Source organism: Neoarius graeffei, chromosome 24 (genome assembly GCF_027579695.1).
Source record: "Neoarius graeffei isolate fNeoGra1 chromosome 24, fNeoGra1.pri, whole genome shotgun sequence".
Lineage (NCBI taxonomy): Eukaryota > Metazoa > Chordata > Actinopteri > Siluriformes > Ariidae > Neoarius > Neoarius graeffei.
The window spans coordinates 38,025,733-38,097,821 of record NC_083592.1 but is presented as its reverse complement, the minus strand read 5'-3'; the positions used below and the strand labels follow the sequence as shown (position 1 = coordinate 38,097,821).

The following is a 72,089-nucleotide window of genomic DNA, read 5'->3' as shown; positions in this document are numbered from 1 at the left end:
GAGCTCGAGAATATCCCTATAAAAGTTATCTGATTGATATTCACAAGTAATCCAGTTGGAAACCAATCAGAAGAGAGAAAGCCTGACTGCTTTCCGGTGACTCAAAAAGCACCAGCAGTTTCCCAACATCACGTGAGCAGAGAGTGGATTCTGTTGTACCAACTTCAACTTGCCATTACTCCCAAAGTACTGAACAGGCCCAAAAGCATCGCAGCACAAAGATCATCATTAAATGGTAGAGCGAGCAAAACAATGAATGCTCTCTCCTCTAGTTAAGACGCCCTTAGTGTTAAGAGGCTTTTAAAAAACCCACCACAGATCTTAATGAGATACACTACCGTTCAAAAGTTTGGGGTCACTTTGAAATTTCCTTATTTTTGAAAGAAAAGCACTGTTCTTTTCAATGAAGATCACTTTAAACTAATCAGAAATACACTCTATACATTGCTAATGTGGTAAATGACTATTCTAGCTAAATTCTACTAAATGTCTGGTTTTTGGTGCAATATCTCCATAGGTGTATAGAGGCCCATTTCCAGCAACTCTCACTCCAGTGTTCTAATGGTACAATGTGTTTGCTCATTGCCTCAGAAGGCTAATGGATGATTAGAAAACCCTTGTACAATCATGTTAGCACAGCTGAAAACAGTTGAGCTCTTTAGAGAAGCTATAAAACTGACCTTCCTTTGAGCAGATTGAGTTTCTGGAGCATCACATTTGTGGGGTCGATTAAATGCTCAAAATGGCCAGAAAAACGTCTTGACTATATTTTCTATTCATTTTACAACTTATGGTGGTAAATAAAAGTGTGACTTTTCATGGAAAACACAAAATTGTCTGGGTGACCCCAAACTTTTGAACGGTAGTGTAAATTTCTTTGGAAAGCAGAGAGTATAAACTTTTTAATGATAGTATTCATGACAGAAAATATTCAAGAGTTAAGCAATGACAGATTTGGAAACTCAGATGAACGTCTGCATGCACAATTTTCACAGTACGGCCAGTGAGTGTCTGATATGCCTACTGGTAGGAGTAAGTCATTATGCCATTAGGAATCACACAGTGCACAGGTGAGACAATAATTCACGAAGCCATGGATGGTGTATGACAGTAACCAAGTCTTACTGAGATCAACAGCTGGATTGTAAAAACAGCTACTGAAAAATATATGGCAAAGCTTGGTTATCGTGTGCAAGTAATACCATCAATGCTTTTTAAATCTGGTCTATATGGGATGATTGCAAGGAATAAATATTTATATGGGGGCGGCACGGTGGTGTAGTGGTTAGCGCTGTCGCCTCACAGCAAGAAGGTCCAGGTTCAAGCCCCGTGGCCAGCGAGGGCCTTTCTGTGCGGAGTTTGCATGTTGTCCGCGTGGGTTTCCTCCGGGTGCTCCGGTTTCCCCCACAGTCCAAAGATATGTAGGTTAGGTTAACTGGTGACTCTAAAGTGAGTGTGAATGGTTGTGTCTATGTGTCAGCCCTGTGATGACCTGGTGACTTGTCCAGGGTGTACCCCGCCTTTCGCCCGTAGTCAGCTGGGATTGGCTCCAACTTGCCTGCAACCCTGTAGAACAGGATAAAGCGGCTAGAGATAATGAGATGAGATTAAATATTTATATGGTGATACGAACTCTTGTCCCCCCCCCCCCCCCCAAGAAATGCCTTAAAGATTCTGTTGTGAATGGCATAACTAAACCTTGTTAATTAAAAAACAAAATCACCATTTTCCCAGGAAACAGTAAAAGTGTTTCTTTTCAGGTAGAATTATTTGTCAGGATAGACAAGAAAAACACCTTCAGCTCTTAGTCTAAAGAATGAAAATAGAAAATGATTCACATTTCAACAAGAAAAATGATCAAATGTACAACCAAAACAACCATGCAGCGACGGGAATGTAAATGTCCTTGAGTGGCCTGGCTTGACATAAATTTCATTTACAGTCTTTATGTCTTGAAGAGTGTCATCGAGCAAGAGATATACACCATACAGTCTGATTGTGCTTCAAAAATTCTATATGTAGGAATTTTGGGGGAGGCACTGGGAGGCAAGGCAAGGTAAGGTATTTGTATGATTAGGGATTTGTTTCCTTCAAGCAGTGATGGCCAGAATACCAGATATCATGCACATGTTTTGTAAGCTGAATATTCAGGGTGAACTACACAAAACTTTTCAGTTTCCAGGAGGGAAAGGGAAGAAGGGAGTGTATGACATTTGGCAGAGTTTTAACAGATACAGCAAGACAAATGTGCAAATGTGTCAGTTTAAAAGCTGTTCGGAGGGTATGAAAGCTTTTGAAGACAGTTATAAATGATAAAGGTTAGTAGAGAATATTTAGATTGCCTTAATATTGAAAAACCTTTGGACTATTTATTTGGGATTTTCCACTATTAATATTTTTCCCAGAAACTATTTGACCATTTACTTGTGACAATGAAGAAAGTTCTGCGAAACCTGGCACACGCAAAGTAAATTTCTACTTTTGAACTGTAAATTAAACATTTAGTCATTTACATCCTTAGAGCTTTATAACATTAGTTAAGCTGCATTGGTTTTTCTATCATAAAGGAAATAACCCAAAGGGTTCAGAAGCATTATGACTTGAGTTAGTTGCTCTTTCCCCCAAGAACCAAAGCAATGTTTCAGCCATCTGGGCAACACTTTCATTCTTGAACATTTGCTTTCGTCCCATTATCCCAGAGCCATGTATATGAGGCGTGTCACTCCTCTTAAACTTCTAATCCAGGGCTTGTAACCCATCCAGGCTGCACACAGCAGCTTGTCCTAAAAAAGCTCAGTTTGTGCAGCTCAGTGGACCGTTCTGACCCTTTATGGCCAGGTGCCGAGTGGAACATTTGCGGAGGATCTACACACACACACACGCATTCCTGGATGGAAGATTCATGGGACACTCACTAGTTCTCTGCTATGCATCAAAATCAAGGTCAGGGGCTGAGCAAACACCTCATGCTAAATTCATTCATTCATTCATCTTCAGTAAGTGCTTTATTCTGGTCAGAGTTGCAGTGGATCTGGAGCCTATCCTAAAAACACTGGGAACAAGCTAGGAAGACTGGAACACTCCGGTCTATCTCAGTGCACCATACACACACATATCCACACGCTCATTGACATATAAAGTTGCTAATCCATCTACCGCCTTGTTTTTGAGAAGTGCAAGGAAACCGTGAGGAAATCAGAGAACATTTGAACACTCGTTTACACAGACATGGGATGAACGTGAAACTCTGTATGGACAGTAGCTCAAGTTCAGGATCAAACTTTGAGCAATGCTACCTGCTGCAACTAGTCATCCCATATCTATTGACATTTATGAAGAGCTCTTTGCCAGCTTGGCTTCACAGGAAATGTTGTGCTCATAAGTGTGTGTGTGTGTGTGTGTGTGTTTTAAATCACAAATTGAATAAAATAGAAACAGGCCATTGGTTGAAATGTAAATGCAGGTGCACCGTGCTCTGGACGCTTTACTGCATTGTGCCCTGCCCTTCAATAAAAATAGCCAATACTCTTAGTTGATGAAGCTGTAACTAAAAAACCATCTACCACTTTGTTTTTGAGAATCTATCAAATTCTTATACTGACGTGCAGATTTAAGATAACATCGTATCTATGAATGTTTTGTTACTATGAGAGTAATGTATACGATGTGCACATATGTATAGAGCAGGAAGCCATTTGGGATTAGGCTGACAATTAAGCATACCATAGAAAAGCCAGAAGGAAGATTGACATCATTAAACCTTTCATAGGAAAGAAAAAAAAACGGTGAAAAAGGTGTTTGGTGTTACTGAAGCCAAAGTCCACAAATTATTAACACAGCTATTGCATTCTGAGCTGCTACAGCACACACACTCTTTCCACTGCTACATATTGAAAGCTTCATGCTAAAAGAATCCTTTCATAAAACTCCACAAACATCTGATTTATTTTATTCCTACCAAATGACATCTTTTTGCCCTGAAAACAATCATTGAGAGTAAACCATGGCAGGTTGGAGTGCATATAGATTTAGTCTCACTTTCCAGTGTGTGCTGACATGAACTAACCTGACAGGTTAGATAAATTTTTATCGTTTTTTTTTCTTCCACTCTGAATGCTAGTTGCTAGCTAACACAAGCTGACCTGACAGGATTGAGAGGATTTTTAAGGCCATATTCATAAATATAGCTGCTAACAATAAGCAATTATTGAACGAGGTTAAACAAAATATCGTGATTTGTTAGTAGCGAGCAAGCAATTAATTATTTGTCAATGCTGAAGGCAGAGGCAAATAATTGCTTGTGAGACACTAACAAATCACGATATTTTGTGAAAACCAAGTTCAATAATTGTTTTATCATTCAAATTATTATTTTTTTGAAATACTGATTATAAAGTTTACGTAATGAGTCAAGCAATAACAAAGAAATTGAGTCATGTTGACAAAAGTGTGACGTAAGTACGCTTGAGTGCACCATTATTTGTAGGCCATTATCAGTAATACAAGCTGATCTGACAGGACTGAGAGGATTTTAAAGCCATATTCATAAATATAGCTGCTGACAATAGCTAATATATTCATCAATATAGCTCCGAACAATAGCTAACATAACCTGACAGGATTTAATCAATTCTTATAATATTTTTAACACAAACTAATCTGACAGGATTGAGAATATTTTAAAGCCATATTCATCAATATAGCTGCTAACAATAGCTAATATATTCATCAATATAGCTGCGAACAATAGCTAACATGACAGGAACTAGTCAATTTTTATCTTTTTTTTCACTCTTAATGCTAGTTGTTAGCTAATACAAGCTAATCTGACAGGATTGATAGGATTCATAAGTGTAGTTGCGAAGAATTGCTAACATGACAGGAATTAATCAATTTTTATCTTTTTTTTCCACTCTTAATGCTAGTTGTTAGCTAATACAAGCTAATCTGACAGGACTGATAGGATTTTAAAGCCATATTCATCAATATAGCTGTTAACAATAGCTAACATGAGCTAACATGACAGGACTTAATCAATTCTTATAATATTTTTTTCACTCTTAATGCTAGTTGTTAGCTAATACAAGCTAATCTGACAGGACTGATAGGATTCGTAAATATAGCTGCTAACATTAGCTAACCTGACAGGATTTCAAGGATATTTGATATTCACTATTAATGAAGTTTAATCAATATTCATAATTCAGAATCTTTATTATCTTGGCTGCTATGGATTACATTTAGCTCTCAACATTACCTACCTGGGATGGTATGTTAATATGTTATTATGACTGCTTTTTGAGAAGCTAACAAAAAGTTAGTTATGAATATATAGTTATTTATGAAGTAAAAACATGCCCATTAGCACCAGAAACTCGCCAACAGCATTTTGTAGGTCAATTTAGCATACTAGCTAAAACCTAGTTTATCTTATAACAGTATGTAGCGAACGTTTTCCTGTGATATGTCAGATACAAAATTTTGAAAGGGTTTACAGAATATACAATCGATTAAATGACACAAATCCTATAACACACAAATTGTATTGCATTATGTATTAACTATCTCGTAAACTGTACATGGACTTTAGTCTCATTACAAAGACAAGTACATTTCAGTCAGTCAATTGTGCTCTGAAAATATGGGGGGGGATTATAAATGACAGAAAACGACATTGTGAGCTAATGTCTGTTATCCTGCTTCTCTGTGAAGTCAGAAAAAAAATTTGAAATGACTGTCACTGTTTATACAGATTTGCCAGAGGTAAAATGGATCTGGAGCAGACCTGGACAGAGTTCATTGCTATGTGGGGGAAAAAAGAAAAAAACTGAATAATTAACTGCAAAGGGCGGCACGGTGGTGTAGTGGTTAGGACTGTTGCCTCACAGCAAGAAGGTCCGGGTTCGAGCCCCGTGGCCGGCGAGGGCCTTTCTGTGCGGAGTTTGCATGTTCTCCCCGTGTCCGCGTGGGTTTCCTCCGGGTGCTCCGGTTTCCCCCACAGTCCAAAGACATGCAGGTTAGGTTAACTGGTGACTCTAAATTGACCGTAGGTGTGAATGTGAGTGTGAATGGTTGTCTGTGTCTATGTGTCAGCCCTGTGATGACCTGGTGACTTGTCCAGGGTGTACCCCGCCTTTCGCCCGTAGTCAGCTGGGATAGGCTCCAGCTTGCCTGCGACCCTGTAGAACAGGATAAAGCGGCTAGAGATAATGAGATGAGATGAGATGAATTAACTGCAACTTTAATTAATTAATTTGATAGTTTAGATGGTAAATATAGAATTTTAACATACTTTTTATATACAGAGTGTCCAAAAAATAGGGCCGTTCCCAAAACAATCAGCAGTGACCGAAATGTTATCTTTTTTTTTTTACAATAATAATTTACAAATTTCTTTCATATCAGTTTATTTTTGTTGGATATTATGTTACCCCAAAGGAAAATCATGCTTCATTATGCATTCTAAAAACAATTTATATAACAATTACTAATGAAAAGCAAAAAGCCTGTTTTTGTCCATATATCGTTAAATGATTTTTATACCCAAATAAATCTTTGCTGGCAGCCGTGTTAATTGTGTGACACCCTGCATCCCAGATAAACTTTAAATCTTTTTTCCACACACATTTACTGAACAAGTGTCATTAGAAATAAATAGCACAGAAATCAGGGATAAATGTGGACTAGAAATAAAAGCCTTCAGAATCAGAAAGTAATAATGAATATATGATGTGAATAGGGGCGGCACGGTGGTGTAGTGGTTAGCGCTGTCGCCTCACAGCAAGAAGGTTCTGGGTTCGAGCCCAGTGGCCGGCGAGGGCCTTTCTGTGCGGAGTTTGCATGTTCTCCCCGTGTCCGCGTGGGTTTCCTCCGGGTGCTCCAGTTTCCTCCACAGTCCAAAGACATGCAGGTTAGGTTAACTGGTGACTCTAAATTGAGCGTAGGTGTGAGTGTGAATGGTTGTCTGTGTCTATGTGTCAGCCCTGTGATGACCTGGTGACTTGTCCAGGGTGTACCCCGCCTTTCGCCCGTAGTCAGCTGGGATAGGCTCCAGCTTGCCTGCGACCCTAAAGCGGCTAGAGATAATGAGATGATGTGAATAGTAGAATGGTGAGTACTGTACTGGACGGACTAAACCCAAATACCTGAAAAGTCCATCCATTATCTGTAGCCGCTTATCCTATCCTACAGGGTTGCGGGCAAGCTGGAGCCTATCCCAGCTGACTACGGGCAAAAGGCGGGGTACACCCTGGACAAGTCGCCAGGTTATCGCAGGGCTGACACAGAGACAAACAACCATTCACACTCACATTCACACCTACAGTCAATTTAGAGACATCAGTTAGCCTAACCTGCATGTGTTTGGACTGTGGGGAAAGTGGAGCACCCAGAGGAAACCCACACAGACACGGGGAGAACATGCAAACTCCACACAGAAAGCCCCTCACCGGCCACTGGGCTCGAACCCAGGACCTTCTTGCTGTGAGGCAACAGTTCTAACCACTACACCACCGTGCCACCCTACTTGAAAAGTCTCACGAAGAAAAAAAAATGTTAGTGGTATTACTTTGCCACCTAGTGGTTTATTAATGGACGTGTTTTCATGGAATGAAATCAGAATCATTAGAATCTGAACTTGACTATGGTAATGTTTGAACAAAAAGCATGTAATATTAAAAGCTTATTTCACTGAAAACAGATACAGTTAGATTTCAAATAAAGAATCGAAGCAAACTAATAAGCTTTTAGTTGGTGAAACCTGAATGTCTTTTTGCTGAAAAAAAAATTATATATATATATATATATATATATTTTTTTTTTTTTTTTTTTTTTTAATGTGTGTTGTGTTTCGATACTACATTTTAATGGTTAGTATGTACATAAAGATAAAATGTAGTAGACATGGATTTTTTAGTGACTCAAAGTTGTAATACGACATGCTACAAAAAACAACTATATAACCTTGTACGCATTGTGCCAAGTTGCCAGTGTATTACATACACCTTCCTGGCACCCATTTTATCAGATACCACACATTTGAGGTCAGTTTGTAGTAGTAAAATTACTAACTGGAGCCCATCTGTTGCGATTGCTATCTGTTACAGTTTGTCATATACCGGTATGTCCACTACTGAGCAGGTACACCGATATGGTAATGCATACAGATATACAGTTAGGTCCATATATATTTTGACACTGACACAAATTTTGTTTTTTTACCTGTTTACTGAAACATATTCAAGTTATAGTTATATAATGGACATGGACATAAAGTCCAGATTTTCAGCTTTCATTTGAGGGTATCCACATTAAAATTGGATGAAGGGTTTAGGAGTTTCAGCTCCTTAACATGTGCCACTCTGTTTTTAAAGGGACCAAAAGTAATTGGACAATTGACTCAAAGGCTATTTCATGGGCAGGTGTGGGAAATTCCTTCATTATGTCATTTTCAATTAAGCAGATAAAAGGCCTGGAGTTGATTTGAGGTGTGGTGCTTGCATTTGGAAGATTTTGCTGTGAAGAAAACATGCGGTCAAAGTAGCGCTCCATGCAGGTGAAACAAGCCATCCTTAAGCTGCGAAAACAGAAAAAATCCATCCGAGAAATTGCTACAATATTAGGAGTGGCAAAATCTACAGTTTGGTACATCCTGAGAAAGAAAGAAAGAAAGAAAGAAAGAAAGAAAGAAAGAAAGAAAGAAAGAAAGCACTGGTGAACTCATCAATGCACAAAGACCTGGACGCCCACAGAAGACAACAGTGGTGGATGATCACAGAATAATTTCCATGGTGATGAGAAACCCCTTCACAACAGCCAACCAAGTGAACAACACTCTCCAGGAGGTAGGCCTATCAATATCGAAATCTATCATTAAGAGAAGACTGCATGAAAGTAAATACAGAGGGTTCACGGGACGGTGCAAGCCACTCATAAGCCTCAAGAATAAAAAGGCTAGATTGGACTTTGCTAAAAAAAACATCTAAAAAAGCCAGCACAGTTCTGGAAGAACATTCTTTGGACAGATGAAACCAAGATCAACCTCTACCAGAATGATGGAAAAAAAAAAGTATGGCGAAGGCGTGGTACAGCTCATGATCCAAAGCATACCACATCATCCGTAAAACACGGCGGAGGCAGTGTGATGGCTTGGGCATGCATGACTGCCAGTGGCACTGGGTCACTAGTGTTTATTGATGATGTGACAAAGGACAGAAGCAGCCGGATGAATTCTGAGGTATTCAGAGACATACTGTGTGCTCAAATCCAGCCAAATGCAACCAAATAATAATCGGCGTTTCATAATACAGATGGACAATGACCCAAAACATAAAGCCAAAGCAACCCAGGAGTTTATTAAAGCAAAGAAGTGGAATATTATTGAATGGCCAAGTCAGTCACCTGATCTCAACCCAGTTGAGCATGCATTTCACTTGTTAAAGACTAAACTTCAGACAGAAAGGCCCACAAACAAACAGCGACTGAAAACCGCTGCAGTAAAGGCCTGGCAGAGCATTAAAAAGGAGGAAACACAGCGTCTGGTGATGTCCATGAGTTCAAGACTTCAGGCAGTCATTGCCAACAAAGGGTTTTCAACCAAGTATTAGAAATGAACATTTTATTTACAATTATTTAATTTGTCCAATTACTTTTGAGTCCCTGAAATGAAGGGATTGTGTTTAAAAAATGCTTTAGTTCCTCACATTTTTATGCAATCATTTTGTTCAACCCACTGAATTAAAGCTGAAAGTCTGAACTTCAACTGCATCTGAATTGTTTTGTTCAAAATTCATTGTGGTAATGTACAGAACCAAAATTAGAAAAATGTTGCCTCTGTCCAACTATTTATGGACCTAACTGTATGTTAAGTCTGGCATTGGATGCTCTTAAACACCTGGCAAATTTTTGTACATTGTTCTACCATGTTCAAGGTTCTAATATAATATTTAACATTCAAATAATCTCATTTGAATCAAAATGGGAAGATTTTAGATTCAAAAAGCTTAATGAACTTTATTTTACAGAGAGGTATGATGTTGGTTATGAGGTTTTCCAAAGTATTGTTCACTTACTGTGTACACTGGTTTTGAACTTATAGTGATAATAGGAACAAGAAGAAGAAGAACAAACTATAAAAAAAAGACCTTATACACACATGGTAAAAAAAAAAAGTGCATGGACATTTCAGTATATATTCTATATCCATTTTGCTGCTTCTCAATGATTCTACTTTGTTGTAGACTACAGTGAGATCTGGGAGAGATTATACAAGAATAATTGTTATTGCATCTAACGATGAGCAGCTACAGTAAGGCACTGAGGTAAACATGGCATGACATTATACATCATCCTTCAAGGCGGCTTTATCATCTGTATACACTGCTGCAACAAACTGAAACCATCTTGTACTTTTCTAGTATGGAACCAATAAAGCACTGATAATAAAACACATACACAGATATTAAACTTATCAGATGTGTGGAATACAGAAAACATGTTTGGATATACTGTCATTTTCATGTGATAGGTTTCGTCATAGTAGAAGGTTTTGATGCAGTAGATAAGGTTAAGATGTCACCATGTGCATTGAAGCTGTGCCATAAAGCATTGGTCCTCAAAGATTTTGCAGCCAGGAACCACTTTGTGTAAAATAAATTCCAAATACTCCCTCAGCACAGATTTCATCTCATCTCATTATCTCTAGCCGCTTTATCCTGTTCTACAGGGTCGCAGGCAAGCTGGAGCCTATCCCAGCTGACTACGGGCGAAAGGCGGGGTACACCCTGGACAAGTCGCCAGGTCATCACAGGGCTGACACATAGACACAGACAACCATTCACACTCACATTCACACCTACGGTCAATTTAGAGTCACCAGTTAACCTAACCTGCATGTCTTTGGACTGTGGGGGAAACCGGAGCACCCGGAGGAAACCCACGTGGACACGGGGAGAACATGAAAACTCCACACAGAAAGGCCCTCGCCGGCCACGGGGCTCGAACCCGGACCTTCTTGCTGTGAGGCGACAACACTAACCACTACACCACCGTGCCGCCCACACATAGATTTACGAATATAAGCCAATTGCTTGTCTAAAACATTAGAATCATTACATAAATATGTACAAGATTATTTTGCCTGTTTTTACAGCCGTAAGACTTTTTATTCCTGAACTTTATCTATGCATTATATACATAAATACACACACATATATATATATATATATATATATATATATATATATATATATATATATATACACAGTGGTGCTTGAAAGTTTGTGAACCCTTTAGAATTTTCTATATTTTTGCACAAATATGACCTAAAACATCATCAGATTTTCACACAAGTCCTAAAAGTAGATAAAGAGAACCCAGTTAAACAAATGAGACAAAAAATATTATACTTGGTCATTTATTTATTGAGGAAAATGATCCAATATTACATATCTGTGAGTGGCAAAAGTATGTGAACCTCTAGGATTAGCAGTTAATTTGAAGGTGAAATTAGAGTCAGATGTTTTCAATCAATGGGATGACACTCAGGTGTGAGTGGGCACCCTGTTTTATTTAAAGAACAAGGATCTATCAAAGTCTGATCTTCACAACACATGTTTGTGGAAGTGTATCATGGCACGAACAAAGGAGATTTCTGAGGACCTCAGAAAAAGTGTTGCTGATGCTCATCAGGCTGGAAAACATTACAAAACCATCTCTAAAGAGTTTGGACTCCACCAATCCACAGACAGACAGACTGTGTACAAATGGAGGAAACTCAAGACCATTGTTACCCTCCCCAGGAGTGGGCGACCAACAAAGATCACTCCAAGAGCAAGGCGTGTAATAGTCGGCGAGGTCACAACGGACCCCAGGATAACTTCTAAGCAACTGAAGGCCTCTCTCACATTGGCTAATGTTAATGTTCATGAGTCCACCATCAGGAAAACACTGAACAACAATGGTGTGCATGGCAGGGCTGCAAGGAGAAAGCCACTGCTCTCCAAAAAGAACATTGCTGCTTGTCTACAGTCTGCTAAAGATCATGTGGACAAGCCAGAAGGCTATTGGACAAATGTTTTGTGGACGGATGAGACCAAAATAGAACTTTTTGGTTTAAATGAGAAGCTTTATGTTTGGAGAAAGGAAAACACTGCATTCCAGCATAAGAACCTTATCCCATCTGTGAAACATGATTGTGGTAGTATCATGGTTTGGGCCTGTTTTGCTGCATCTGGGCCAGGATGGCTTGCCATCATTGATGGAACAATGAATTCTGAATTATACCAGCAAATTCTAAAGGAAAATGTCAGGACATCTGTCCATGAACTGAATCTCAAGAGAAGGTGGGCCATGCAGCAAGTCACCGGCCCTAAGCACACAAGTCGTTCTACCAAAGAATGGTTAAAGAAGAATAAAGTTAATGTTTTGGAATGGCCAAGTCAAAGTCCTGACTTTAATCCAATCGAAATGTTGTGGAAGGACCTGAAGTGAGTAGTTCATGTGAGGAAACCCACCAACATCCCAGAGTTGAAGCTGTTCTGTATGGAGGAATGGGCTAAAATTCCTCCAAGCCGGTGTGCAGGACTGATCAACAGTTACCGCAAACATTTAGTTGCAGTTATCGCTGCACAAGGGGGTCACACCAGATACTGAAAGCAAAGGTTCACATACTTTTGCCACTCACAGATATGTAATATTGGATCATTTTCTTCAATAAATAAATGAGCAAGTATAATATTTCTGTCTCATTTGTTTAACTGGGTTCTCTTTATCTGCTTTTAGGACTTGTGTGAAAATCCGATGATGTTTTAGATCATATTTATGCAGAAATATAGAAAATTCTAAAGGGTTCACAAACTTTCAAGCACCACTGTACACACACACACACATGTTCAAGACTAGCAGGTACAATGATGGAAATTTTATCAGGCATCATATTTTATAACTAGAGCGGCGGCTACAATTATCAACAGTCCATAATTATCGACACCAGATTTTCAGATTTACCAGTAAACAACAATTTTACAAAGGTGAGTTTCACTAACAGTTATTATTGGTTAATTAATCAACCGGAAGACACCCCACCCCCCCTCACCCTTTGATCTTATTGTCTGATGACACAGCTTGTTACCTGAGATGGAATTTTTTTTAGCATGATCAGCAATTTGACGAAAACGCGGACGTTATCATCGCAGGTAAGCATGGTGGCAAGATCATGGACATGTTTTTACTTATCAGATTCACTGATATTTCATGATCTCCTTGCCAAAACCTACTTTGTTTCTTACTCTTTCATTTGACAGTCACCATTTTGTATCCAAACACGTGTTTGAGAAGTCACGTGAAGTGTCGACAATAGTGATCATTTTCACCGGTGTCCACCATTATCGACACCCTGTGGAATTAAGTGACATTTACAACTGTTATGGATCGATCTTTGTGTACCATTGAAGTACATGAAGTACTTTAAAAAATAAAAGTGCTGCGATTTACATTTTTTTTCTGATTCATAACAGAATGGAATGTTTGTAGAGTATTTGGAATCCTTTTGAAATAAATAGAATTAGATCAGAATTAAATTCCTAGCATATCAACAAATTACATACTTGAAATATTCAGATTTTTCTATTCCATTCAGAAAATATTTTTGCAGTTTGTTGTAAATATCTACCACATATTACAATATCAGAAGACATTTTATATTTTTAGATGTAAAAATATAAAGTTTTGTTTCGAGGAATGACATGCGACCTTTGACCTGAATTTTTATGTGGTTACAATGTTAATTGCCTGTTGGCATTTATTGGTAAACGACAAAACTAGAAATTAATACAAACAACAACAAACAATTAGCAAAATGTGATCTCAGGAAATACCAAGAAAGTGGGTAGAAAGTGGAACAAAGATTTTCTGACATTATCAGTTAAACATTATCAGTTCATTTCTTTACAAACATTAGAATTACTTCCTCATTTCTGTAAGCACCCCATCAATATATTTATATAAAAATATTTTGTACTAAATATAAGTCTATGTAAACAAATTTAAAATAAAAACTATGTTTTGTTAATACCACATACTGATTTTTTTTAAAAAAAAAAATAATCATCTGGATGTCTATAACTGTGGACAAAGGTGTCGATAATTGTGGCACGGTGTCACATGATCTGACGCGCTAAGTAATCAGGAATCAACTCATTTCTTTTTTTTCCAGTGGAAATTTGAGTAATTATTCAGGCACAATTTACGTATTGAAAGTCTTTTCTACTTTTGCAATGGCCAAAAGATCGTTAAGGTGTCGATATAGCCGCTCTAGTATATTTGGTCTTCATTGCTTTATTCTGGCCAGGTCATGCTGGCTCTAAAGCCTATCCCATGAACAATAGCTCATCAATTTGATTGATTGATTGATTGATTGATTGATTGATTATTCTGAACAATAAAGAAGAAAGATATAAAAATAAAAAAAATTAAATAAAAAATGCAATAATCAAAACATCATCATAAACAAACAGAATAGCGTAGCCACAAGGCAGTAACATAATAATGTTCGGAAAGGATTAGGAAGAAGTAATAACTTATCCAATCCTAACCCTCTATACCACCGCTAATCAAACGTCACTTTCCGCCATAATAAACTACAACCCCGATTCCAAAAAAGTTGGGACAAAGTACAAATTGTAAATAAAAACGGAATGCAATGATGTGGAAGTTTCAAAATTCCATATTTTATTCAGAATAGAACATAGATGACATATCAAATGTTTAAACTGAGCAAATGTATCATTTAAAGAGAAAAATTAGGTGATTTTAAATTTCATGACAACAACACATCTCAAAAAAGTTGGGACAAGGCCATGTTTCCCACTGTGAGACATCCCCTTTTCTCTTTACAACAGTCTGTAAACGTCTGGGGACTGAGGAGACAAGTTGCTCAAGTTAAGGGAGAGGAATGTTAACCCATTCTTGTCTAATGTAGGATTCTAGTTGCTCAACTGTCTTAGGTCTTTTTTGTCGTATCTTCCGTTTTATTATGTGCCAAATGTTTTCTATGGGTGAAAGATCTGGACTGCAGGCTGGCCAATTCAGTACCCGGACCCTTCTTCTACGCAGCCATGATGCTGTAATTGATGCAGTATGTGGTTTGGCATTGTCATGTTGGAAAATGTAAGGTCTTCCCTGAAAGAGACGTTGTCTGGATGGGAGCATATGTTGCTCTAGAACCTGGATATACCTTTCAGCACTGATGGTGTCTTTCTAGATGTGTAAGCTGCCCATGCCACACGCACTAATGCAACCCCATACCATCAGAGATGCAGGCTTCTGAACTGAGCGCTGATAACAACTTGGGTCGTCCTTCTCCTCTTTAGTCCGAACGACACGGCGTCCCTGATTTCCATAAAGAACTTCAAATTTTGATTCGTCTGACCACAGAACAGTTTTCCACTTTGCCACAGTCCATTTTAAATGAGCCTTGGCCCAGAGAAGACGTCCGCGCTTCTGGATCATGTTTAGATACAGCTTCATCTTTGAACTATAGAGTTTTAGCTGGCAACAACAGATGGCAAGGTGAATTGTGTTCACAGATAATGTTCTCTGGAAATATTCCTGAGCCCATTTTGTGATTTCCAATACAGAAGCATGCCTGTATGTGATGCAGTGCCGTCTAAGGGCCCGAAGATCACGGGCACCCAGTACAGTTTTCCGGCCTTGACCCTTACGCGCAGAGATTCTTCCAGATTCTCTGAATCTTTTGATGATATTATGCACTGTAGATGATGATATGTTCAAACTCTTTGCAATTTTACACTGTCGAACTCCTTTCTGATATTGCTCCACTATTTGTCGGTGCAGAATTAGGGGGATTGGTGATCCTCTTCCCATCTTTACTTCTGAGAGCCGCTGCCACTCCAAGATGCTCTTTTTATACCCAGTCATGTTAATGACCTATTGCCAATTGACCTAATGAGTTGCAATTTGGTCCTCCAGCTGTTCCTTTTTTGTACTTTTAACTTTTCCAGCCTCTTATTGCCCCATCCCAACTTTTTTGAGATGTGTTGCTGTCATGAAATTTCAAATGAGCCAATATTTGGCATGAAATTTCCAAATGTCTCACTTTCAACATTTGATATGTTGTCTATGTTCTATTGTGAATACAATATCAGTTTTTGAGATTTGTAAATTATTGCATTCCGTTTTTATTTACAAATTGTACTTTGTCCCAACTTTTTTGGAATCGGGGTTGTATATATACAAAAGAAAACAAAAGCAACAAACAAAAAGAAAACATACCAACATGGTATAATCTCATCTCATTATCTCTAGCCGCTTTATCCTGTTCTACAGGGTCGCAGGCAAGCTGGAGCCTATCCCAGCTGACTACGGGCAAAAGGCGGGGTACACCCTGGACAAGTCACCAGGTCATCACAGGGCTGACACATAGACACAGACAACCATTCACACCTACGGTCAATTTAGAGTCACCGGTTAACCTAACCTGCATGTCTTTGAACTGTGGGGGAAACCGGAGCACACCCACGCGGACACGGGGAGAACATGCAAACTCCACACAGAAAGGCCCTCGCCGGCCCTGGGGCTCGAACCCAGGACCTTCTTGCTGTGAGGCAACAGCGCTAACCACTACACCACTAGCCGCCACATGGTATAATATCGACCAAATCAAATCATATATACAGATACTTATGTTATGCATATATACACACATACAATACATCTATAGAGTACATACATATACACATACCTATAACTATACACAAAATACAAGAAGACCAGTCACAGACTTACTCTCAATTTCATCATCACCTATATAGTCTGCCTGTCCTCATTCTCATATATTTTTAGTAACATGTTTTTATATAATTTTTTAAACAATTTTATGTTGGTGCTGTTTTTGAGTTCATTATCCAGACCATTCCACAATTTCACCCCACAGACTGTTATGCACATACTTTTCATAGTTGTTCTAATATTTACTCTCTTAAAATTCATTTCCCCTCTCAGGTTATACCCACCCTGCCTTTCCATAAACGTATTTTGTACCTCACCCGGAAGAAGGTTATGTCTTGCTTTATACATAATTTGTGCAGTCCTGTGTTTAACCAGATCAGTGAATTTCAGAGCGTGTACTTTTACGAATAATGCATTTGTATGCTCAAGATATCCCGTATTATTGACAATTCTTATTGCTCTTTTTTTGTAATGTGCATAACGGCTGCAGGTTAGATTTGTAGGTATTACCCCATATCTCCACACAGTAGCTCAGATATGGAAGTATGAGTGCATTATACAGAGTATGTAGTGGTTTATAGTCCAGAATGTGTCTTGATTTCCCCAAAATTGCAGTAATCTTTGCTATTTTTGCTTTAACATGATTAATATGTGGTTTCCAGCAGATTTTATGATCAACAATCACACCCAGAAATTTTATTTCATAAACTCTTTCTATGGTTATGTTGTCAATTTTCAATTCAACTTGAGGGTTTGACTTATATTTTCCAAATAACATAATCTTTGTTTTACTCAAATTCAATGACAATTTGTTTACATTAAACCACCTTTTTAATTTATTAATTTCGGTTGTGATTGTCTCCATAAGCTGCTGTGCATTGTCCCTGGCGCAAAAGATGTTTGTATCATCGGCAAATAAAATGCATTTCATTATACATGATACATTACATAAGTCATTAATGTACAATATAAACAGTTTAGGACCTAAGACAGACCCTTGCGGTACTCCACATGTTATGGGCAAATAATCAGATGTGTGATCTCCAATTTTTACAAATTGCTGCCTGTTGCTTAAGTAGCTCCTCACAGTTTCAAGACATATTTGGTTTTAGTTGACCGAAATGGTATGATGTGTTTCCCATATTTAGTGATCTAGAGTAAGATCACTTTTCATTTATCTGTACACAGAGAAATGTGCTTTTTCTTGGCATTTGAAGCACCAAAGTTCATTGTAAGAGTATGGTTCATCCTCATTTTGGAGACATCTTGATAGCAAGAATTTTTTGATTTTCTGAACACATTTGTACTATGGTTGTTAGCATGTCAGTGCCGGAGGTGGCAGGATCAGTCAAGCCAAAGCGTATGGAGGCCAGTTGCTGGAACAGCTGGGCCTCTGTTGCTGTCTTCGGCTTTGCCAGCTCGCACCAGAACTCTTCCTCTGGGGTGAGTTTACCAGCAGGTACCTTTAATGTGATCATCAAAGATGAATGTTAGCACTTTCAAAACTACCAGCCTGATCATAATCCCGCCATCTAATCAGCAGTCTGTACTTTTTTTTTTTTAAAGCTCCATGCATATATCCTGGCTTGATTTGCATAGAAAACTAACCAAGTTCAGTATGGTACTTGGGTACAGTTTAGCTCACTGGGTCATGGAAATAGTAAAAAAAAAATGCAGCATCATGGGTAATTTGCTGAGCTGTCTAGTGGAAACGACCTTTAACGGTTATCTCATATATTTCCCAGATAACAAGAGATAAAATTGTATGCCTACCTCTGACGATATGTTCAGCAGCCACACCAATTCTTCAGCAGTGAACTCCATCGCCGAACTGAAAACTGTTGTGTTGGGGATTAGAACAGATATACAGTTGTGTTCAAAATCATAGCAGTGTGTTTAAAAACGTGAGTAAGGCTCAAAATCCTTATAATAGTTTTTATTTCCATGCACTGGGAACACTGCACATTATATTCTACATCAAAACATGAAGAAAAATGTATGAATATTTTAATTACTTTACAGAAAATGAAGAAAAATGAACACTGGGCTGTTCAAAAAAATAGCAGTGTCTGCATTTTTCATTACAAACTCCAAATATTTACTGTATAAACTGAAAAAATCTTAAGGATTTAGTATTCCTGTGAATCACTAAACTAATATTTAGTTGTATAACCACGGTTTCTGAGAACTTCTGGCACCTGTGAACAGGTATTCCAGCCCAGGATGATTTGACAACATTCCACAATTCCTCTGCATTTCTTGGTTTTGCCTCAGAAACAGCATTTTTGATGTCACCCCACAAGTTTTCTATCGGATTAAGGTCCGGGGATTGGGATGGCCACTCCATAACTTTCATTTTGTTGGTCTTGAACCCTGATGCTGCTCGCTTACTGGTGTGTTTGGGGTCGTTGTCTTGTTGAAACACCCATTTCAAGGGCATTTCCTCTTCAGCATAAGGCAACATGACCTCCTCAAGTATTTTGATATATGCAAACTGGTCCATGATCCCTGGTATGTGATAAATGGGCCCAACACCACAGTAAGAGAAACATTCCCATATCATGATGCTTGCACCACCATGCTTCACTGTCTTCAGAGTGTACTGTGGCTTGAATTCAGTGTTTGGGGGTCGTCTGAAAAACTGTCTGCGGCTCTTGGACCCAAAAGAACAATTTTACTTTCATCAGTCCACAAAATGTTTTTCCATTTCTCTTTAGGCCAGTCGATGTGCTCTTTGGCAAATTGTATCCTCTTCAGCACGTCTTTTTTTTAACAGTGGAACTTTGCGGGAGCTTCTTGCCGATAGATTAGCTTCACACAGGCATCTTCTAATTGTCACAGTACTCGCAGGTAACTTCAGACCGTCTTTGATCACCCTGGAGCTGATCATTGGCTGAGTCTTTGCCATTCTGGCTATTCTTCGATCCATTCGAATGGTAGTCTTCTGTTTTCTGCCACGTCTCTCTGGTTTTGCTGTCCATTTTAAAGCACTGGAGATCATTTTAGCCGAGCAGCCCATCATTTTCTGCACTTCTTTACAGTATACGTTTTACCTCTCCAATCAACGTTTTAATCAAAGCACGCTGTTCTTCTGAACAATGTCTGGAACGACCCATGTTTCTCAGGTTTTCAGAGAGAAATGGATGTATAACATGTGCTGGCTTCATCCTTAAATTAGGGCCACCTGACTGACACCTGTTTTTTCACAGAATGAATGATCTCACTAATTGAACTCCACACTGCTATTATTTTGAACACGTCCCTTTCACTTAATTATTCGATTACACAGACTCAGGAGCATGCATATCATGAATGTTGGGTCTGTTGGTTTTCTATGACTCTACTACACCTACTGGTAAATTATTTGCCATGTAGTAATATAATTTCCACCAAAAACAGTGACTGATCTGGTTAGTCGTGTTGGACTGCTATTATTTTGAACACAAGTGTAGAACCTGTATAGACTCGCACAGTTTTAAAGGCCAAATATAGAACACAAATACAATTACAGGGATGTCTAAGACATCTTTGGGTTGAGTCAGTATTACATGCCTTTGTAGAGTGACTGTAAGAGTCACAACTCAAAATTACCATATGATGAAACATGTTTATGATCAGCCATATATGTAAAATAGTAGCTGAATGTGTTGCATTGTACATTGTACACACCTGGAGTTGTCTGTTCTGTGTTACTTCCTGTCATCACTGCACACACACTGATAACGGCTGCCAAAGGGAACAGGAACAAATGGCAAAAAGTAATATAATAAATACCTTTTAAAAGTCAACAAAAACATCCTGCTTAATACTAGCTGTTATTATCGAATAAATTCCACATCAGTTAGCTAAACTTTGGGTTTTATTTCTCATTATATCTAGCCACTTTATCCTTCTACAGGGTCGCAGGCAAGCTGGAGCCTATCCCAGCTGACTATAGGCGAAAGACGGGGTACACCCTGGACAAGTCGCCAGGTCATCACAGGGCTGACACATAGACACAGACAACCATTCACACCTACGGTCAATTTAGAGTCACCAGTTAACCTAACCTGCATGTCTTTGGACTGTGGGGGAAACCGGAGCACCCGGAGGAAACCCACGCGGACACGGGGAGAACATGCAAACTCCGCACAGAAAGGCCCTCGCCGGCCCCGGGGCTCGAACCCGGACCTTCTTGCTGTGAGGCGACAGCGCTAACCACTACACCACCGTGCCGCCCTGGGTTTTATTTATGATACTTAATTAGTATGGGTTTTTTTTTTCTCAGCCCTGGTCATTTTAATCACTTTATACTCCTGAGAGCTTTTGATCGGTCTGTACTGAAGAAAGTTGAATCGACAATGATCTATAAATGTAGTCCTCTGTCGCCTTGGAGATTCTGCCTCACGGATACGGTATCTATGAGCAACATTCACTAACGCAGATACAGCTGTTCAGAGATGTTTCTCAGTTTATCGAAGAACAAACACGAGTATATATCCAAATTGAAGAGCGTGGTATAACAATATGATCGGGATGTGATTTAAGAGCGTGGTGTAGCCGTATGATCGGGATGTGATTTAAGAGCGTGGTGTAGCCGTATGATCGGGATGTGATTTAAGAGCGTGGTGTAGCCGTATGATCGGGATGTGATTTAAGAGCGTGGTGTAGCCGTATGATCGGGATGTGATTTAAGAACCACGTGGCCCTAAATTCTCCGCTATTTTTTCCTGCTTCACCACGACCCAGTTCAAGATACTACATCATGCATCACATGATGGGATTTCCCTGTTTGCACAAGGCATTGTGGAACACAAATTTGAAACAGGAGAGAAAAATGGAGGACATGAGTGTGTAAATGAAACATGAAAGACCGACTACAGTAACAGAAACTGCGAAGAAAAGACATTATGTTGTGAAGGAAAGGAAACACAGGACTAAACTAATAAATATCGGTGGTCAGCGAGAATCTCGGTGTGATCAACTGTTTTTTTTTTATTCCCATTTATGCAGCGTACAAGAGTCAAGGATGGAGATACTATCCACTCAGAAATTTATTTAAAAATAAAGGTTCTGCGTATCTCCTTTAAGGTCGGCCTGTATCGTGAAATACAGTGACCTCTGCCTTGAAAATACTGGGCCTCGGTCAGTATTTTCAAGACCTTGGTCACGGTGTTTCGTGATACAGACCTCCCAGCTGGTAAATTATATATATGTTATTTACCAGCTGGGAGGTCCGTATCGTGAAATACCGTGACCGAGGCCCTCTGGACCGAGGTCAGTATTCACGGCCGAGGTTACAGTATTTCACCATATGGACTGACCTTAAGCTGGTAAATTATATATTTATTTTTTTCTTTACCAAATTGTAACAGAAAACGAGAGTGCCCGAATGGGAAAACCGAGCCGAGGAGAGCCACCATTTTGAATCCTCATTCATGGATGTAATGCAAATGGCTTCCTCCTCGGTATAGAAGTGCACTTCCATGGCAAGAAAAAAACTACATTTTGCCGCCTATGTAGTCCCCTATTTATACAAAATTGAGTCATTCAGGATTCAGCCATGTTTTTGCTCGGCGTTAGCAACAGTTACAGGTTTTTAGCTTTCTCCTGAAATGTTTTCTTTTATTTCGTCTTCCTCAGGGTAGCAAAACTCGCTTTCGCTGTGAAGACTGTCGTTATCGCTACCCATGATGTAAAATTAATGCTATTCTCCTGAGAAATGCAAAAATAAATGTTGACAAAAACTGCTACTATGTTTGTTGTTGTTGTGAATGAGCAAGTCACCAGAGGTCCGTATTGTCGGATATGGACCCGCTCGCCAGCCAATCAGAGCGCAGGATTTGATGGAAACCGGACTGCGAAAAAATAAATATATTTATTTTACTGACTTAAGGTCGGTCCGTATGATGAAATACCGTTACCTCGGCCCAGAGGGCCTTGGTCAGTATTTTCAAGACCTCGGTCACGGTATTTCACAATACGGACCTCACAGCTAGTAAATAACATATATATATATACACAATGAGGGCGGCACGGTGGTGTAGTGGTTAGCGCTGTCGCCTCACAGCAAGAAGGTCCGGGTTCGAGCCCCGTGGCCGGCGAGGGCCTTTCTGTGCGGAGTTTGCATGTTCTCCCCATGGGTTTCCTCTGGGTGCTCCGGTTTCCCCCACAGTCCAAAGACATGCAGGTTAGGTTAACTGGTGACTCTAAATTGACCGTGAGTGTGAATGGTTGTCTGTGTCTATGTGTCAGCCCTGTGGTGACCTGGCGACTTGTCCAGGGTGTACCCCGCCTTTCGCCCGTAGTCAGCTGGGATAGGCTCCAGCTTGCCTGCGACCCTGTAGAAGGATAAAGCGGCTACAGATAATGAGATGAGATCTCACAATGACTAAATTTCACCGGTTTAATGAACTCTCGCTTTAATTTCCGTATTGTCTTGAGCGCCCTCTGGAGGCAGTCCGCGCAACACACGTTGGGAAACACGGAAGTAGGACGAACTTGTTTTGCTTTTTCTCGCCGGTTGCCATGGTGAAATGTACCGTAGTATCGAAGCTCCATTGATGATGGCTTTTTATATTGATTATAGCTTCCCAGAACTGGTTGAACAAACTTAGATTAACTGTTCTGGAACCAAAAACACGGAGTTTCCCATCTCAGTGTTGATCAACACTGTTAGACTGAGTTTATTAAACCTGCTTCCCCTCTGGACTCCACCTGGCAGCCTCGGCTTCAGGCTGTACACAGCAACCTGGGAGCCCCACTCAGTAACACATCATATAGATGATAAAATGACCAAAACACTTTAGCAGCTCGGTTATATTTCATGAACAGGACATAATTTCGACTAGAAACTTGCAACTACTGTACTATCAGTCATGTAACTTTAATGTTGAGCAAGCAGAGCTGAGAAAACAATGGGGTTTTCTTCTTTTTAATAGATATCCACAGGATGTTTACATTTAATAAGAACTTAACTGATTAACTGTATTGTTTTTGGCTAAAATCCCTCCTGCTTGGAGTCAGTAATGCTCTCTCGTAGTTTAAACATGAGATTTTTCAGGTCATACATAATGAATGATTTTTGCAAAATCATAAAAAAAAAAAAAAGTGTACTCACCTTGAATCTAAATATCCTAAATAATCCACGTGTAACAAATGGTCAGACATTATTTACAAAAATGCTAAAGATCTAGTTTCAATAACAAGCCTAAAGTTGACATTTTCTTAGTGCTCCTCTGCCTTCAGCTCTGTGTGCTCTTCTATCTACCAAAGCTTCTTGTGTTTCCTGGAAATCAGATGGTTCAGGCAGGAAGAAAGTGAAACTAGCCCTGGTGTGTTTTCGCAACTTTGTGGTCTTACTATGCAAAGTCAGACTTCTGGCTCAAACTGCACATTGTACAGAACTGCACCAACATGGGGGGGGAAAAAAAACAAAACAAAAAAAAAAAACACAAACACACTTACAGTATAAGATTTATTTCATTTGCAGAGAGCCCCTGATTTATAAGACAGAAATCTTCCAGCTTACAAAAAGACAGGAAAATAGACCTGAGGGAAAGTGACTAATTTGACAAACCATGATTTTTGCCACGGATTAGAAAATACATGAATACAGACCGACTCATTAAATCACAACAATCTACACAGAAAACAGAAATCATCTTAAATCACAGACCTTGTGAACCTTGATTCAGTTTGAAGAAATGAACAGGCAAAATATGCAGATGAAAGTGACTCTGTAGCTATATTCATTTCAGGTAAATTTTCTTTGTAGTGCTGTTAAGATTTGACAGAAAGACAGACACATTATTGCTTTTCGTTATTGTCATATAAAATCCGTGAGTGTCGATGAGCTCAAGAGGCTCGCGGCTGCAGGATGTAACGCAACCCATCCTTCCTTACAAACGGTCATGATAATAGAGCTGGGAGCAAAACGGCAAAAATATGATTTGAATCTTAATTAGAATTTTGCCTCGAGGCTCAACGTTTATTTGCCTGTCCCTGAGATGTAAAACAACTTGTCAGAGTGGCATGGCATGTATTTTCAGGACTTTAAAACTCTTCTTCGGCATTTCGGGTTCTTGATGCCTTCAGCTGTCTCAAGCGCTCCATGCAGTCGGTTAGACTTCGCTCGCCGTGGACTTTGTTGTCTCTGGTCCGCACGTTCACGGTGTCGCTGCTCTTTTCCTTCTCTCCCACCACTGCACATGAAAACAGTAATAAAACTTTAAATGGCACACACACACCAGGATATAGCATCATAATTTAATGAGGACTATACTCTACAATAGTATTATAGGGTCAACTAAAGCAACCAGTGTTTCATGCTCTCAGCTTCTGGTGAATACTTCAGTAGATATGTAACGATATTCGTGCGCTCATATATTGTGATACAAATTTATAACGATTCAAAAGCGGGATTGCACATGACTTCACCCTGGGAGGAAGTAACACAACCCTAATGCATCAAACACGCAAACCAATCTAAAATGGGAAAGCACTGTTGTGTGATTGACTGCACAAAGAGATTGAACAAGGAATTGGAGGGGTTTTTGTTGTTTTAAAAATAAACTGCTAAAAGCAACAGAAAAGAGAAGAAAAATGGAACTAGAGGTAACTATTCATAAAAGTGTTTAAGAAAAGGCCTTTTTCTTATGAACTTCTCACTTTTGAATAAAATATTTTAGTTAATAAGCAATTTTATTTTTTTCACGGTCCGGTTTCCATCAAATCCTGCGCTCTGATTGGCTGGCGAGCGGGTCCGTATCCTACGATACGGACCCCAGTTATGGACCTCTGGCGACTCGCTCGCTCACAACAACAAACTTAGTAGAATTTTGTCAACATTTATCTTTTTTTTTTTTTATAAGATTTATTCATGAGATTATCAAAAATCTTATAAATTTTTGCCAGCATTTCTCAGAATAGCAGCATTAATTTTACATCATGGATAGTGATAATGAAACTGCTCACAGTGAAAGCGAGTTTTACTACCCTGAGGAAGAAGAAATAAAAGAAACATTTCAGGAGAAAGCTAAAAACCTGTAACTTGCTAAAGCCGAGCAAAAACATGGCTGAATCCTGAATGACTCAATTTTGTATAAATAGGGGACTACATAGGCAGCAAAATGTAGTTTTTTTTCCTGCAATAGAAGTGCATGCATATATATATATATATATATATATATAAAAATTTCAATCTTTACAAATTGGTAAATTGTTAAAGAAAATGAAAGGTTTTTTGTTTTGTTTTTATTTTAACAAAAGGAATATTTAAGCTGATTAAGAATCTCATCTCATCTCATTATCTCAAGCCGCTTTATCCTGTTCTACAGGGTCACAGGCAAGCTGGAGCCTATCCCAGCTGACTACGGGCGAAAGGCGGGGTACACCCTGGACAAGTCGCCAGGTCATCACAGGGCTGACACAGACACAGACAACCATTCACACTCACATTCACACCTACGGTCAATTTAGAGTCACCAGTTAACCTAACCTGCATGTCTTTGGACTGTGGGGGAAACCGGAGCACCCGGAGGAAACCCACGCGGACACGGGGAGAACATGCAAACTCCACACAGAAAGGCCCTCGCCGGCCCTGGGGCTCGAACCCAGGACCTTCTTGCTGTGAGGCGACAGCGCTAACCACTACACCACCGTGCCGCCCCTGATTAAGAATCATTTTCCTTAATTAAAAAAAAAAAAATCATGGTAAAATCAAATCGTGACGACCTGGGTGAATTGTTACATGCCCATCTTCTGTATCAAGATTAGGGGTTAAACACAGATCCTACATCACAGCAACAACTGACAGTGAAACAAAAAGGAGGCAACACAATACATCACTGAATATTCCAATTGAAAGGATTAAAATTCTGTTCAGAGGAAAACAGAAAAGCCTAAATGTGGTCATTATTAAAGCAAAACAACATTTGCATCCATGTACCCTATACACTGAATGTCTTCTTGCTCTTAATTAATCTTCAGTTTGGCCTGAAGCTATGCAAATGTCTGCATCATAAAACTACACCTCATACTTAAAGCTACAGCGCTGATTACTGAAACCGGAGAACAAAAAACCCCAACGCGCGAGCAAACAAGTATTCCAGAACTGATGTAGTTTAAAATTTTGCCTTTACTGAACAGATAAAGCATTTATTTGTCCAGTAATTTAGCAGGAAGTGATTTAACCTCGTTTTGCTGTGGTTGCTAAAGAAGGCAACTGGACTTGCTTGAAATTCTTAAAAAAGACGTTTCACCTCTCATCCAAAAGGCTTCTTCAGCTCTGTCTGTCTAGTGGGGAGTTCCAGGTATTTATCCTCTAGTGGATCCAAAGCAACCCTAATGCCTCGGTCACAACCAGCTGTACGTGCTCCTACGGCCGGTCTACGTGCAAAAAACGCAAGAAACGCACGGAGGGCGCGCGTGTGACGTGCTGATTTTCGAGCCATAGACTGGCCGCAGAGGTTCTTTGTCATGTCAAACAAACTCTACGGGCGCTTACGTTTTTTTCAGGTTGCAAGACAAACTTACGGCCAACGTGCGTCTTTCTCCATGAACAAAAAAATGCAGCGATTTGGGAAACGCTAAAAATCGCACGGCCCAAAAAAAAAAAAAAAAAAAATCGTACGTCCGGTTGTGATCTAGGCTTAAGGAGAGTTGTCGAGTCATCCTGTAGGTGTCGGGGTCACTGGAGGCCAGGTGTGAACAGTGAGTGTGTTTACATGCACATAGAGAAAATCAAATTTCTGCCGTAGCTCGACTGAAATCGAAGTTCTAAATGCCATGGAAACACCTTAGCTCGGCTGAAATCGAACCGAACTGGATTTCTCGTAATCGAGCTACGCGACCTAGATTATGCGATTGTAGCCGAGCTACTTAGTGCATGTAAACCCTATCGAGCTACGTAGTTCAGCTACTTACTTCAGCACTGCCCCTTCCGGAAGTGACGAGTGACGAGACCACAAGCGGGAAACACAACAGCCTCGGTCGGCATGACAACAGTAGTAGTAGCGAGCAGCAGAAGAGGTCAGGAGGAACAACATCTCTCAATGTTGCTGTCCTTGTCGTCGTTCTTCTTGTGAACACGGAACTGATAACTTTGTTTATACTCTTGAATAGCTCTTCATCATGACGACAACCGGAAGTGTACCAACACGATGGAGCGTGTAGCGCCACCTGTGGCTCGGGTGCACAATGTACCTCACACAATAGCTCGATTTCCTTGTGTGCATGTAGGATTGGATTTCTCTGGCACCCCTGCTGGGACCCTTAGCTCGATTACCGACAGTAGCTCGATTTGGATGTGCATGTAAACGCACTGAGTATTAGCAGCCTAGAGAGTCGTCAGGGTGACCTGTGGGTCGTTGGCTCTCTCTGCTATCATGCGAGTCATTGAAATCAGCTGAGTTTTGGTGTGGATGTGTACTCAGTTTTCCGGGAAGTGTGCCAAGGACTGCATTGCTGGTGGCTGGTAAGTGGTGTCTCAGACTGAACTGAAGAAGCCTTTCGGATGAGACGTGAAACGTCTTCAAGAACTTCAAGCAAGTCCAGTTGTCTTCTTTAGCAACCACAGTTTATGACCTGGATGACTAAGAACCTGCACAGGCAAACCTCGTTTTGGTATTTACTTCATTATCCAGTTGCCAAAATGAACTACTCACAATGACCTGACAGAAACGAGGTGTGTTTTTCTCTGTGGTTTTTCCCCTTACAAACTGCGTCATGTGTTGTGTAACTCATATTGACTGCTCTGTGTTATGGCTCACATGGTAACACTATCCAAGCTCATGTCTAATTTGTTTGACAGAGTGGGAAATAAAATACAGAGCTAGAATAATAAAATACACTGAACACAGAGGAGGTAATATAAACATGCAAACCCGAGGAAATCAGATGAGCGTTTGTCCTCTACACTGTACTTTAAACATACAGAGTTGTCTCGGATGTTGTTAATCATAAACCTATCTACATCAGAAAACTAAAATGATCTGAAATTGCAGCATAAAGACAGAGGCTTCACTCTTTCAGCTGATACTCAGTAACTGACATTTGCACTCATGTGTACAAGTTTTTTTTTTTTTTTAATTTGTATTTAATTTAATAATAGTTGAAGAGGCATGAACACTCGAGTGGCATCCCAAACCATACACCACTGCTGTCATTACTACTTAGGCACAATAATACGTACCCAGTGTTGTAGATTTTCAATACAGCCCTGAGGTCTGCTAGTACGCTGAATGGGTATTGGCATTTGCAGCAACTAGATCTGTGTGGTGGAAAACGCTGCAGCACAACCCACGTTTTTAAATGTTCTTTCGCCAGACCCACACACACATGCTGAAATTCCAAAATCTTTCATCCGGTAGCTTGAAATGGTGCCATGTTATGTTCTGCTTACTTAGCAGTTGCTGTAATATTATGATTCTAATGATCCACAGCAGGATCCTATATTTTGACAGCCAAGCTCAGCAAGAAAATTCATAAAAATGCTCATAAATCCACACTGGCTGCAATCACTTTTGTGGGTGAGAATCACACCACAGTACAAAATTATAAACATAATATTCTAACAAAACTTGTTTCAAATGAATGCCTCTTTCCTAACCGACATTGTGTGTAAACAGTAAAATGTAAAACAAATTACAGTCTGCCACAGGTGAATAATCATTGGATTACAACAAGCAAGTGAAGACTTGCCGTTTTCCAGTCCATTACCTTCTCCATTCAAGTTTTACAAAAGCAATTTGGGCTATTAATCCATTGCACGCATCGGTAGTTTATTTTTTCAGCCTCTGCCAAACAAGGAACACCAAACAAACAACCCCCCCCCAAAAAAAAAACCCCAAAACAAACAAACAAACCACCCCACTCTACCCCATTTTGCTAAAATTCAGTTTTTCAATACGACTAATTTCAAAAGTAGATTGCGGTGTGCAACCAAAGGAGGGAATGTGTTCGTTTTCTGACCTACAGCTCAGTTACACCTGAACTTGCTTACCTAAAATAAAGTTGTACTGAGCCAACTGTGCGTTTCTGATCTTCTTGTTCAGAGTGCAGCCCGGATCCAGGTCTACATCTGTCTTCAGGCCTGCGTTGTGAAACTCACTTTGCACCTGAATGGGGGGGAGAAACACAATTGGCATTAACTCCTAATGCAGCTTTATATATATGCTGCATTAACTGAAAGCCAAGAGCCTCACCCTCTGCGCATAATCATCGCAAGTGGGTCCAACAGGGACAACCATCACCTGACGTGGGGAAAGCCACAAAGGCCTGTTGTTTTTTTTTTTTACAAAAACAAACAAACAAAAAGGTCAGTATACAAAGGAATTCTAGTCAGTATGCAATTAGGATGGATAGCTAAGCTTTACTGAGTCCATGATCATAAAAGCAGTGTCTCATCTCATTATCTCTAGCCGCTTTATCCTGTGCTACAGGGTCGCAGGCAAGCTGGAGTCTATCCCAGCTGACTACGGGTGAAAGGCGGGGTACACCCTGGACAAGTCGCCAGGTCATCACAGGGCTGACACATAGACACAGACAACCATTCACACTCACATTCACACCTACGGTCAATTTAGAGTCACCAGTTAACTTAACCTGCATGTCTTTGGACTGTGGGGGAAACCCACGCGGACACGGGGAGAACATGCAAACTCCACACAGAAAGGCCCTAGTCAGCCACGGGGCTCGAACCCGGACCTTCTTGCTGTGAGGCGACAGAGCTAACCACTACACCACCGTGCCACCTAAAAGCAGTGCAAAACTCTAAACTAAAAATAAAACGATTCTCTGTAAATGGTATTTTATCCTTTTTTTTTTTTTATTTCAGCACTATCCAATGTGTGAAAACAGATCATTGCAGGAATCAGTTAACTAACATTTCTTGACCCCCCCCCCAAAAAAAATAAATTTAAAATAAATAAAAACTCATTACTTATTATTGTAATGCAGCCTTGCTTTAAATTAAAAAAAAAAAAAAAAAAGCATAGCAAGATTTGTCGTCTTTATACATACCATTTCCCACCATAGTTTTCTGTCAGGATGGCAATCATCCTCTCAACCGAGCCCAAAATAGCTCGGTGAATAATCACTGGCCTCTTCTTATCATCTCCATCGTGGCTACGGAGGCAGATAAATGAAGTGGTTCATGAATTCAGTGTCAGCCAAAAGTACTTTTTCTTCTATATTCTGACTTTATGCATTTTAATCTAAACATTTATTTACACACTAGTCCAACAACATGCAAATCATTTTTACACAAGGCAAATTTGCAGAGAAAATGAGTGTAATACAGAAAGATAAGCTCTAGGTGTCACTGTTGCATTAATAAAATTTGTACAAATTCCAAAACCCCGTGAATACACAGGAATAACACAAAGGAAGAATCCACAGTGTGTCGTTTACCTGACGAAGGTTAGATTGAAGCGAATGGGGAGCTGGAAGTCCAGTTGGATGGTGGCACACTGGTGGTATCTTCCAATGGCATCCTTGATCTGAATGTCAATCTGAGGAATAGAAAAAAATATATATAGAAAGTAAGTAAACAGGCAACACACTATGTAAATCATCATGTTGAAAATCTTTAGTTCTTTGTTACCTTTGGTCCATAAAAAGCACCGTCTCCAGGGTTTAATATCCACTTCTCCCCAAACTCATTTAGACTGTTCTCTAGTTGCTTTTGAAACCAAAAAGAGAAAGAGGACGTGAAACGCAAAGCACCGGTTTGAGTGTAGACTTTTTCATAAAGATCTACACCACCCAGAGAGGTTAGTTCTAAAAGATTTAGAGGATAAAACCCAAACTCTGGTCCAATTTTTCAAACGTGGTTGGTTTGTAGGAGTGCCGTTAGTTGCGTAATTCAATAGTGTGAAAGTAGCAAAAAGCTGAAATCCAGATTACCTTCTCAGCCTGATCCCATACTTCTGGTTCTCCAAGGAACTTCTCTGGTCTGGTGGACAGGTTCAGTTTGAAGGTAAAGCCGAATACATCATACACTGCACGCAGGAACTCCAGACAACCTTTAATCTCTGACTCAATCTACACATGTTGAAAAATTTGAACAATTAATTACAGGATATTAGAGGATAAAACCCAAACTCTGGTCCAATTTTTCAAACGTGGTTGGTTTGTAGGAGTGCCGTTAGTTGCGTAATTCAACAGTGTGAAAGTAGCAAAAAGCTTTTATTTATTTAAGACGCATTTCATTTTATTTTTTTCTGCTGTAGACAGATGGCCTTGTGCAAAATTACCCTTCTGGATGAGTGTGTAAAGGGACATACTTTCATATTAAAAAAAAAAAAAAAAAACTCAAAATTGGTCCAGGATATGCACTTTAATGTTGAGGCCTGAATGGTGAGAACCATTGCAGCAGCGCTCTTGCATTTTAGATCATTACTTTCGGTGCACCTTTGAACAATTTGAAAAATTTGAACAATTAACTACAGAATATTATTACAGCCCAAAAGTATATGTGTCTATATCTCTAGCTGTCTATATTCAGTACCAGTCAAAGGTTTGGACACCCCTACTCATTCATAGATTCTTCTGTATTTTGACCAATTTTCTACATGTAGAATAATACTGAAGACATCAAAACTCTGAAATAACACGTATATTCTGACTTTATGCATTTTAATCTAATTTTTTTTTTAATCTAAACATTTATTTACACACTAGTCCAACAACATGCAAATCATTTTTACACAAGGCAAATTTGCAGAGAAAATGAGTGTAATACAGAAAGATAAGCTCTAGGTGTCATTTTAAGCTCTAGGTGTTTATGTGGTAAAGAAAAAAAAAAAGTGTTAACCAACATGTTTTATATTTTAGATTCTTCAAAGTAGCCACCTTGACGCTTTGTACACTATTGGCATTATCTTAACCAGCTTCATGAGGGAGTCACCTGGAATGCTTTTCAATTAACAGTTGTGTCTTGTCAAAAGTTAATTAGTGCAATTTCTTGCCTCCTTAATGTGTTGGAAATCAAAACAGTAAATACAGTAAATAGCCCTATTCCACAACTGTAGTAATTCATGTCAAGAACCGATCAACTAAGTAAAGAGAAACTCAAGACTTTATTGATTTTAACAGTTACTATTATACATAGTCCTGGTACTGCAGGTAGTAAAGCTAATCTAGGCGGGCGGGCGGGCCTGCCGCCAGAATATATTAGGCAGAAAGAAATTAACTAGAAGACTAGAAAAAGGATTGAACTTAAGAATACTAAGAAAAGAGGAAAACAATTACAAGCTTTCATTTCACAGATACCACCAGAGTAAAATACAGGGTTAGTCAAAATTATGTTAACACTAATGGATTATTTGTATTATTCTTTAAATGGTACTGTTGCTCGCTGGTCTTTGTGTGTTGTACATGATGGCGAACAGGTTGAGACTGTCCTGTAAATCATCTTGCACATATGTACGTTTTGTGAATAAATGGTTTCTACCATTTAAGCGTTAATTTTGACTAACCCTGTATATAAAAATAACTAATTGAAGAAATGCAACTATGAAAAATGGAGATTTTAATTTGGATATTATGGAATCTCAATTGACATACGAGTCTTCAAAATCTAGGCTATTAAACAAAAACTTTTGAATTTTCTTTTTAAAATATGACTTTAGGAAGCAACTGGAGCTTTGTTGGTATTACACTTCATAGTCTCGCTACTGCATCTATATATCGAAAGCATGTAACAATTCACAATATTGGGTTCATGATCTGATTTTCCCCACTACATTTAAAAAAATAACTTATTTTTGGTAATAAAATTTAACATTTACTTTCCTAATCAACAACATACGTATTCCAGTCAATTGCACAAGATGTTTAGATGTGTGGGATTATTTAAAAATAAAACAAAAACCCACAGTTCTCACGGCATTAGAGCTGTGTTACTTCCACCTAAGATGAAGTCATGGGTATTCCCGTTATTTTACATTATTGCGCCTTCTGCTGTCTAAACAATGCAATTACAGCTAGGAAAAACTAAGATTACGCAGCCTGGTAGTGACTGCAATTCATTTTTTATTTCACTGATTTGAATAATCATAAATTTGTATTGTGATTTATTGTTGCACAATCTATCATTACATGTCTACGATAACCATCTACCCACCCACCTACAGCACCAGTCAAAAGTTTGGATACACTTATTCATTCAGAATAATGAGCATGTCCAAACTTTTAGGCTCAGACAGATTATGTAACAGATCATGACCTTTAATACAGTCAATAATCATACTTATTACAGCTCTTGACTTATACAGGACTCATTCATGATCCGAAGTGAAACTCAGAGAGAGAGAGAGTGGGGGAGCAGCTCCTCACCTGGTCCATAGAACAGAAGATGTGCGCATCGTCCTGCTGGAAACGACGAACACGGGTAAGACCAGTTAGAGCTCCAGAGAGCTCGTTACGGTGCAGCACGCCAAAATCAGCCATACGCAGAGGCAGTTCCCTCCAGGAGCGAGGCCGATGATCAAACATCAGACTGCAGGGATATAAATAAACAGATGGAGATAAAACTGCATGACAGCGTTAAAGTGCCAATAAAATTATTTGACAGCCATGATTTGATTTTCTAAGTTTATCTATTTCCTTAACAGGCTGGGATTTCCACAATAGGCAGTAATCTCGGAGATATACTATATGCCATACTTCCTGAGAAACTCAACAGTGGCTTAGCACACTGGCTATGGAGGATTTCTCACTGTCAGTTTGCTCATTGTGATAATGTGTCATGTTCAGAATCCGAGAGCAAACATGCCTCGGAACTGCACCAGGCCACAGGATATTCATTACTCACTACTAGCTACATTAGCATGCCTTCATGTACCGAGTAGAAGACAAAAGTCCTTTATATATCAAAATAAGTTGATGCATCATGGACAGACAGACAGACAGACTTGTCTTACCAGTGTCCAGGACAGTTCATGGGCTTAAGGGCAAAGATCTCCTTCTCCACCTCGAAGGAGAACATGTTCTCGCTGTAGTGCTGCCAGTGGCCAGAAGTCTGCCACAGTTTGCTGTTGTAAATGTTTGGAGTGACCACTTCCTGGAAGCCCCTCTTCCTGTATTCACTCTGTGGTGCAGAAATACAAGACAATTACAGCACAAATCCAACATATACCTGCAGTGTTCCAGTATACATTTACAGTTGTGCTTGAAAGTTTGTGAACCCTTTAGAATTTTCTATATTGCTGCATAAATATGACCTAAAACGTCATCAGATTTTCACACAAGTCCTAAAAGTAGATAAAGAGAACCCAGTTAAACAAAAGAGACAAAAATATTAGACTTGTCCATTTATTTATTGAGGAAAATGACCCAATATTACATATCTGTGAGTGGCAAAAGTATGTGAACCTTTGCTTTCAGTATCTGGTGTGACCCCCTTGTGCAGCAATAACTGCAACTAAACATTTGCGGTAACTGTTGATCAGTCCTGCACACCGGCTTGGAGGAATTTTAGCCCGTTCCTCCGTACAGAACAGCTTCAACTCTGGGATGTTGGTGGGTTTCCTCACATGAACTGCTCGCTTCAGGTCCTTCCACAACATTTCCATTGGATTAAGGTCAGGACTTTGACTTGGCCATTCCAAAACATTAACTTTATTCTTCTTTAACCATCCTTTGGTAGAACGACTTGTGTGCTTAGGGTTGTTGTCTTGCTGCATGACCCACCTTCTCTTGAGATTCAGTTCATGGACAGATGTCCTGACATTTTCCTTTAGAATTTGCTGGTATAATTCAGAATTCATTGTTCCATCAATGATGGCAAGCCGTCCTGGCCCAGATGCAGCAAAACAGGCCCAAACCATGATACTACCACCACCATGTTTCACAGATGGGATAAGGTTCTTATGCTGGAATGCAGTGTTTTCCTTTCTCCAAACATAACGCTTCTCATTTAAACCAAAAAGTTCTATTTTGGTCTCATCCGTCCACAAAACATTTTTCCAATAGCCTTCTGGCTTGTCCATGTGATCTTTAGCAAACTACAGATGAGCAACAATGTTCTTTTTGGAGAGCAGTGGCTTTCTCCTTGCAATCCTGCCATGCACACCATTTGTTGTTCAGTGTTCTCCTGATGGTGGACTCGAACATTAGCCAATGTGAGAGAGGCCTTCAGTTGCTTAGAAGTTACCCTGGGGTCCTTTGTGACCTCGCAGACTATTAAACGCCTTGCTCTTGGAGTGATCTTTGTTGGTCGACCACTCCTGGGGAGGGTAACAATGACCTTGAATTTCCTCCATTTGTACACAATCTGTCTGTGGATTGGTGGAGTCCAAACTCTTTAGAGATGGTTTTGTAACCTTTTCCAGCCTGATGAGCATCAACAACGCTTTTTATGAGGTCCTCAGAAATCTTTGTTCGTGCCATGATAAACTTCCACAAACGTGCTGTGAAGATGAGATTTTGACAGATCCCTGTTCTTTAAATAAAACGGTGCCCACTCACACCTGATTGTCATCCTTGCTCATCAGGCTGGAAAAGGTTGCAAAACCATCTCTAAAAGAGTTTGGATTCCACCAATCCACAGACAGACAGACTGTGTACAAATGGAGGACATTCAAGACCATTGAAAACACCTGACTAATTTCACCTTCAAATTAACTGCTAATCCTAGAGGTTCACATACTTTTGCCACTCACAGATATGTAATATTGGCTCATTTTCCTCAATAAATAAATGACCAAGTATAATATTTTTGTCTCATTTGTTTAACTGGGTTCTCTTTATCTACTTTTAGGACTTGTGTGAAAATCTGATGTTTTCGGTCATATTTACGCAGAAATGCCTACAGAAAATTCTAAAGGGTTCACAAACTTTCAAGCACCACTGTAACACTGATATGAATGACCAGTAAAGGGATGTGGAAGTTTCAACAAGTTTAAAACCGTTTGAAATAAAATCCCGGAGGAGTTTTGTTAATGTCAGATGTACGTCTTTGCAATCACTGCTTGAAAAAAAATGTGGAATATTTAGAAAAACACCATAAAGGCTAATGTCACATCTGTCACTCAAGTTTATCCCCACCCTGCGAGAGTAAACAAATCAGTTTACGCACGCACACACACAAGGAACAAAATCATAGGTGTAACTGCATTTCAGAGAAGTGGATGACTAGGATGCTTGTTGCCAAAAATACAATAAAAGCTTTGCTTGTAAGGCAGGTAATACTGGCACTTCAGCAAAACACTTTCAATCCCACAGTAAAAACCTGCATAAGTGAAATACTTCTTCACAAAAACAGTCCTCCTTCACTTACAGCGCTGTCTACATTATCCAAACAAAGAGAGCTCGCTCACCTAACACAATTACAAATTTCACTAAAAAGGTGTGAAACCTAACCAACAGTTCCATATCTAACTTAGTCTTAGGCCAGTTACAAAATTATCAAATGAAGCTTACATAAAAATGGTAAATATAAACTTAATGTTTGAAAAAAGACAGTTTAACAATATGGTATACTGTCAGTCTGAACACTAGACTACACCATTTCACAAATTGGACAATTCACTTTTCGTACAACTGCAATTAAAGGTTATCATTTCTCTTAAGTCTCTTAAAATGTCAGTAATTTTCAAACATATACAGTACTCTGCAAACGTCTTAAGGCCAATTTATGCTGACAACGCAGTCCTCGCAGATGGCGTCTGCGTAGCCCCCCACCCTTCGCAGACGCTCTGCGCGCACCTCCCAAAAATTGTGACCACCGCAGAAGCCTCGCAGACAGCGTCGCAGACAAAAGGGCTCGGATTGGTCCACTCTACATCCGCTGTACACGCACTTCCGCTTCCCTACTTTCCCGGTTTGGTTTCACGACCGCCATTGTTAAAAACACGAGCGAAGATGGAGCAGCACGAAGAGCGGATGATCGAGGAAGTACGTACATCTATACGACTCCAGTTCTAGTCATTATAAGTAACCGGAGGATAAACACTCCACTAACCACATCCACCAACTACTCCTAGCGATTTCGTGACTTCGCGCCCCCTTGCGTTGGGGCGGTGAATAACATCGTGCACGCTCAACGATAAATTACAACTGTCTGCGAAAAGCTATCTGCGAAAGCCTTGTCGCAAGAGCATGCAGAGGCCCTTAGGCACCTTAATTTTTTTCTTAATACAAACTGATTTTTATTTTATAACTTCTACATTACCGAGTCTGTACGAAAAACAGTTTAGATTCAAAACATTAGTTATCCAGCACAAAACTAGAACAGTGAGTAAACTCACTATAGAATACCTCCCCGCTTACGAGCCTGGCATCATTTCTTGCCATATGTAAGGGAATAAATGGAATTCTCCCCCCTTTGAAACATCGGACAGGGATTATTTTCCTTCATGCACATCTTCAGGTGGTATACTGCAACTGTGTAAAGTGGCATCAAAATCCATCAAACCGTTTAGGAGGAGTTGTGCTTACAAGACACATGGACGGACAAACACGGCGATTCCTATATATACACGCGCTCCCATATTTAAAAAAAAAAAAAAAAAAAGTATATACACAACTAGCAGGTTACCTGGCGTTTGCAAAACTCTGGGTTGCCCCCAGACTCATCTCATCTCATTATCTCTAGCCGCTTTATCCTTCTACAGGGTCGCAGGCAAGCTGGAGCCTATCCCAGCTGACTACGGGCGAAAGGCGGGGTACACCCTGGACAAGTCGCCAGGTCATCACAGGGCTGACACATAGACACAGACAACCATTCACACTCACATTCACACCTACGGTCAATTTAGAGTCACCAATTAGCCTAACCTGCATGTCTTTGGACTGTGGGGGAAACCGGAGCACCCGGAGGAAACCCACACGGACATGGGGAGAACTGCCCCCAGACTTCCATGTCAAATTTGGTGAAGCTCTGTTGAGAAACGATGTTAACCCAAGACAAACAAAAATCCAAACATGCACCAACCAGGGGCCCGTACATAAATTGTGTTTATATCTGCAAAACTTTGTTTGCAGGAGGGTATAATTAAAATGATACAGAATAAATGTTTGCATGTCAGTAAATGCAGCATATTACACAAGAGACACTTTTCAGAAACATAATGAAGGCTGCTGGGTTTTGCTGCAAAAACCTGCCCGGTTCTGTGAGATGCTCAGTAAAACTTACAGCTCATTTCCTAATAAAACTGCACTAATTATACCCAAGACGACTTTTTTTTTTTAAGCAAAGTGTCAGTCATCACAACAAATACCGACTTTCATTTATTACTGTTTACTGCTCCTTATCGTACATTCTCATCTCATTATCTCTAGCTGCTTTATCCTGTTCTACAGGGTCGCAGGCAAGCTGGAGCCTATCCCAGCTGACTACGGGCGAAAGGCGGGGTACACCCTGGACAAGTCGCCAGGTCATCACAGGGCTGACACATATGCCGCTTTTCCACTACAAACGCGGCCGAGTCGGGCTGAGCCGTGCCGTGCTGAGTCGAGCTGAGCGGGGCTGTTGGAGTTGCATTTCGACTACAACCGCGCTGAACCGTGCTGGCTGGAAGTGGGTGGACACATTGGGTGGAGTTAGCGAAAGTGGGTGGACGTCAGGTGATGTCGTTAAGCAGCGCAAACAGTGACATCAGTGATCTTTTAAGCGGTAGTCTCACAACCCGAATAGTAAACAATAAACATGGAGGACATGGAGTCGTTAGTGTTGCTGGTCTTGGTGCTGTGGCTTGTTGTCACCGACAACGCGGACAGATACTGGCAAGAGCGTATAGATGAGGCGAGGCGCATAAGGCTTCAGAAATTCTCGTAATTCGTAATTCTTCTCCTTCCGGGTTTGCGGTGTTTACAGATCCCAGCGCGCTCGCGGGGCGTGTGTGGGCGTGTAAGGACACGCCTCCTCACCAATCAGTGCACAGGGGAGTGTCTGCTCACGCCCCCAACCTCACTCGGCTCGCTTTGGCTCGCTTCAGCCCCACTCCAAAACGGTGCGAGTTTTAGGGGCTAAGCAGGGCTGAAGCGAGCTGAGTCGTGCTGGTTTTTGGTAGTCGAAACGCGAGCCGTGTCGGGCTGAAGTGAGCTGAAAAAGGGTAGTGGAAAAGGGCCAATAGACACAGACAACCATTCACACTCACATTTCACACCTACGGTCAATTTAGAGTCACCAGTTAACCTAACCTGCATGTCTTTGGACTGTGGGGGAAACCGGAGCACCTGGAGGAAACCCACGCGGACACGGGGAGAACATGCAAACTCCGCACAGAAAGGCCCTCGCCAGCCACGGGGCTCGAACCTGGACCTTCTTGCTGTGAGGCGACAGCGCTAACCACTACACCACCGTGCCGCTCCTTATCGTACATTTTAATGCAGAAACATTTAATTGCATTATATTCCAAAGGCATCTTTGTATATGCCTAAGATTTTTGTACAGAACTGTAAATTTTGCATTAATGTCAAAGACAGGCGTGTCTGTGTGTGTGTGTGGGGGGCTCAACACTTCTTCAGTGCTTGCATTGCTCAACAAGTATCTACCTTTAAAAATGCTACTGTAGTGAGTCATCATACTGAAACACACACACACACACCATACCTTGATCAAACTGTTCCCCGTTCTACATACTGTGGTGAGCATTTAACATAAAACATGACGTTTTCTCTGCTTAGGCATATTCACTGCTTGCCTTTTTAAACTAACTTATCATTTATTCAAACTAACATAGCATAGCATAATCTTCCTCCAACATTTATGATTGGCTTATAAATACAGCTTGTGGCAGTGTTTTCTACACCGCCTCTCTTGCACTGTAGAGAAGACAGCTTACCCTTATAAACTCCACCAGTGTGTTGTAGATGTAGGCCCCCTTTGGGAGGAAGAAGCAGCTACCAGGGCTCAGATCATGGAAGAAAAACAAGTCCTGTTCCTGGAAAAAAAAAAAAAAAAACAAGAACAGTGTGACTCTGTGCCTTCAAGACACAAAGACTGAGTTCATGCATGAGAAACTCAAACAACTAAAAAGTCACTCAAAAAGACCAAAATATGAAGCAACAAATCGGGGTGGGGGAGCTTCTGATAATCATTTTCGCTTTAGCTGTGACAAAGCGGTCCCTGTGTGTGCCCATCGGTGTGCTCCCTGGCAGATGGCACATTAAGGAGACCGACATCTGCCAGCTTTACCCCTTGGCCTCGCTGCTAGTTAACAGAAAACACACAGGAGCAATGGGATTCACCACACACAGCAGCTATAGCGAAAGCGTGGATAGCTTGCAGCCCGAGTCATTTTACACTCCAGGAAGACTCCTTACTCATCAGGTCCAAACATTTTTCTACTGGTTTATCAACAACAGATCAAGACTAATCACGACCAGCTATCTTTCCTCACAAACACTAAACCTGGACCTGCTGAGGGTGACCACAGACAAAAAGAGCTAGGTGGTCATGAAAGGGTACTTGATAAATGCCTCTTTATTCTTAACAGCTGGAGAAAAACTGAGTCAACCACGCAGATACACAAGAAATATGGTGCCAGAGTTTTTGTTTAGAGTGCCCATGAAAACACTGTGCAAGGTGTTTTGCTGGAAGCAAACAGCTCCCATGGAAACAAAATTATCCATATTGTAACCCACAGTACAAATAATCCTAATCAGCTAAAATAAATATCCAGAATTTTGCCACAAAAACCATTCATTGGCACACGTTTGGATATCTAAGCAACCAGCTTAGTATATCCACAACTAGCAGGTTACCTGGCGTTTGCAAAATTCTGGGTTGCCCCCAGACTTCCATGTCAAAGACTACGTTCAGACTGCACCCTGAAACGACTCGTATCCGATTTTTTTGCCCATATGCGACCTGTATCCGATTTGTTATCGACAATCTGAACGACACAGATCCGATTTTTTCACATGCGACCCAGGCCGCTTGGATATGTGGTCCTAAACCCGATGCATATCCGATATTTTCACATGCGACTGCAGTCTGACCGGACAGGTCGCATTCATGCGACCTACACGTCATCAACAAGAGACAAACGTCACTATTCTGCGTTGGCTAATCCCGCCTCTTTGGTGGAAAACAACAACATTTGTACAGTTTTCAGAATTTAAACAGACTTTTATAGAATTGATCAAGCTAATGGTGGATTTGGTAGGGACCTGGATGTTTATCTGTTAACCTGATTAAATAAAACAGTTTCTATAACTGATTTATAACTAAAACCATCCTGTACCACATCGCCAGGTCTCGCCTCATCTCCATAGCAAACTGCACTGGTGTTTATGCACCTTGAGCCAGCGCTGAGAGAAGTTGCAGAATTCAGCTGGCTATAAACAATCTAAATAAATATTTATAAAAATGCAGAAAAAGTTTATTAATATGACGAAATAAATATGTGCAAATTATTAAGCCTGAATTAAGAGTTTGGTAATACAGCGGCCGTATCCCAAATGACTGCCTACTGAAGCTCGAGTGCACTATATAGAGTTTAAAAATCCATTACTTCCTAGTAACATGTAGTGCACTTGTATAGAAATTAGAGACATATTTAGGAGTCAACCCTCGTTACCAGGCTACACGTTTTCATTTCAGTTCAGAAACAAAAACACATACGAGACCTCACACTAACACGATAATTAAACAAACAAAAAAAAAGAAAATCATTAAACTTGAGTGCGCTTTTTTTTTTTTTGTTTACGTATTACGTAGATGTGCTTATTACGTGTCAATTTGCGCATGCGGGACACTTTTGGGTCGTTTTCCGTTCATATTGGAGATCGCATACAAGTCTCATATAATTGGTAATGTGAACGGCCTAACAAAAAAATCGGATTTCACAACAAATCGGATATGGGTCGTTTCAGGTTGCAGTCTGAACGTAGTGAAATTTGGTGAAGAGCCGTTGAGAAATGGTGATGTTAACCCAAGACAGACAAAAATCCAAATATCCGCCACCCAGGGGCCAACCAGTGACCCCTTGGGGCCTGTACATAAATTGTTTACATCTGCAAAATTCCAGGTCATCCTCAGACCTACCTGCCAAATTTGGTGAAAATCCTTCAAGAAATGTCAAGACAAAACAAAAACTTTGCCGCTTAGCAAGTTTCCCAGATGTGCAACAGTAAGAAAGCCTCGGAGTGAATCGGATTTTCAGAAAGGGGAGTTTTATTTGCATTTGATCGCTGCTTAAACTGAAAAAGCAGAAGGTCTCTCTTTTATCGCTGTCAAAAATGTAAATTCTTGCGTACATTTGCACCGCTGTAATCTGATCCAGAGAAGGCACAATGGAGCACACGCATTATGAATCCAGTCTAATGAGACATGACAATCCTTTGCACTACATAAATCAATACTGGACATTTCAGTTAATTAGCAACCACTGTGCCTCAGTATCTATATCCACTCGCTCCCTTGTGTTTTAATTAAGAAAACACCATTAATCGTATTGGATTAATTTAACGTAAATGGTAAATTCTGAAATCTAACATCAAATTCAAGCATCATGCCCAACAGTGCAGCACCACATTAATATGAATCGCTTAAACCGAGTATCGCACCACATCAAAACAGCTCTAAACCCCATCTTCCCCCCCCCCCCTTTCCTCCATTCATCATGACATGAATAAAAGTACGGGGTGTTTCAAAAAATTTGATATAATTTCACAATCTAATAACTTTGCCACTTCTCCTTCAATTGACCACAAATTTGAACAGCATGTGTGGAAACAGGTCAAAGTTTTACTTTGTTTTTTATCTTTTTAGGTATAGAAATGCCACTCGCTGGAAAAGAAAAGGCATTTTGTGTATTAGAGTACGCTCGAACAAGACTGTGCAGCGTGCATTTATGCGAGAATTCTTTAAAAATGTCCTGTTACCAGAAAAGACTGCTACCAAAGACATGCTGCAGCGTGTTTGGCAGGAGCTGGACTACCGACTTCACGTGTACCGTGTCTCAGGCAGCATGCATATTGAAAATGTGTGAAATCGTTCATGGAATCCACATATCTTTTGAATTTCTCATTCAAATTTTAAGGAATAAATCTTATATTACTCAACTTTAAGCCTGTTCAGTTTCATTTGCCTAGACCAGGGGTTTTTAAAGTTTGGGAGAGTCAGCCCCCCCCTCAGAGAGCAAATAAACAACAGCGCCCCCTTTACAATTTTTGTTGCTATACTTAAATGTTCCATTCGTCTCATCTCATTATCTCTAGCCGCTTTATCCTGTTCTACAGGGTCACAGGCAAGCTGAAGCCTATCCCAGCTGACTACGGGTGAAAGGCGGGGTACACCCTGGACAAGTCGCCAGGTCATCGCAGGGCTGACACATAGACAACCATTCACACTCACATTTCACACCTACGGTCAATTTAGAGTCACCAGTTAACCTAACCTGCATGTCTTTGGACTGTGGGGGAAACCGGAGCACCCGGAGGAAACCCACGCGGACACGGGGAGAACACGCAAACTCCGCACAGAAAGGCCCTCGCCGGCCACAGGGCTCGAACCCGGACCTTCTTGCTGTGAGGCAACAGTGCTAACCACTACACCACCTTTCCACCCTGTTCCATTCGTATTTATATATTAAAAAAATTAAAAAAAAAAGTTGTACACTTTTTTTTTTTTACACATGTGCTTTTTTTTTTTTCAAAAAACATCTTGTTTTACACATTTTAAACATCTCATAGCATCGTTAGCTAGCACCTCTTGGCAGACAACACACTGTGGCAGTGGAGCATCTTCAGATCCAGTCCATGAAAATCCAAACTTTAAATAATCATGGTCATACTTCCTTCTTTTTTTTGCTTGGCCCAGACTCTGTCTCCTCACTCACTGTAGTTTTAGGTACTAAAAATCGATCCATTTTGTCTCTGGCAAAGGCTAGCTGAAGTTCGCTAAATGTCCGCAATAGTAACTTATTCTGGTTTATTTTTCCTCACGTTGCGCCCCCCCCGAAGAACTCTGGCACCCCCTAGGGGAGGCGCGCCCCACACTTTGAAAAGCCCTGGCCTAGACTATATACTTTCTGGGATATTTACATTTCAAATAATACCTAATTTTTTTTTTAAATGCCCTGTATCAAGATGCACTTTGGATCATCTCAGCCTTAATCAGCACCATGTGATACGACTCGGCGGTCTCTGTAATACTGAATGATAAACATTCAATTCGTAAGGAGATCTTCAAGCTGTAACGTTAACAGTATTTAGGCTTGCGACGATAATCCCAGCTAAGAGGTAGATTCAAAAACAGTAACATCTTCAAGAAAGAGGAAAAAAAAAAAAATTATTTGAAAAGTAAAATAGAGCAGCTGGGACAAAAGTTATCTTTAACCAGCCATGTTACAATGATTCAGTTCGCCAGATTATGACCTTATCCACGATGCACCTTAGAAAAACCTGCTTAATTCATTTATTATTCATACCATATAACAGCCATCTCTAGTAGGACATGTAGCTTTGTGCATCAAGTATACATTTGTGTAAAAAGGCAGTAAATTAGACAAGGTTTGACACGAATGACAGATCCACATATCCATACCCGTCCCAGTTTGCGGTGGTCCCTGTTCTTGGCCTCTTCTTGGAATTTCTCCCAGTCCTTCAGCATCTTCGGGTCGGGGAAGGAGATGCCATAGATGCGTTGCAAGGTCTCCATGTCTGCTTTGCCTTCCCAGTATGTGGATGAATTCTGAGCATTCAGACGTCTCCAGTTAATACAAGGCACACAGTTTTATATACAAAATAAACACATACACAGCTTCTGGATCTTAAAGGAGATACGCGGAACCATGGTGTCACTTTGTTTATAAATGCCTTGAGACCCCAAGAATGGCATAGGAATAGTTTTAAGTGTTAAGAATAAATCTAAATATTGCAATTTTTACGATTAAAGTGATTAGGTAGCGGTCTGAGTGAATGACCTTGACATCCGGAACGTCACAGCAGGAAGTCTATCGGTCTCATCGCCATTTCTGCTATACTAAACCTCTGATCGTCCATTTTGAGCCAATTTATCGTCATGTCATGTAGATGCATTGCTGGCCGGTGCAGCAGCACGACAGAAGGTGGATTTATGTTGCATTCATGGCCCAAGAATGTTCAAACTGCAAAGATTTGGATGTGTTTTGCGAGAAGTTCATGGGCACATTGGGCGCCTACAAAGTGGTCTCTCTTCTGCGCTGCACATTTTACTGAAGACTCGTACGAAAACTCTGATTTGTCAAGGAGCATTGGCTATAAGCCCGTATTGAAAGAGGGTGCAGTACCAACAATTAAAGGAAAAATACAAGAAAAGAAAAGGAAAGTAAGCTCAGTTAAACCAGTTCTCCTGGAGTGTGAGCCGAGGGTTGTTGGTAAAACCTGGGACTGGACAGGACGCAACATATCGCTCGGGCAGTGACCTCCCCACAGTTGTTGCTAAAACCAGTGACGTCTCGTCCCAACCCAAATCAAATCAAAAGTCCTTCCCACGCCACGTGGCGCATAGGGCAGTGCCGATCTCCCTTTTCGTAGCCCTCGACCTCTCGCCCATTACATAGCTAGGGTTACAGTGGGGGGGGCTAGTCCTCTGGTAACCGCGAGAGTTCGACTCCTCACTCGCATCTGTATTGCAGCGTGCCTTGCCAGACGACAGTAGGTACCATTTTTATGATGGTCTTTGGTATGACCCAACCGTGAGTAGAACTGGTGATCTCCCGATCGAGAGGCGGACACGCTAACCACTAGGCCGACCCGTCCCATCCCGAGTTTCAGTAATTGCCTGAGCCGAACAGTAACGGCGGCGTACTCAGTATGGAGAAAATGGAGAATGAGTAGACCAGCTGTCTGATGTCTCTTCTGGATATTACTGCCATCTTGCCTTTATGTGGAAGAAGCGAATGAACGGAGAACTGAACGAACAACTGAAAGTCAGATTGTTTTGAAACAATCGGCCACAAGAACGGCCTTCAAGAAGCGAGAACACAGACGGGTAAGCTCCGACTCTCATTTGGATACAAAACAACAAACATGGTGTTTACCTGCATTTAGATTAATACATGTAACTGGTATTTAAGTTACCAGTATAAGATTATTTAATTTGCTTCAGAATGTGATTGTCTCAGTTCATCTGATTATTTAATTCGCCTTTTACCTTTTATCAGTGAAAATGCATGCATGTTGCATAAGTTATAACACCTATCCTGTTTTAATGAGAGTCAATCCACAATCAGTGACGTCAAATCAGTCTTAGTTGAGCAAGTCGGTAACGGTATTTCTTACTTTCACCATAAATTTATTTATATGACTTTGGTCTATAGCTGTAAAAGGCCTCGGCCTTAAAACCGGTTCCCGCTGTGACGTCGCACTCAGGGCTGGCTGGCTCAGCGGGGCAGCTCGAATGCCAACTTTGTGGTCAATTTTAACTCTCAAAAATATACTTTTTTTTTTAAATTCCCATTTACGCAGCATACAAAGAGTCAAGGATTGAGATACTATCCACTCAGAAATTTATTTAAAAATAAAGGTTCTGTGTATCTCCTTTAACTATTAAATAAAAGGACTTGGCACAGAGGAACACAAACTCCTAAATGAGCTAAACATGCATATTTTGTAACCTTAATACTAGATATTGAATCAAATAATACCTTATGAATCTTCAAAGCCTTGATCTTCCCAGTGTGTCTTACATGAGGTCCTCTACATAGGTCAATCAAGGGCCCACATCTTCAGAGGAAAAGATCAGAGCAGACAATACCATCATACCCAATCATGTCTGTCTATCCAAACGTTTCATTCAGATGGGATACCGATGCCTGATCCTGTTTGCTCATTAGGGATCCAAATTCACATCCATCCAAAGCTGCTTTGTGACAATGTCTATTGGCATATACGCTCTGTACAAACAGGATCAACTGTGAGCTACTGCTCACTAACACATCCCCCCCGCTCTCGCTTACATCAGAACGCAAGCAATCAAAGGAATAGGACACTTACTATGAACGGTGACCTCAACAAATAATTAACCCTGAAACAAGTAAAGAGCAGTGTTCTCCCCAGGGATTTCAAATAGCATCCTGGTAAACGGCCATTTTGAAATAGCATCAAAATCCACGCTATAGATTTCATAAATGCATTCAGTCGGTAAACAGGAAGTTGATGTGTGACAGACCTGAAAATGGTATAAATGATATAGAACCCCAAGCTGAAGCTCAATACCAAATATCAAGCAGTTGTGATTTGTAGTTGCTGAGAAAAAGTGTGACGAAAATTTTGTAAATCCACGCTATAGGTTTTGTAAATATATTCAGTCGGTAAACAGGAAGTCGATGTGTGACAGACCTGAAAATGGTATATGATATAGAACCCCAAGTTGAAGCACAGTACCAAATATCAAGCAGTTATGATTTGTAGTTGCTGAGAAAAGTATGACAAATTTTGTAAAATTACACTATAGGTTTCGTAAATGGGTGATTCTCATAAAGCTGCAGTGAACATGTCCAGGACGCATTTTCCAAAATCAATACTTAATTCACATAAACTCTGATATTTTGTGTAAAGAAAATAGGGAGCACTGTATGGACAAATGGTTTATCATCATATAAACTAATTTTTATATCAATTAAACAAAAAATCTATGGAAATTCTCATTACCGTTGTGTCCGCATCCCTTTTTTTTAATGTTTACTTTAAATCATAAAAATTCCTAATTATATAAAATACAGTGTAAAGTTATTTTAAAACATCTATGTTTATGCATAATATTAATATTTTGTGTTGAACAAAAAAAGGTACTTGATTTTAAACAAAATAACTGTCCGCACCAAATGTTTCTCATTACCGTTTCATGATTTCACCCCTCTATAAAAAGTACACCATGCCTTTAAATTGATCAGCTATCCCATGATGCATCACTTCAGATACAAGATTCAAAATGGAGACAAGGTCAGTTGCTCACTCTTCTCTTACTTTGTGATATTTATGTTAATGTTGCTAAATCTGTCCTCAGTTACACTGTCTATTATCATTACCGTTATGGTTTAATACTCTACTTTAAAAAAAAAAATATATATATATATATATATATATATATATATATATATATATATATATATATATATATTTTATGATTATCATCACAATATAAGGCTTTAACATGTGTCAAAGTTATAGGTTGCTAGCATTTCAGGTTATTTGTGAAATTAGCCAAGAGTATCTCATTACCGTTACTCAATATTATCATTACCATGCACTGTGAGGGCAATAAATAAATGTCAAAAAATATATAAAGTAATTGTCATGGACTGTGCTGTTCATTTAATGGGATATTTTGTGGAAATATGAAAAATTGTCAAAAATGTTTTTAATTCATGATCTAGCCTCATTTACTGTAACGTGATGAGAATTATTCTGGATCATGTAAGCCTCAAATAAGAATAAAATTCTATTAAAATATTTTTCCATTAAAAAAAGATCAACATAGTAAAGTTCACTCTATTTTAGGCTCTCAACTTGAAAAAATACTGAAATGAGGTGAAAAACTTTGTTAATGTGAAGGTCTTCATGAGAATCACCCACATACATTCAGTCGGTAAACAGGAAGTCGACGTGCCACAGACCTGAAAACGTTATACATGGTATAGAACCCCAAGCTGAAGCACGGTACCAAATATCAAGCAGATGTGATTTGTAGTTGCTGAGAAAAGTATGACACAAATTTTGTAAAACTACACTATAGGTTTCAGTCGGTAAACAGGAAGTCGATGTGCGACAGACCTGAAAATGGTATAAAGGATATAGAACCCCAAGCTAAAGCTCTCAAGCAGTTGTGATTTGTAGTTGCTGAGAGAAAAAAAAAAAAAAAAAAAGTGTGACAAATTTTGTAAATCTACGCTATAGGTTTCGTAAATACATTCAGTCGGTAAACAGGAAGTCGATGTGTGACGGACCTGAAAACGGTATACATGATATAGAACCCCAAGCTGAAGCACGGTACCAAATGGCTATGGTTTGTGGTTGCTGAGAAAAAGGGCGTTTCGGACGGATGGACAGAGGTAAACCAGTATTACCCCCTCCCCCCTCCTTTGGAGCGGGGGTATAATAAAACTGAATATTCAGATGTTTCCCCCCACCTTTATTTAACTAAAAATTCAACACCAGAGACAGTGCAAAAAGTATTTATTAGGGATGCATAGATGCTGATTCTGACATCAGTCTGATACGGTGCCCATTTCCTCAACACTCATAAAATGTTCTGGCAACAGAAAACCTGGACGCGTTTCCATTACTGATCAAAACCAAGCAAAGCAGACTGCAAGCTGTACTCTGGAAAAATATCAACAGGAGATACTGCAGTATATTCCTGCAACACAAGTAACCAAATAAACCATCTTCACAGCAGTTCAAAACTTCAGTCAGCTGTCTGCGCACATGAGCATGAAGCAGTGAAGTGAGCACTGACGACTGATACACACTCTTTCGTCCCCCCCCCTCCCCTCTCACCAGAGCCGACACAATGCTTTGGAGTTAAGGTGCAATTCACAGCACTTTGTGTTCATTTTTAAGGAGCATGCTCACCAATACTGCTCTGCATGCTTCACCATCCTCTTGCTCTGTTTTAAAGATACCACTTCAAAATCTGAGCCATAATTCTTATTACATAGATCTGAGAAATGAGTAACATTTTTAACAGTTATTCCACTCAATCTCATCGTACACAAGCTGATAGCTGATGAGGCACGTAGCACCGAGTTCGCTACAAGTCATGTACAATAAGATTGAGTGGAATAATCGTTTTATTCTATCCAGTCACTGGATTTTGAGAAACAGAGAATTTTTATTTTTTTCAAATTCAATAAATAAAAACTTTATACAAAACGTCAGACAAAATAATTTCCGCTTACAATGTGAAAAAACTGGCAAAATGACAAGCAATTTGTGAAAAATGCTATAAAAATTATTCTTTTGGGGGGGGAAGAATATGTTCTTACCATCAAATACTTTTATTCCATATTTTGTTTCTTTTTGTTTTCGATTAGCTTTTTATTTCATCCTCGGTTGGTTCAGCAACACGCACCGCCATTTTCTTTTCTTCTTTAGGGTTTTTTGGCGGTGGGCAAACCAACTTAAAGTGCCATTCCATCATTGGATGCATTCTTTGGCATAAAATACAATATATTTTATGACATGACTAGACAGAGAAATCTTTTAGCTTCAAAATGATAAACAATTTTTTGACAACGACAAGTATATTAATTTTGCGACCAAAGTCACCTACCCTTTTAATTTCCGCGCGGTAGTGAAACGTGATGTCATCGGCAGGTTCCCCTTCTTGTGTACCACGTGTCAGTCTATTTTTAGACCAGGAAACCCCCAAAGTGAGAGAGTCATTTCTCCTCGTATATGGGGGCCAAAAAAAATTGCGAAAAATTTTGAGTTAATCTTTCAGTTAGCTAGATTTATTGGTATTATTTTTAATCGTGTTGTATCCGCCATTGCTGATAATATGTGCCACGTCACGTGTTACACAAGAAGGGGAACCTGCCGATGACATCACGCGTGGAAATTAAAAGGGTAGGTGACTTTGGTCGCAAAATTAATATACTTGTCGTTGTCAAAAAATTATGTTTGATATATCATTTTGAAGCTAAAAGATTTCTCTAATCTAGTGATACCATTTATATATGTTGTCAAAATATATTGTATTTTATGCCAAAGAATACATCCAATGGTGGAATGGCACTTTAAAGGTGCATTACTGCCACCAACTGGGCTGGAGTGTGGAACAGGAGGTTTTGTTTTTTTTTTGGGGGGGGGCAGACAATTCTTTTAGCCATTTCGGTTTCTTTTAAATACCTGATAAAGTGATGCATCTGACTTGTTGCATTCTGCCATTTTGTTTTTCTCTACTCATGGTATACGAGCTGATATCCTAGTAGTAGAGTAGCCAATCAGAGCGTACGCTTGCTCATATCCAGTGAACCTGGATAGAATAATTTTCAATATTTTCACTAATGAGGATTATCCATGAATTGTTTTGATAAAATTTGGGTACTTTGTTAACATGTCTATATCATAAAAATGAAAATCACACGTTGGCTTGAAGATATGAAGTTTATCTTCTCATGTTGAAAAACTTGTATTTTTCATCCGAAATACATCTCGGCTCCGAGTGACATTTCCTGATATTTCACTCCGACGATGTCACTCCCAGCGTTTTCCCGCCGACTAGACACGCGTTGTCAAAATGGCGAACTGGTTCAAAATTAAAATCCTTTTGATTAGCTTGCATTTTTTTGTGGAAGTGTCCATATAATATAAAGAATATTACACGGTAGCATGAAGACGAAGTTTTATCTAATCTTCTCATGTTGAAAAATATTTCACTCGTTTGCTTTGCTCACTCGTAAAATATACTTTCACCACTTGAAGATAAACGTCACATCTTTGCACCATTGTGTAATATACACACACACACACACACACTCCTCATTAGCAGCAGGATCAACTAAACTAAAAGTGTTCCCATACCCTGAACAACTGATCTTGCATAGATTCCTCGTTTCTAAACCAATTATGCGGGTTTTAAACTGGCAGCATGACAAATACAAAACTTAATCCTACCTGTAAACTGTAGTTGTTGGGGTGGTAACTTTCTCGTTCAGGATCCTGCACTTAAACTTGTTGTACTGTTGGAGACACAGAAGCACAAACCTGAGCTAAATCAAGGTTGGAGAGTTTATCTTCTTTCATGATCTCTCACCTTCCACTTGCAAACCGAGTCAAAGGTAAAACTCGCACCTTGAACATCTCCAGAAGAGTCTCCTTCTTTACCTCCAGTCGCTCAAAGGGTTGTTTCTCCTTAATAATCTTTTTACACAGGTTCTCCAGACATGGGAAATCATTACTCGATACACCTCTGGGAAAAAAAGTGCACACGTGTCAGAGCGGGAGAGAAAATAGTTCAGTGTTCATGAATAAACATGAACTAAAAAATAAATACAAATAACTCCCAAAGCTGTGAGAAAGAAATTCCAAACATCTCCTGGATGCCACATTCTGAAGAACTCTATTACCAGACACCTTATTTGGCTTTTGCTGTTCCGCAGCAGACACGTCTACACCATAAACAAGGTGCAGCTTGACAGTCAAATCATCTCTTAGCATATCATTAGCATAAATTGCTTTTTCAGTAAGAAAATAACAGTGCTTATTATTTCCTCCCCTCACACTAATTTGAAGGCACAGTAAAAGCGCACAGTCAAAGAAAAGGTCAAACAAAATTGTTTATAACACATCATTCCCCGGCTCGCTTTGAGCACGCAAGCCGATCTGTCTTTGAAATGAATATTTCTTTCGTGCGTGCTGAATATTCAACCGTCAATTGAAGATTTCATTAAACTAATAAATGCTTGACCTTGTGCTGAGAGAAAAAGAACGCAATTCAAATCCTATTCCCTCTTCAAATCCTGTAACTTTATTAAACTGTCTGGTACACAACTGGCCAAATTCGCCTTTAATATAAATGCCATGCCAAGTAGGCCGAGTTCACGAGGCCACCCTGGGGAATAGAGCTTTATACACAAGAGGTAAACTTTTCACCAAACATATTAAAAAAACAAGAAAAATCTTTTCATTTCCTCTATTCGGCAGCTCTGAATCTGCCTTTTGTACGCGAGAGATCTCATTAATCTTATTCTGCTTAGACAGACCTGACAACACTACCAGTTAATATTCAAAGGACAGAGCAGCTGTTCTATTGTTTTAAGAAAAATCAATAACCCATACCAGGCCTATCTGGAGCACAAGAACCAGCCTGATGCTGACAAATATACGGGATAGTTTGAACAGGAAAACATAACTTGCACACTCACTCGTTGTCCAGGAACATGTCGTAGTAGAAGCCGCTCTCAATAGGAGGTCCGTAACACAGGCACCCTCCGTACACCCTCTCCATGGCCTCGCCCATAATATGGGCGCTGGAGTGCCAATACACCTTTAAACAGATTAGTTTAATTTCAATTTAGGCAAATAAAACGACTATGGTCAAAAGTATGTGGACACCTGACCGACACACCCATATCTGCTTGTTGAACGTCTTCGTTCCAGATTTAGTCCATGCCTTGCTGTTATAACTAGATTTTGGGATGTAGCTGTGGGCATTTGACCATTCAGTAACTATGTTAAGGGGCCACGGGAAGCCATGGCCTAGGGGTTAGAGAAACAACTTTGGGACCAAAAAGTCACTGGTTTGATTCTATGAACCAGCAGGAATGGCTGAAGTGCCCTTGAGCAAGGCACCTAACCCCCAACTGCTCCCCAGGCTGCTCTGGGTATGCTGTACGTCGCTCTGGATAAGCGCGTCTGCTAAATGCAATTAATATAACAAAGTTTTTTTCTACTCCAAACTTAGCAAATCATGTGCATAAAAATATTACCTTTAAGCAATGACATATGAGGCATGTTTGGGCCTCATGTACCCCTTTTCCCACCAAGGCAGTTCGAGGGCTGATCTAGAGCTGGTACGCAATCTCGAACCAGTTCTCGGTGTTTCATCAGCCAAAGAACTGGCTCTCAGTCAGGAAAACAGGTTCAAGAGTGGCACCAAAAGTTCACTGATCTCGCACCAAGAACCATTGGTGATCAACTAACCTTATGACCACCATGAAAAGAAGGGGGGGGGGGGGGGGGGCCCCCACACAGAGCTAGTGTAGCATCTACTCTGACTACTCCAGTAGTCAATCATTATTGTTGTGACTGGTGCAAGTGGGAAAGCGAAGACATACATATGTAAACAGTGACGTAATGACACGGCTCTCTAAACCACGGAAAAAGCAAACCAGTTCTTAGAAGGTTTACAAGTGAACCAACTCTGAACGGACACTAGCACCTGATCAGAACAAGATCAACTGTGATCTACTGCTCACTTACGTATCCCCCTGCTCTCGCTTATATCGGAATGCAAGCAATCGAAGGAATAGGACACTTATTCTGAATGTTGACCTCAACAAATACTTAACCCTGAAACAAATAAGGCCATCCTTAAAAAAAAAAAATCCGTTTCCTGTCCACCAGGTGAGCAAAAAATTCAGTCGGGAGGGAGGGATTTTTTTTTTTTTATATGGATGGATAAGAAATCGCAATGCTGTGTTTGCTTTTTCTTTCAGTACTTTATTACAAAAGCAGACATTTAATAAAATGACAGTTTTAAATGACTGAAACTTGACTGAAACTTGTACAAAAACTAAGTTAGCATTTTAAATGCTGACTGCAACATTTGCAAAACTTTTACAAAGGTACTTAAAATGTCTGACACACGGACTTTTTGTAGTTCTAAATCGAGCGTTAGGCCTAGTTCAGATGAAATTACACTATTAAAATGATCACTGAATGATTTGTTTTTCTGAATCTTTACTATTTTGTTGTTCGCTAGAATACCATTTTGCGATTTCACACTTAAGCAAAATTGAAAACTCCGGATCTCCTTCCTTCATGGTGGCTGCCATTTTTTTGTGCCGCACGGCGCATGCGCAGAGCTGATTCAGTTCAGAGTGCGCGCGCACTCGGCGGAGGCAGTAGTGTGTCGGAGACGACATCGGAGGGAACAGAAGCAGAGATGACGCTTATTTTGTCTCCGGTAAACCAGTCTTCTCTCGTTCAATTACGTGCTGGTATCAAAAGACACCGTTGGTTGTAAATGAAACCAAACTGAGTCGTTGGAGTGTATTTTCATACACAAATGGAGAAATGTTCGCTGAGTGTTTGATTGTGTAGCCCCACTGCAGACCGTTGTCGTTGTTAATTCAGAACATGCTCAGTTGCATGAATGTGTCATGCACCGAAAATAAGAGATTTACAAGCCAGGAACGCCTCATGATGCAATACGCAAGAAAAGAAAGATGATGATTTACTGCCATTTTACTTTGTATTTGAGTAAAGTGAATAAATAAATGGTTTGTGGAAAATGCATTTAATCCTGGGAACTGCGTGCACAGGAGTTTATTTTGTGTTTACTCCCCCCCCCAGCTGGCTACTTATTTGTCATGGCTGGCTAGTATGAGCCTTAGTGGAAAGCCCTGGGAATGCGGAAATGTCAAGTTCGATTTTAGATTTACGAACCCGAAAAAAAAAAAAATGTTGAAAAACCGGCGTTTTAAAAAAAAAAAAACCCTTCAACCGCACAATCGGCACTCACCCAGCCGGTGGACCAGAAACAGAACATTTTTTAATAATGGCCTAAGTAAAGAGCAGCGTTCTCTCCAGGGATTTCAAATAGCATCCTGGTAAACTGTCACTTTGCTTCTTGAAATAGTGTCAAAATCCACGCTACATGCTTCGTAATTACATTGAGTTGGTAAACAGGAAGTCGATGTGGGACAGACCTGGAAACGGTACACATGGTGTAGAACCCCAAGCTGAAGCCCAGTACCAAATATCAAGTAGTTGTGATTTGTAGTTGCTGAGAAAGTGTTTGGAAAATTTTGTAAATCCACACTGTGTGTTTTCATAAATACAATAAATTGGTAAACAGGAAGTCGATGTGGGACAGACCTGAAAACAGTATACACGGTATAGAACCCCAAGCAGCTATGATTTATGGTTGCTGAGAAAAAGGGTGTTTCGGATGGACGGAAATACAGACGGACAGAGGTAAACCAGTATACCCCCCCCCCCCCCCCCCAGGGTGGGGGTATGAATAATAATTTAAAAAAAAACTAGCATGTAATTCATGTTGGTGGAAATGGGGTAGTAATGCCAGTGAAGGGAAATTGTAATGCTATAGGATACAAAGACAAACCATACAATTGTGCGCTTTCAATTTTGTGGGAAGAGTTTGGGGAAGAACCACAAATGGCTGTGATGGGCAGGCGTCCACAAACTTTTGGCTATAAAGTACAGCTAAAATATGGCTCCTTCAAAAAGACTGTACATGCAGCACATCATAACACAGAATAGGAAATCTGGTTACAACCAAAATCACAGAGGATTCGGATTTTGCTGCTTTTCCCTCGATCCCATCTAGTTTTGTCAAACACCTCATAATCCAAGTACTGAGAATTTAACAGTCAGTCCTCTCCATGTGTGTTTTAGCTCTGTTCAAAAGGTCTTACAGGATATAAAATTAGGCTGTTCTACTTTTTTTTTCCCCCCAGATATTAGTTCATATTGGAACATTATTTGCTTACGTCAGTGTTACGCATTTCATTTTAGGAGTGGCACCTTCATATTTATTTCAGTATTTTAGCGCTATAACTTTGACTAGCTACAATCATCGGGGAAGTTTCTTCATAAGAGCAAAATAAAATCTGATTTAGGTGAAGCTTAAAGCTCATAGGCAAAAGTTTTCAATATATGCACATTTGAAACTTTATATGTTAAAAAACCCTATGTAATTTTCTTCTGGTCCCAAGAAGTATTGTTAACAAGTAATAATTAAAATAAGTTAGTGCGGATCATGGCGGATTTCTGTTCGGTGATTTTCATAACCACTTGGCGCGTGACGTCATTCAAGACCGACAAACCACTTGAGTTGAGTCCACTTCCGTTTACTTGCATTGCCGTTCGGCTTGAGTGAAGACGTGCATTCGGGAATCTCCAAAGAACAAACATGCCTTATTGTTGTGCAGTGAACTGCAACAACGGGACCGGTTCAGGAAGAAGTTTTTACCTTTTTCCGAGAGAGGAGAAGAGGCAGAGCGAGCGGGTTGGCTTTTTCCAAAAAGAGGAGACGAGGCGGAGAGAGTGGATTGTGCGTGTGAAACAAAATCAAGCAGTCAAAGAAGAAACGGAGCAGCAACACTCAAGCAAAAAGGAGAAGATTGGAGGTAAACATTTTTACCTTTGCTTGCAATTGACAAGTCAAGAATCCTGAGGGATCCTGGACAATCATTGTGGAAATGAGACAAAGGGATATTTCCTCGCTCAGAGTAGGCTATAAATAGTATAATGCCACGGATGGTAGGCTAATGTGGCCTACCGGCGCACTGTCCAGTAATCGTTACCTATATCCACTAGGGAGGGCGGTTTAATTATTCTTCACAAGGGCTCTTATTTAGTATTACGACGAAAGTAAGAATTTATCATAACTACCAGAATAAATCGTTTGGGCGCGAGTCTTGTTGAGGTCCGGGGTCACCGCGATCAGAGTCGGCCGAGTCGCCGTCCGATTCCAAGGCCGCACGGTCAAACCAGTGAACCACATTCACCGATTGCTTCGCAACAGCCATAGGTTCATACATATATAGGTGAAACCATATATGTATTCACATATATGGAACTCTCCAAATTTCATTCAATTTGGAGAGTTCCTCCTTCAAAATCACTATCGCTTTCAGACATTTTACACAACCTCTCACGACCAAAGTCTGTACACGTGTGCTCGGTTCGCAAGTAAACACAGAACTGCTCCCGGTCTGTTTGGCTTAAATGACGTCACGACGACGGTCCCCTGGCAGTAAAAGTGCGCATAAGTGAGATGTAAAACAAACCTTCAGAACCTGCGCAAACCAGTATATTTTAACTGTTTTATTCAATTTTAAGGTGCAAATTAGACACCAGGAAGATCGAATTCGCTTTTTGGGTCGTTTTTCTAGACAATAAAGTTGATATTCTACATTCCACCTCCAACCCTTGCCTATGACCTTTAAGGTTTTTCGCTTCTTGTTTGTCAGATTTATTATCAGAATGATAAATTAGCCCATTCATACAAAGAATATTTGACGTTGTGTAGATGCCAGACAAAGGAGACACCACATTCCATGTTCAGTCATGCACACTTCTGTAACTCAGTCATTTTCTTTGCTGCTCCACTAAGCAACTGTCACCTGGAGAACACAACCAACTCCTGAATCACCACTAATCAAAATAAATGAAGAAATAAAAGTAACTAAATAAATGGCATTTTTCACTTACTGCTTGTGCTTCCTCGTCATCAAATTTGAGAAGCTGCAAGCTGCAGTCTCCTTCCAATGGTCTGTCAAGGTCCCACACATTATTGTTCACTTTGGCAACCACTGTACTATCAGCAAGTCCTTGACTGTTTGACAAATTGAAACAGCACAAAGAAGGGGGGGGGGAGGAAACAAAAACAATTAGATACCATGAAAGTGAATGGAAAAAAAAACACACAAAAAAATAACTTGTGCATTAAAGGATGCATATTATGAAAAACTCACTTTCAGGGCTTATGTACATACATTTAGGTATCGCAGGCTTTCGTCTAAACCGGGGAACAGGGGCGCTGCGCCCTCTTACTCTCAGCGTGCGCCCCCTTACCAAAATGCTGATTGAACCCCAAGTCACACTTAGGCCATGCACTTATATGCTACTGCACAACATGCAATCTTTCTCAAAACGATCTTTTCTCCGTGAAAACATCCCAGCAACACCACGTGACAAATGTGTCTGATCATCAAATACGTTATAATTACTCCAAAAATATTCCAATCATTGTTTTTGCACCGTCTGGCGGTGTATCTACTATCTGAATTGGTGTTTTCCAGACTGAGGCGCCATGTCGTTTGTTTACTTGTCACGGCTGCTCTCGCAAGATTTGACATGGGTTACATATAAGGTCAGCTGACTTGTAGAGCGAGATTTCTTGAGACTGAATGACCCTTCACCCACCGGCGCGGGAGCTTTTGACAGAAGTAGTTCGCGAGTTGTTTCTGTTGACACTTGGGCATTTAAAGAGGTCATCCCGCAGCACGAAACGGAAGAAAGCCAAAGACTGTCCGGGGCAGAAGAGGAGGACTTTTCTTTTTCAATGTTGACAGACAATTTGTTACAATTTCCCTCTCAGATAGCCTCAGAATGTCCCATTGTAGCCTCAATTTTTCAAAGGCTTCGCACGGCGGAGGGGGGACAGACAACCGGCACCATCCCCCCCCCCGGTCACTTCGCTCCCTCGCCATAGTGAGCGCCCTCATACTAAATTTTTCTAGAAAAAAAACCTGTATCGAGTGCCTCCCAACCCACAAACTCTGAAATAAGACACCCAGTCAATTTCTTTTGTTCTGTCTATTTCAGACAAGAGTGCTCTGAGAGTACAGGATCTCTCGCTGGCAACTTGGCCATAACTCTAGTAAAATGCGACTGAATTGAACAAAATTGCAAATGTCCGTGTTACCAACATATAACAAAGAATCTTGCCAGGTTTCGTGAAATTCCTCCAAAAATTGTGAGAGGAGTTGATCTCAGAAGGTGCGCACCCTTCCCAGGACGGACAGACGGACATCGCCATGACATAATCCCCCTTCGGGCCTTTCGGCCAGTGGGGGAGAAAAACTTCTTGCCAAATTACATGAAATTCCTCCAAAAATTGAGGGAAGTTGATTTCAGAAAGCAAGCACACCTTGATGAAATCGCCAAAGTGCAAGTTTGTTAATAATCAAGGGCATAATTCTGGTAAAATCTGCCCAAATTATACGCATATTGAAATTTCGTTTAACTGTCATATAACAAAGCCTTCCGCCAAGTTTGGTGAAATTCCTCCACAAATTGTGAGAGGAGTTGATTTCAGAAAACTGTACACCGTCATGAAATTGTCAAAGTTATTTAATCAAGGGTTAAAACCAGGGCTTTGAACCGGTTCAAGGAACGAAAACCGGGAACTTTTTCTATTTCACATGGAACAGAAACGAAACCAGAAACTTTTACTTTTTATGTTCCGGAACAGAAACGCTTATTAAAAATAATGGTAACCAGTTAATACCGGTTTTTATTTCGTTCCTCAAAGTTTCTGTAGCCTACAAATAGTCATTCTTCTCCTGCGCAAGTTTCTATGACCCGCTGGGGTTCACTTCCTGTGTGACGTTCGCTGATTGAATGGAGAGAGCGGGAAGGTGGACTACTAGTGAGTAATTGCATTACTGAGTGTCTGAGCAAAGAAGAGCCTGAACGATGCAACCTCCCTATTGGCTGTTTGTAAAAATGTATCAGTTGTTGCCCTTCCCACGGGAATCATCGCGGGCTCGAGAGACGAGACCTGACGAGTTAGTTCGTTGGTAGCAGAACAAAATGTCTGGACACAAATCAGGTTTTCAGAAAAGGAAAGAAAATAAACGGAGGGTCGAAAATACAAAAAAGGAGGCAGAAAATGCAAAACGAGTTTTAAGGTAGGACAAATGGTTACTTTTCTGAGGCAGCCCGCCGTGGCTGCCTGCAGGCTTATTTATTATAGCCCATTTAGTTAAAATAGTTGATATAAAATGTTTATAGTTATGTGATGGTTGTCCTGATTTAGACTGTTTTTTTTTTTTTTTTTGGGAGGGGGGGGTGTTGCGCGATGTTGCACCCGGGTCCAGATTAGGGCAGAACCGGCCCTGGCTACATTTCAGGTGTAGTGTGTTTTATGAATGTATGTACTTGCATAGATGTGTACTTGGTCTTCCAATATGGCGCCTAACAAAATCTCGCGGCGCGGTGACGTCATGCGGGAACCCTCTATAGGGCCTGACTAGCCTTTGGTAACACACTAAACGAATTATCTTTCATTTTTGGCACTTTTTCTGTTTGTGTAGATGGGAAGACATACTGAGAAACCAAATCGCCAACATTTGAAATAATAATTGTTTTGAATTATTTCTTGTCTTATTTAATGAAGGTTGTAATAGAATTAGCCTACATTTGGCTTAAGCTGGATGAGACAGAGACATAATTTTATAGCCATTTGTTAAACCGCTGACAGGGAACGTAATTAACCGTTCGGGGAACAAAATTTTTTTGTTCTAACCAGTTCGGGAACGTCTATTTAATGGTGGAACCCAAAACCGGAAACGTTAAAATTCCGTTTCTGTTCGGAACGAACCAATAGGAAAAAAATTCCGGTTCAAAGCCCTGGTTAAAACTCTGGGAAATTTTTCACAAACGAAATTAAATCGCAATATGCGTATTACCATCATATAACAAAGCCTTTTGCCAAGCTTTGAGAAATTCATCCAAAAATCGTGAGGGAAGTTGATGTCAGAAGGCAAGCACATCTTCATGAAATTGTGAAAGTACAAAGTTGTTAATCAAGAGCCACAACTCTGGTAAAATGCAACTGAATTGAACAAAATTTCAATATGCATATTACCGACATATACAGTAACAATGCCTTTTACTATTACCCTGTCCACACTAGGGATTTTGTACCGATACGATACTACTTTTGTACCGCAACACCTGTCCACACTAGCAACTATACCGGTACTGTAGCGGTATAACTGTATTGGTACGAAAACCACAAATGTATGGGTTTCGTACCGGTACAGTATCGGGACTGTAGCGCTTTGCTGTAGTGTGGACAGATGAAGCGGTTCTGTATCGATACAAATATAATGCGCAAAGTCACACACACCAATCGATGTCTTCGCTGAATAAAATAGTGAAGGACGGAGATTCGTTTTCTTTGTTTCTTTCTCAACTGCCTCGCGCGTTTTATACGATTCGACTGAATAAATGACCACCAGAAATACAGACTGTACATTGACAACAAAAAGCACACACGTTGTTTCATCCGCCATATTCTCGGAAGGAAGTTACTCGGTAACCACGGAAACATTTCGCGCACGCGCATTTCAACTACCGTGAAAGAAAACCGCAAACATTTCTCGCTAGTGTGGACAGATGCACTAAACTGTACCGGTATACTTTGTATTGATACAGTTATACCACTATCGTACCGGTATATATGTGAATACAGCACAAGTCTGGTGAAATTCCTCCACAAATCGTGAGAGGACTTGATGTCAGAAGGCAAGCACGCCTTCATGAAATTGTCAAAGTATAATTTTATTAATCAAGGGCTGTAATTCTGGTAAAATGTGACCCAATTTAACAAAATTACAATATGCGTATTACCGACATATCGCAAAGAACCCTGCCAAGTTTCATGAAATTCCTCCAAAAATTGAGAGAGAAGTTGATTTCAGAAGGTGAGTACCCTTCCCGGGACAAACAGACGGACATCGCCATGACACGTTTTTATCCCCCGCTCGGGCCTTTCAGCCAGCAGGGGATAAAAACGTGTCACAAGCCGTTCAGATTTGGCTCCCCTTTCTGTGTCACAAGGGGAGTTTGTTACAATTATACCGCCTCTCGTTTGAGTATCACCACTCATGGATTGAGAACTTAATTTGCAATATTAAACGGGGAAAGTGCTACCTGATTGGCTGGCGAAAGAGGGGGTGGGGTGTGCAGCGGCTCATTTATCATTTAAAGGAACAGGCCCTAAACTCGGCTGTTTAGACTGGGTGAGAATGGAGCTGTGGTGCTTTGGTCAAAATAGCATGAGGACAAAGCATGTCAGACATTCCATTAAAGACCAATTTATGCTGACAACCCAGTCCTCGCAGACGGCGCCGCAGATAGCGTCTGCGTAGCCCCCCCACCTTCGCAGACGCTCTGCACGCACCTCCCAAAAATTGTGACCACCGCAGAAGCCTCGCAGACAAGAGGGCTCTGATTGGTCCACTCTACATCCCCTGTACACGCACTTCCGCTTCCCTACTTTCCCGGTTTGGTTTGTTTTCACGACCGCCATTTTTAAAAACACGAGCGAAGATGGAACAGCACGAAGAGTGGTTGATCGAGGAAGTACGTACATCTATACGACTCCAGTTCTAGTCATTATAAGTAACCGGAGGATAAACACTCCACTAACCACACCCACCAACTACTCCTAGCGACTTCGCGCCCCCTTGCGTTGTGGCGGTGAATAACATCGCGCACGCCTATTACTCCCCGCTCAACGATAAATTATAACTGTCTGCGAAAAGCTATCTGCGAAAGCCTTGTCGCAAGAGCATGCAGAGGCCTTAAGACCTCAGAGAACTGTGTCAACTTGTGGAAGAGGGGTAGATCACCGTTAAGCTCGGATATGGAGCACTTGCATGTGACGTCACATCCGATCCAGATTGTAAACAGACGCCACCTTGTCGGTCAAACGCCATATTTCCGCCTTCTACCTTTTCTTCTGGAAAACCCTACTATATACAATTCTACTACAACGTCAACTCCACTGAAAATCAATAAAACATAAGACGAGTGGAATCCTGTGTCCGAGTCCTTCCCTTTCAAGTGTGGGAAACCCATGATGCTCACATACACTTGACAGTAGGCTGCCACGGGACCCTGATAGGCGTGCAAAATGGATTGCTGCTATCAGGTATACCATATACAGTATACAGTAATAGTGATAGACTACTGATACTTGATCTAACTGATAATATAAAATATTCAACCATAATAGTGGATATGGCGGCGCATGATGGGGATGCTGCGACTACAAGCTCTCCCTACCTGTGCACGTTTATGTTTTTTGTATGTATTTTTGCGTATTGTTCGTCTGTACCGGACTTCAATATCCACTACAACCGTATGGACTTACTGGACATTGGTTTCCAGCAGAAAATGACGGTTTGTAGCGATTTCCATCGCATGCACAACATTCCGGACGAGGTAACGAGACCAGCGGGGTCTCAATACTTAAGTGACTTACCCGTCCAATGAGGATTGTTATTTTCTTGTTTACAAGATGCCACATCTGAGGGGGGCTGACAAATCCTCAATTTCTGTAAAGATAACTGTCCAGAGATTTATAAGCACGCAGTGCTTCACCACTGAACAGCGAGGGAAAGTTAATGAGGTAATTATACACATCTGGGTATTCCGCTGGCAGTTCAATATCCACTGACACGGTTGTGAAAACTCCGTCCGGCAATCGATAAGGGTCACTAATCTGTAGATCGTTTATTTCAGACATATATCAAGTTATCTGTTCATTCGAAAAATGAGCCGTGTAGTCCGTCGGTTGAAATTGATCCATTTTGTACACGAGTGCAACAATATTCAGCTGTGTTTTTTACTGACAAGATGGCAGCTGTTTACATTCCGGTCACGTGACTGCAAGAGGTCTATACAGTACTAGTCAAAAGTTTGGACACCCCTACTCATTCATAGGTTTTTCTGTATTTTGTCTATTTTCAAAATTGTAGAACAAAACTGAAGACATCCAAACTATGAAATAACACATAGAATATTTTAAATTATGCAGTTAAAAAAAAAAAAAAGTGTTCATGTTGGACATTTAGTTGTGCATCATGTGGAACATTGTAGGATCACGCTTTGTGTCTACAACTATAATTTCTAGTCTAGTAACATATCTAGTAGGGAAGAGACCGACAGAAATTAAAACAAGGACAGCGTGACACGCAGGCTTGAGTTGGTTTTGAATACTGAATTCCTATTCGGTTTAGTTGTTCTCTATATTGTGTCTGGCAAACAGAAACATGTGCTGCCACTGACAGGAGGAACATTTCTGTGCAGTGACGTACTTTATTATTCTACACTGAAGACATTTTCACACTTCTAACAGTTAACCAAATATCCACTGATTAACCCCCATAGTTATTTGTACGTTATGGATATTCGAATATTAGGGGAAAAAAAGCCAAAACAGAACATCAAGGACGTAGTAGTGCATCCAAAACATCAAAAAGAACTGAAAAGAGGGCCAACCTCCGACAAATTGTTTACAACAGGAAAATCAACAAAAGGACTAAAATTTTGTTCCCCAAGGGAAGATCGACCCCAAACATCAATCAGAACTGAATTTGCATGATAAATGAGAGAGGAGATACAATTCTAGTCAGAAGACAAATGGTGTTGACTTCATTAATTTGATAGCAAAAAATTGACAACATAATGACCAAGTTTTGTGCAGAATGTCTAGTTCTTTTAAATATAACAATCAGAACTGAAATCCATTGAGAACGGACGGAGGAGACACGATTTAACTGGAAATAAACAAAGTTGTCAAGAAATTGTTTACAAGAAAGTCAACAAGCAAACGACCAAGTTTTGTTCCTCATAGGAAGATCTACCCAAAACCTCGGTCAGAACTGAAATCGGATGAGAAACGAGAGAGGAAACAGAATTCTAATGAGAAGTCCCAAAACTTGTTAACGTGACCTAATTAGCAGTTTGTCAGCAAAAATTTGACAATACAATGACCAAGTGTTGGACAGAATGAACAGTTCTTTCAAACAAAACAATCAGAACTTAAATCAAATCAATGGATAACAGAGGGAAGAGATACGATTTAACTGAAAATGAACAAAGTTGTAAAATTGTTTACAACAGGAAAATCAAACAAACAACCAAGTTTGATCCTCAAGGAAAGATCTACCCAAAACAGTCAGAACTGAAACCGGATGAGAAATGAGATAAAATTGTGGCGAGAGGCCTCATTACTAACTTGTTAACAAATAATTTGACAAAACAACGATCAAGTTTTGTGCGGAGTGAGGAGTTCTTTCAAACAAAACAATCGGAAAGGAAAACCGTGGAGAACTGACGGAGGAGATACAATTTAATGGAATTGTGGACGACAGACGTCACGGTAATAGCTCATTGGCCTTAAGGCCAGAGGAGCTTAAAAATATATTTTTATTTATATTTTTTATACAAGTGGATATAATACAGAAGTACAGCGTACCCTGTGTCTGACTATAATATGCAATCTTACACTGCAACAAAAGACGTTTTGCTTTTCTCGAACAAATCAATTCTGCCCTGTAAATGCTTTTATTTACTTGGTTGTTTGGGAGAAAAATAATGCCCACTGGATAAAGATAACATAGATGGACAAGTCAGCATGACCACTAATTAATGATTAGCATTCCAACCAACTATTTTTCTTTTAATCAGTGCATGTTTCTGAAGCCAGAGAATTTGAAAAACAAATGAACTTGAAAGAAAAAAAAAAAAAAATCACTGCCAGAAATGATTAAGTGATACTGCGTCCTTCCTAATTTCAGTTAATTGGCTTTTTCATCCATCAAATATTCGTGTTCATTCTGAGCTGCTCCTGCTGCAAGACAAATCAATCAATTTCATGTTCATTAAACACAAAGACTTCATTAGAGTTTATACTCTAGACTTTATTTGCTTGTTTTGATGGACATTGACCGACTCAGTTCAGTGGAAAATATCCTAAGTGCTTACGTGCAACTATGTAGAAGCAGAAATCAGACTTTAAATGATACAGCCATACAAACTAGAAATGAGTAGAGCCCAAAAAGACGCAAGCCCATGTGTGTGATGGTTTGCGTTGGTCTAACCTGATGCCACAGGCCACCTGATACGGCGTGGTCTTCCAAGACTCGCCATCCACCACTTTCCCATCGGGCAGGGTGATCTTGATGGGCGTGCTCTCCTTCCCAGCTTTCTCAGCCATCAGAGCATCGTTTTCAGCCTTTAACTTGTTGTACAGGACCAGCCGATCTTCTATATACTGAGGCTGAGGATTCAGCTAAAAAAAAGGAAATAGAAAACTTCAGCTTTCAAAAAAAAAAAAAAATCTCTCATCATGCAACAACACAGTCTTGGATGTCAGTCGAACGGGGACAACACTAAGTCTGGTCCAAAGTGTTTTGTTTTTTTTTACCTGAATGCTCATTCTCCTCACATTTAAAAAGATTAAAATTATGATTGATTAATAAAATGTTAAGCATTTAGATTAGGCCACACCAATTCAATTAGTTGGTTCTCGGAATCGCCACCGCCAACAGAAAAGGTCACATGATGTCGAAAACCAATCAAATCGCCCCCTTCACTTTCGATAAAGACTTGTGGAAGAAACATGCCTGCAAAGCCTGTGTTTGTGATTGTTAGGATATTCAGCGAACAGAAGCATAAAATCTTTGACAGGTGTGTTAAATTCTGTTTACTGGTTTGCCTGTATTGTTTGGTCTATTTCCACCACTAATTTTATCATCAGAAAAATTTTTTAATTTTATTTTTATTTCGCCTGCTCGCTTCATATTTTTCCTGAAAAAATCCGAGAACCAACTAATTAAATTGGTGTGGCCTTACTTCATTTTACAAACATCCAGTAGGAAGGAATGATGTAAACACTGGTATTAATACAAATGAACTAAAAATCAGCCAAGCATATGAAAAAAAAAATTTATTTTGCCAACTTTTAACCATATTTTCATCCAAACAGAAAGATAAACGAGTCTAAATATATTAACAAGCCAAGATACTGAAATCAGACAGCACAATGTACAAGACATGTCTAATACAAAGTGCTTATATTGATAACCCGATTACCCGTTTCAGTAGTGTGTTTTCAGGCTAAAAATTTAGGACTTGTGTCCAACTTCAAACGCCCCAACGTTTTCCCAGTTTCATCAATGTCTTTTTAAAGCAATTACAAAGCAGCCTCTGTCACATGTGCACTCAAGCACAGTGAAAGTCTTCCTCTGCATTTAACCCATCTGAAGCAGTGAAAACACACACACACACACACACACACACAGAACAGCAGGCAGTTATGCTACAGCACCCAAAGAGAGAGAACATGCAAACTCCACACATAAAAGCCCCCCCCGTCAGCCACTGGGCTTGAACCCAGAACCTTCTTGCTGTGAAGTGACATTGCTAATCACTACACATTTGATTTTTGGTACAACATAGTTTTGTATTTGACTGAGCCGGTTAGTTAACATAATTGTTAAAAAATGCATTCACCAGATCTCATCTCATCATCTCTAGCCGCTTTATCCTGTTCTACAGGGTTGCAGGCAAGCTGAAGCCTATCCCAGCTGACTACGGGCGAAAGGCGGGGTACACCCTGGACAAGTTGCCAGGTCATCACAGTACTGACACATAGACACAGACAACCAATCACACTCACATTAACACCTACAGTTAATTTAGAGTCACCAGTTAACCTAACCTGCATGTCTTTGGACTGTGGGGGAAACCGGAGTACCCGGAGGAAACCCACGCGGAGAACATGCAAACTCCACACAGAAAGGCCCCCGCTGGCCACGGGGCTCGAACCCGGACCTTCTTGCTGTGAGGCGACAGCGCTAACCACTGCACCACCGTGCCGCCCTCAATACCAATATAATAAACAAATATTTAAATAAATATCGTTCCAGCTCTAAACCACAGCCACTGATGACAGATTTGTAAGCATATATCACTCCACTGCAGACCAAAATACATAGTGACTGTCTGAGCAAGGTGGTCTTGATCCCGAGTAAACTTTAGCATGGGTGACTTTGCGAGAAAGTAATTCAACCCTGAATCGACCAGAACTGCACCCAAACATAAACGTGAGCTCCTAAACTGAAACAAAAGGACAGAGCCGAAGTGCTGCAGAAATGCTATATGAGGGAGAGATTTTGTCCAAAGAATGGAGTAAATAAATGCTGGATGCGAAACACAAAATCATATAAACCAAGTATACATAACAGTATTTCCCCTAAGTTGACTGTTTTTTTGGGGGGGTGGGTGGGGGTGGGGTGCTGGATGAGGATGGTCACCTGCAGGACTCCTCCCCACAGCTCCTATTACAGAGCATTTGGACCTGAACAAACAGTTAAAGGAGTCATATTTAAGTCTTTACATTTATTTTAGAACAATTTTTACAAACAGAACTGCAGGGGTTGGGGTTTGTTTGGTTTTTTTTCCTGCTTCGGACCTTAAAACGTGTGGCGGGGGGGGCACCGGGTCTCCCCCTAATATAATGGTAAGAAAAACACTGCAAAGTTATCTAACCATTTACTAGGTAGCACGGTGGTGTAAGTGGTTAGCACGGTTGCCTGACAGCAAGAAGGTTCTGGGTTCGAGCCCAGCGGGGGCCTTTCTGTGTGGAGTTTGCATGTTCTCCCCATGTCTGCGTGGGTTTCCTCCGGGTGCTCCGGTTTCCCCCACAGTCCAAAGACATGCAGGTTAGGTTAATATGGGACGGCCTTGGGCTGAGGTGCCCTTGAGCGAGGTTCCTAACTGTTCCCCGGGCGCTATTAGCATGGCTGCCCACGGCTCTGGGTATGTGTGTGTTTGCTGCTTCAGATGGGTTAAATGCAGAGAGGAATTTCACAAGTGTGTGATGAATAAAGTTGTGCTTTTTTTCTTTACACAATGTGAATTCTGTGCTCAGATGTTCAGAATGAACACAGAATTCTGTATTCTAGAATTATTATGATGATTCCTTTGCGCACTTGGGAAAGGATTCGTTTAGGTCTTGTTTACCTGACTAGCGAATACATGAAATAAGATTTGGTTTGATTAACCATGTGCAGCGTGAAAGCCAAGCAAGTTCAGTCTCAGCGATCACATCCGAAAGTGCTCCAAGACGAGTTCACGTGCAGGATCTGTGTCATGCAAGTCAATATAATGAGTGAGTCAGAAATTATGCCAAATAATTTCTGACTCACTCAAAACCAGGCAGCACAGTGGTGTAAGTTGTTAGCACGGTCGCCTCACAGCAAAAAGGTTCTGGGTTCGAGCCCAGCAGCCAGCAAGGGCCTTTCTGTACGGAGTTTGCATGTTCTCCCCGTGTCTGCGTGGGTTTCCCCCACAGTTCAAAGACATGCAGTTAGGTTGACGTGGGGCAGCCTTGGGCTGAAGTGCCCTTGAGCAAGGTACCGAACCCCTGATGCTGTAGTGTGGCTGCCCACTGCTCTGTGTGTGTGTGTGTGTGCACTGCTTCAGATGGGTTAAATGCAGAGGATGAATTTCACTGTGCTTGAAGTGTGCATGTGACAAAGCCGCCTTCTTCTTAAAATCTAATCGGAGCCGATATTCAATACCGGACTCGTCTATACGAGCACAATGAGGTCATGATGTGGCAGCAGTTCTTGTTTGGGGGCAGAAAGTGATTCATTCCCTACCTCAGTTCTGTCCCCTGTGTCTCCAGCTCCTTTGCTCTTCTTCTTCCCTCCATCTTTCCCAGCACTGTCTGCTGTCTTGTCCTGAAGCAGATGAACAGGGTAGTAAAGTGACTGACTGGAAATGAAACATGCTTCCCTTCTGAATCATGAGTCAGATCAGACTGCTGGTTTTTCATCACAATAACAACTAATGCGGGTTTTATTTAAGATGCTTAGATACTTATATGGACCAAAACGTGCTAGAATTACAATATAAATAACTCTAAATCTAGCTATGAAGTTACACCACAGGCACAATTAGTTGCTATTTTTATTCTGTTCAAATAATTATCAATAGTTAGCTGAACTAGCATGAGGACTCTAACAGCATGCTATTATGACAGACTGCAGGCTAGTTAGCCGGTAAGCTAGCCACATTATGCTGCTTAGCTTTAACAAATAACATTACCTGCTTCCCTTCTTTGACTTTTAACTCCTTCATATGCTCAGTCACGGCTTCTTCCGCCATTATGAGATGATAAAATAACCCAGTAATACAAATACTCCCTTTTTGTAATACTTTTATAGCGCTCTGGACCCTTCAGCTGCACCAACATTAAACAGCGCGTCCCGGATACAGCCACCAATGCTGATGCAACATTACCGTGATAGGCGGGCTTTTCCTCTGACTGACAGCACATTCCAGCGAATGGGAATGCGCTATTGCTGTAATAGGCGGGCTCTTCTGAGCCCTGATCACAGATTTCAGCCAATCATGTCCCTGTAAACTGCAACGTCGGCGTCGCAATGAAATGATCTAACATTCAGTTAAAGCTCGTGTATTAGCGTCACGTGATAGCAAGTCAGAAAGTAAGAGTAAATAGTTTGTTTTTTTTGTTACTTATTAATTATTTAATGTATTAATTTAATTATTTAAAATTTGGCCCGTCATACAAAAACAAGTAAAATATGATGACAAAATCTATATTTGCACATCCTGGCAATTTTTTTTTTGAGGTTAAAATGGATGTTGTTTTAAAAATCGACCTCAAATTGAGTTACATTAACCAGGAAATTATAAACAGCCTATATTAGTGATTCTAACAATTTCAATCCAATGTAAATATACACTCGCCGGCCATTTTAATAAGAACATGTTCTTGGCTGGCAGGAGTGGAACCCAATGTGTTCTTCTGCTGTTGGATGCTGAGATGCTTTTCTGCTCACCACGGTTGTAAAGAGTGATTATATGAGTTACTATATCTTTCCTGGCGGCACGGTGGTGTCGCCTTACAGCAAGAAGGTCCTGGGTTCGAGCCCAACGGCCGACGAGGGCCTTTCTATGTGGAGTTTGCATGTTCTCCCCGTGTCTGCGTGGGTTTCCTCCGGGTGCTCCGGTTTCCCCCACAGTCCAAAGACATGCAGGTTAGGTTAACTGGTGGCTCTAAATTGACCGTAGGTGTGAATGTGAGTGTGAATGGTTGTCTGTGTCTATGTGTCAGCCCTGTGATGACCTGGCCTATATTAGTGATTCTAACAATTTCAATCCAATGTAAATATACACTCGCTGGCTATTTTAATAAGAACATGTTCTTGGCTGGCAGGAGTGGAACCCAATGTGTTCTTCTGCTGTTGGATGCTGAGATGCTTTTCTGCTCACCACGGTTGTAAAGAGTGATTATATGAGTTACTATATCTTTTCTGGTGGCACAGTGGTGTCGCCTTACAGCAAGAAGGTCCTGGGTTCGAGCCCAACGGCCGACGAGGGCCTTTCTGTGG

General features: G+C 40.4%; 1 protein-coding gene and 1 long non-coding RNA gene across 2 annotated transcripts; both read right to left on the bottom strand.

Annotated features, from left to right (window-relative positions):
- Window positions 1-16,180: 16,180 nt before the first annotated feature.
- LOC132872406 (uncharacterized) lies at window positions 16,181-24,144 on the bottom strand. Its single transcript, XR_009651434.1, has 4 exons — window positions 23,846-24,144; window positions 20,416-20,472; window positions 18,520-18,584; window positions 16,181-18,209 (listed from the first exon to the last, which is right to left on the bottom strand). It is a non-coding gene; the product is annotated as an uncharacterized LOC132872406 (long non-coding RNA).
- Window positions 24,145-24,188: 44 nt separating this feature from the next.
- Window positions 24,189-70,967, bottom strand: tars1 (threonyl-tRNA synthetase 1). The gene is made up of 19 exons (XM_060907199.1): window positions 70,780-70,967; window positions 70,332-70,412; window positions 66,765-66,955; window positions 58,573-58,696; window positions 53,535-53,656; window positions 52,462-52,579; window positions 52,285-52,349; window positions 47,310-47,388; window positions 45,227-45,373; window positions 40,518-40,616; window positions 34,653-34,819; window positions 34,066-34,228; window positions 31,633-31,770; window positions 31,331-31,408; window positions 31,138-31,238; window positions 30,748-30,852; window positions 29,931-30,003; window positions 29,729-29,843; window positions 24,189-24,929 (listed from the first exon to the last, which is right to left on the bottom strand). Exons 1-19 carry the CDS (start codon window positions 70,837-70,839, stop codon window positions 24,781-24,783), a joined length of 2,175 nt encoding a protein of 724 aa, XP_060763182.1. The 5' UTR covers window positions 70,840-70,967; the 3' UTR covers window positions 24,189-24,780.
- Between the last annotated feature and the right edge of the window lie 1,122 nt (window positions 70,968-72,089).

What these genes read in the sequence shown, in the direction of transcription:
- tars1 (XM_060907199.1), bottom strand. Translation starts at nt 70,839, where the DNA reads ATGGCGGAAGAAGCCGTGACTGAGCATATGAAGGAGTTAAAAGTCAAA. An exon ending in CTCTTCTGGAGATGTTCAAG is followed by an intron (nt 52,350 to 52,461) that starts GTGCGAGTTTTA and finishes TGTCTCCAACAG; the next exon opens with TACAACAAGTTTAAGTGCAG. An exon ending in ACCACCGCAAACTGGGACGG is followed by an intron (nt 40,617 to 45,226) that starts GTATGGATATGT and finishes TTTTTTTTCCAG; the next exon opens with GAACAGGACTTGTTTTTCTT.